The sequence below is a fragment of the Ascaphus truei genome, chromosome 3 (assembly GCF_040206685.1).
Source record: "Ascaphus truei isolate aAscTru1 chromosome 3, aAscTru1.hap1, whole genome shotgun sequence".
Classification (NCBI taxonomy): Eukaryota; Metazoa; Chordata; class Amphibia; order Anura; family Ascaphidae; genus Ascaphus; species Ascaphus truei.
Genome location: NC_134485.1, coordinates 253252014 through 253324102, shown reverse-complemented (window position 1 = coordinate 253324102; position 72089 = coordinate 253252014). Strand labels below are relative to the sequence as shown.

General features: G+C 42.8%; 2 protein-coding genes across 6 annotated transcripts in view; both read right to left on the bottom strand.

Annotated features, from left to right (window-relative positions):
- Positions 1-31738: 31738 nt before the first annotated feature.
- ADPRHL1 (ADP-ribosylhydrolase like 1) lies at positions 31739-61656 on the bottom strand. The gene is made up of 7 exons (XM_075590635.1): positions 61353-61656; positions 54648-54812; positions 52043-52168; positions 36378-36518; positions 35277-35404; positions 34880-35015; positions 31739-33351 (listed from the first exon to the last, which is right to left on the bottom strand). The coding sequence occupies exons 1-7, from the start codon at positions 61564-61566 to the stop codon at positions 33194-33196; spliced, it is 1068 nt and encodes a 355-aa protein (XP_075446750.1). The 5' UTR covers positions 61567-61656; the 3' UTR covers positions 31739-33193.
- Positions 61657-71627: 9971 nt separating this feature from the next.
- Positions 71628-72089, bottom strand: part of DCUN1D2 (defective in cullin neddylation 1 domain containing 2) — a 20597-nt gene continuing 20135 nt past the window's right edge. For all 5 annotated transcript variants that reach the window (XM_075590633.1, XM_075590630.1, XM_075590632.1 and 2 more), the window contains one exon: positions 71628-72089. This exon is cut by the window's right edge and continues 323 nt beyond it. The gene's annotated coding sequence lies outside the window, so the exon portion shown is untranslated.

Genomic DNA, 72089 nt, shown 5'->3' with positions numbered 1-72089 from the left:
TTTGCTTCTGGTTACAGCTACTCGCCAGCCAGACATGGCCGTAACCACCCACCAAGGTCACACACCCTTGTCCACAGTCCCCACAGTACCTTCAGAGGCCCTTGGTCACTCAACCGCCCTAGTGTCCACAAGGATAAAGCCCCCACCCTTTATGTGTGGTCAGTGCTGCCACTGTACTGAGTGTGTTGGTGCACTTTGGTGAAGGTACCTGCCGGGTGTGTCCACACCCGGGTGCACTGTGTCCTGCGATGGGGTTCACAAACCCAACTGTGCTTGGCAGCTCCGGTGTGTCCGTTCTTGCGGGGAAGAGTATTGTGAGGTGTCCACCTCACCGACAGTCCCTTCAGGAGTTATCTGGTCCCAGACCACCAATAGCCAGGATGCCTCCGCATCCCGGCTGTGTCCCTCACTGTAACTGATTCTACAGGGCCATGTCCCTATCCTATGTGCCGGACCCTGCAGCAACCACAAGCTGAGGGGAGTCGGGGCCTAGCTGGGGCCTACGGGGGTGATTCTGGCCTAGTGCAGGAGTCACCGACCCCTGCACCTACCTCCTACCCCTATCTTGTCCCAGCACCGACAGACTGTCTCCCTCAGCGCGCCAAATGTATCTATCTCCTCGCAGGAGATCTCTGCAGCCCTATTGACTGTCTGCGCCCACCAGGTTAGCAGCCCCAGTGGCTGCTGGGTGTTGTAGTCCCCGCGGAACCTCTTTACTATTGGCGCCGCGTGCGCTTAGCTTGCTGCGCATGCGCAACTGTAATAGCCGTCGCGGTGAACCTTCTGTGCATGCGCGACTCTCGCGCCTGCGTGCACAACCCAAGATGGCAGCCCCCGCTAGCCAGTGCGCCGCGAGCTCTCGGCGACCGGCTCGCCTCACCAGCCGCCCCGCACATTCCCGACACCCGCCGGACACCGCCGCGCAGGTAATGGGACACTGGGAGCCCAAGGGGACTGGGGCTACATATGTATTCGAGGGTGTATTTTTATATGTATTGAGGGGAGTGGGTGTATTTTATATATATGTATTAGGGGGGTGGGTATATTTATTTATATGTATTAGGGGGGCGGGTATATTTTTTATATGTATTAGGGGTGGGTATATTTTTATATGTATTGGGGGGTGGGTGTATTTTTATATGTTTTGGGGAGGTGTGTGTATTTTTATTTGTATTGGGGGGTGGGTGTAATTTTAATATGTATTGGGGGTGTATTTTTATATGTATTGGGGGTGTATTTTTATATGTATTGGGGAGTGAGTGTTTTTTTATATGTATTGGGGGTGGGTGTATTTTTCATATGTATTGGGGGTGGGTGTATTTTTAGATGTATAGGGGGGGGGGCGCTAAGTAAGCTATCTTATACCATAAAAAGTGGCAGTCATACATAATGACTTCATCGGGCATCATACTTTTCTTGCAGTTACTTGGTTATACATTTTGCAATATACTGTATTTTAGCAGATTTACCAAAAAGAAAACTCAGGTGCTAGCTATCTTATCCTTCTCAAGGCCGACAGCTGGTACATCTCTGATTACAAGGGGGAGTTATTAGATAAGACGAAGGGCCCAGCTAAACAAAGAACTTTTTCAGCATTAACGAAAGTTCGAAGGGAGAAACCTGTTTTGCGCACACACACACAATTTCACTTAACCCATAAAACGATGAAACACAAAGCATGACTCTTTTTATAGCTACGGAAAACAAAACCTGATTATAGCTATGCATAGAACTAATGTGAAAATATAATTTTTCCATAGTGTATTTTATATGTATGGGGGGGGGGTGTATTTTATATGTATGGGGGGGGGTGTATTTTATATGTATGGGGGGGGGTGTATTTTATATGTATGGGGGGGGGGTGTATTTTATATGTATGGGGGGGGTGTATTTTATATGTATGGGGGGGGGTGTATTTTATATGTATGGGGGGGGGGTGTATTTTATATGTATGGGGGGGGGTGTATTTTATATGTATGGGGGGGGGTGTATTTTATATGTATGGGGGGGGGTGTATTTTATATGTATGGGGGGGGGTGTATTTTATATGTATGGGGGGGGTGTATTTTATATTTATGGGGGGGGGTGTATTTTATATGTATGGGGGGGGTGTATTTTATATGTATGGGGGGGGGGGTGTATTTTATATGTATGGGGGGGGGGGTGTATTTTATATGTATGGGGGGGGTGTATTTTATATGTATGGGGGGTGTATTTTATATGTATGGGGGGGTGTATTTTATATGTATGGGGGGGGTGTATTTTATATGTATGGGGGGGGGTGTATTTTATATGTATGGGGGGGGTGTATTTTATATGTATGGGGGGGGTGTATTTTATATGTATGGGGGGGTGTATTTTATATGTATGGGGGGGGGTGTATTTTATATGTATGGGGGGGGTGTATTTTATATGTATGGGGGGGTGTATTTTTTATGTATTGGGGGGGGGTGTATTTTTTATGTATTGGGGGGAGGAGGGTGTATTTTATATGTATGGGGGGGGTGTATTTTATATGTATGGGGGGGGGGTGTATTTTATATGTATGGGGGGGGGGGTGTATTTTTATTTGTGTAGCCAAGTCCCCTTGGACTATCATTCCCTGACCCTGGTTCCCTTCGTTTCCCTCCTGTTACGGAGCTTGGTGACCTAACATTCCTATTAAGGCATTATTATTTCGCCTGACACGATTTACGCGCCTATTTTGAGCCCCAAAAGATTTTGTTAGCTCCCTGGTCACCTTGTCCCACTATATTACTACTACTTCTCAAGCTGAGAAAGGACCGTGTGGGTTCCGAGACGTTCCCCAATTTTTTAATGGTTTGCCATGTGGTATCGTTAAATTCTTTTTTTGCATTACTTTGCTGAGTGCTGCGGATTCTTTGTTCTCCATATTTCCAGGACTGGTCGGTGACCCCTGACCTTCTGCCTGCACCCCATTCCAAGTGAAGTATTTTCCCTTATAATTATTTTTTTCTTTTTTCTCTCTCTTCTCTCCTCTCTCTTCCTCATATTCCACATGTTACACACCTCACCGGATTTCACACATATGCATAGACTACACTGGGAATATTTCTATATACAGCAGTGTACATCTGTCGCTTTCTTTTTACGGTAAACATTCAGCTCAAAAAACAGTAAAAGTATTTGCAATAATTCACACCGTTGCTATTTTTACCTACGTTTTGATGCCTCAGGTGTGTGAGGATTTTCAGAATCCAATCTGGAAAAAAATCACATACTGTATGACTGTGTTTCATTTAACTCATCTATTATTGGTTAGAAATCTCTATATGCATTATGGCTTTGTTCCTAGTTCTGCAGTAGATGTAATGTGTATACATCTTACCAAATTAGGTGAATATATGCTGAGTACAGCTGCAGTTTGTCAATAAGTCCCATTATTCATTTTTATTTTATTTTTTAAATATGCAAGGCCTTGATATGTCCACAATTACTTGAAGCCTAAGCTACAAATCTTAACGTTGTGTCTGTAGTTTGAGACAAAACAACAAGATATAACTCTGTAAATGCTGGCATGAGTGTAATCAGAAGAAGGCCTCCTCACAGTTCCCAGAATCTCTTTCACTTCCTTTGGGGCCTGAGCTTTTAGCCACGATGCTCCAACTCTCTGTAACACTCTGCCTCATGCAGTCCGAGAGGCCCCTCTCTGGAGATCTATAAAAACTCAAGACCTACCGGTTCACCCAGGCATTTAATTAATGAACCCCAACCTGTCCGGCATTTAATAACCACAATACCGTCGCATCCTGTACTGTATTGTATCTATTATAAACTTAACTGTTTTCTTCTTTTTTCATTTGTGTAACTGTGATGTGCTTTGAGTCCCTTTGGGACAAAAGCACTATATAAATAAAAGTTATTATTATTATTGTTCTTTAATCACAGAAGAAACGGCTGTAGAGTTTCAGTTCAATACCGCGATACAGCAGGGGCATAGCTAGGATAGAGCCTTAGACTGCGCTTATAGAGCCAGCGACACATTGCATCAAAGGCATTGCCGCCATTGCGTGCCGTATAGTAAGCACGGAGCGACGGCTTGGTCGCGATCGCTGGAAGTCATCTCAGTTTGATTTTTACAGCAAACGTAGCCTGACGTAGCCGTCGCCGGCACTATAACCGTAGCCTAAGTTAGCGTTGCTATAAAATAAAAAAAGTCCCACCTAAAAATCCTTCCTCTCCTCGTGCTGTAAATCCCGTGTTCTGCGGCATGTGAATGCAGCTCCGCAGGAATCGCAGCACGCGGGAAGGCAGAATGAGGAGGACGACACGTTTGGACACCCTCCTCCATTACCTACCATCTCCACGGATGCAGGAAAAAGACCCAGAGCACAGTGCTCCCAACTAAGTATTGCGCCCCCCCCTTCTCATGTCACCCCCCAATGCCTCCATCACTACATCTTATCCCCCACTCTCCCCACCATCATTCCCTGCATACTTCTCCCCTCCCCCCCCTTCACTGGTAACTCAAAGGCCATCAACTACTCCCCCCTACTGCCACCCACTGCTCTCCATGTCACTTCCACTCCTTAGAGCATAGTGCAGTCAGGTTATACCCTGTGTTATTGCATAGTGCAGTCAGGTTATACCCTGTGTTATTGCATAGTGCAGTCAGGTTATACCCTGTGTTATTGCATAGTGCAGTCAGGTTATACCCTGTGTTATTGCATAGTGCAGTCAGGTTATACCCTGTGTTATTGCATAGTGCGGTCAGGTTATACCCTGTGTAATTGCATAGTGCAGTCAGGTTATACCCTGTGTTATTGCATAGTGCAGTCAGGTTATACCCTGTGTTATTGCATAGTGCAGTCAGGTTATACCCTGTGTTATTGCACAGTGCGGTCAGGTTATACCCTGTGTTATTGCATAGTGCGGTCAGGTTATACCCTGTGTTATTGCATAGTGCAGTCAGGTTATACCCTGTGTTATTGCATAGTGCAGTCAGGTTATACCCTGTGTTATTGCATAGTGCAGTCAGGTTATACCCTGTGTTATTGCATAGTGCAGTCAGGTTATATATACCCTGTGTTATTGCACAGTGCAGTCAGGTTATACCCTGTGTTATTGCATAGTGCAGTCAGGTTATACCCTGTGTTATTGCATAGTGCGGTCAGGTTATACCCTGTGTTAGTGAATAGTGCAGTAAGGTTATACCCTGTGTTAGTGCATTGTGCGGTCAGGTTATACCCTGTGTTAGTGAATAGTGCAGTAAGGTTATACCCTGTGTTAGTGCATTGTGCGGTCAGGTTATACCCTGTGCTATTGCATAGTGCGGTCAGTTTATACCCTGTGTTATTGCATAGTGCAGTCAGGTTATACCCTGTGTTATTGCATAGTGCGGTCAGGTTATACCCTGTGTTATTGCATAGTGCGGTCAGGTTATACCCTGTGTTATTGCATAGTGTGGTCAGGTTATACCCTGTGTTAGTGCATTGTGTGGTCAGTTTATACCCTGTGTTATTGCACAGTGCAGTCAGTTTATACCCTGTGTTATTGCATAGTGCGGTCAGGTTATACCCTGTGTTATTGCATAGTGCGGTCAGGTTATACCCTGTGTTATTGCATAGTGCGGTCAGGTTATACCCTGTGTTATTGCATAGTGCAGTCAGGTTATACCCTGTGTTATTGCATAGTGCAGTCAGGTTATACCCTGTGTTATTGCATAGTGCAGTCAGGTTATACCCTGTGTTATTGCATAGTGCAGTCAGGTTATACCCTGTGTTATTGCATAGTGCAGTCAGGTTATACCCTGTGTTATTGCATAGTGCGGTCAGGTTATACCCTGTGTTAGTGCATAGTGCGGTCAGGATATACCCTGTGTTATTGCATAGTGCAGTCAGGTTATACCCTGTGTTATTGCATAGTGTGGTCAGGTTATACCTTGTGTTAGTGCATTGTGTGGTCAGGTTATACCCTGTGTTAGTGCATTGTGCGGTCAGGTTATACCCTGTGTTATTGCATTGTGCAGTCAGGTTATACCCTGTGTTATTGCATAGTGCGGTCAGGTTATACCCTGTGTTATTGCATAGTGCGGTCAGGTTATACCCTGTGTTATTGCATAGTGCAGTCAGGTTATACCCTGTGTTATTGCATTGTGCGGTCATGTTATACCCTGTGTTATTGCATAGTGCAGTCAGGTTACACCCTGTGTTATTGCATAGTGCAGTCAGGTTATTCCCTGTGTTATTGCATAGTGCGGTCAGGTTATACCCTGTGTTATTGCATTGTGCGGTCAGGTTATACCCTGTGTTATTGCATAGTGCAGTCAGGTTACACCCTGTGTTATTGCATAGTGCGGTCAGGTTATTCCCTGTGTTATTGCATAGTGCGGTCAGGTTATACCCTGTGTTATTGCATAGTGCGGTCAGGTTATTCCCTGTGTTATTGCATAGTGCAGTCAGGTTACACCCTGTGTTATTGCACAGTGCAGTCAGGTTATACCCTGTGTTATTGCATAGTGCGGTCAGGTTATACCCTGTGTTATTGCACAGTGCAGTCAGGTTATACCCTGTGTTATTGCATAGTGCAGTCAGGTTATACCCTGTGTTATTGCATAGTGCAGTCAGGATATACCCTGTGTTATTGCATAGTGCAATCAGGATATACCCTGTGTTATTGCAAAGTGCAGTCAGGTTATACCCTGTGTTATTGCATAGTGCAGTCAGGATATACCCTGTGTTATTGCATAGTGTGGTCAGGTTATACCCTGTGTTATTGCATAGTGTGGTCAGGTTATACCCTGTGTTAGTGCATTGTGTGGTCAGTTTATACCCTGTGTTATTGCATAGTGCGGTCAGGTTATACCCTGTGTTATTGCATAGTGCGGTCAGGTTATACCCTGTGTTATTGCATAGTGCGGTCAGGTTATACCCTGTGTTATTGCATAGTGCAGTCAGGTTATACCCTGTGTTATTGCATAGTGCAGTCAGGTTATACCCTGTGTTATTGCATAGTGCAGTCAGGTTATACCCTGTGTTATTGCATAGTGCGGTCAGGTTATACCCTGTGTTAGTGCATAGTGCGGTCAGGTTATAACCTGTGTTATTGCATAGTGCAGTCAGGTTATACCCTGTGTTATTGCATAGTGTGGTCAGGTTATACCTTGTGTTAGTGCATTGTGTGGTCAGGTTATACCCTGTGTTAGTGCATTGTGCGGTCAGGTTATACCCTGTGTTATTGCATTGTGCAGTCTGGTTATACCCTGTGTTATTGCATAGTGCGGTCAGGTTATACCCTGTGTTATTGCATAGTGCGGTCAGGTTATACCCTGTGTTATTGCATAGTGCAGTCAGGTTATACCCTGTGTTATTGCATTGTGCGGTCAGGTTATACCCTGTGTTATTGCATAGTGCAGTCAGGTTACACCCTGTGTTATTGCATAGTGCGGTCAGGTTATTCCCTGTGTTATTGCATAGTGCGGTCAGGTTATACCCTGTGTTATTGCATTGTGCGGTCAGGTTATACCCTGTGTTATTGCATAGTGCGGTCAGGTTACACCCTGTGTTATTGCATAGTGCGGTCAGGTTATTCCCTGTGTTATTGCATAGTGCGGTCAGGTTATACCCTGTGTTATTGCATAGTCGGTCAGGTTATTCCCTGTGTTATTGCATAGTGCAGTCAGGTTACACCCTGTGTTATTGCACAGTGCAGTCAGGTTATACCCTGTGTTATTGCATAGTGCGGTCCGGTTATACCCTGTGTTATTGCACAGTGCAGTCAGGTTATACCCTGTGTTATTGCATAGTGCAGTCAGGTTATACCCTGTGTTATTGCATAGTGCAGTCAGGATATACCCTGTGTTATTGCATAGTGCAATCAGGATATACCCTGTGTTATTGCAAAGTGCAGTCAGGTTATACCCTGTGTTATTGCATAGTGCAGTCAGGATATACCCTGTGTTATTGCATAGTGTGGTCAGGTTATACCCTGTGTTATTGCATAGTGTGGTCAGGTTATACCCTGTGTTAGTGCATTGTGTGGTCAGTTTATACCCTGTGTTATTGCATAGTGCGGTCAGGTTATACCCTGTGTTATTGCATAGTGCGGTCAGGTTATACCCTGTGTTATTGCATAGTGCAGTCAGGTTATACCCTGTGTTATTGCATAGTGCAGTCAGGTTATACCCTGTGTTATTGCATAGTGCAGTCAGGTTATACCCTGTGTTATTGCATAGTGCGGTCAGGTTATACCCTGTGTTAGTGCATAGTGCGGTCAGGTTATAACCTGTGTTATTGCATAGTGCAGTCAGGTTATACCCTGTGTTATTGCATAGTGTGGTCAGGTTATACCTTGTGTTAGTGCATTGTGTGGTCAGGTTATACCCTGTGTTAGTGCATTGTGCGGTCAGGTTATACCCTGTGTTATTGCATTGTGCAGTCTGGTTATACCCTGTGTTATTGCATAGTGCGGTCAGGTTATACCCTGTGTTATTGCATAGTGCGGTCAGGTTATACCCTGTGTTATTGCATAGTGCAGTCAGGTTATACCCTGTGTTATTGCATTGTGCGGTCAGGTTATACCCTGTGTTATTGCATAGTGCAGTCAGGTTACACCCTGTGTTATTGCATAGTGCGGTCAGGTTATTCCCTGTGTTATTGCATAGTGCGGTCAGGTTATACCCTGTGTTATTGCATTGTGCGGTCAGGTTATACCCTGTGTTATTGCATAGTGCAGTCAGGTTACACCCTGTGTTATTGCATAGTGCGGTCAGGTTATTCCCTGTGTTATTGCATAGTGCGGTCAGGTTATACCCTGTGTTATTGCATAGTGCGGTCAGGTTATTCCCTGTGTTATTGCATAGTGCGGTCAGGTTACACCCTGTGTTATTGCACAGTGCAGTCAGGTTATACCCTGTGTTATTGCACAGTGCGGTCAGGTTATACCCTGTGTTATTGCACAGTGCAGTCAGGTTATACCCTGTGTTATTGCATAGTGCAGTCAGGTTATACCCTGTGTTATTGCATAGTGCAATCAGGATATACCCTGTGTTATTGCATAGTGCAATCAGGATATACCCTGTGTTATTGCAAAGTGCAGTCAGGTTATACCCTGTGTTATTGCATAGTGTAGTCAGGATATACCCTGTGTTATTGCATAGTGTGGTCAGGTTATACCCTGTGTTATTGCATAGTGCGGTCAGGTTATACCCTGTGTTATTGCATAGTGCAGTCAGGTTACACCCTGTGTTATTGCATAGTGCGGTCAGGTTATACCCTGTGTTATTGCATAGTGCAGTCAGGATATACCCTGTGTTATTGCATAGTGCAATCAAGATATACCCTGTGTTATTGCAAAGTGCAGTCAGGTTATACCCTGTGTTATTGCATAGTGCAGTCAGGATATACCCTGTGTTATTGCATAGTGTGGTCAGGTTATACCCTGTGTTATTGCATAGTGTGGTCAGGTTATACCCTGTGTTAGTGCATTGTGTGGTCAGTTTATACCCTGTGTTATTGCACAGTGCAGTCAGGTTATACCCTGTGTTATTGCATAGTGCGGTCAGGTTATACCCTGTGTTAGTGCATAGTGCGGTCAGGTTATACCCTGTGTAATTGCATAGTGCGGTCAGGTTATACCCTGTGTTATTGCATAGTGTGGTCAGGTTATACCTTGTGTTAGTGCATTGTGTGGTCAGGTTATACCCTGTGTTATTGCATTGTGCGTTCAGGTTATACCCTGTGTTATTGCATAGTGCGGTCAGGTTATACCCTGTGTTATTGCATAGTGTGGTCAGGTTATACCCTGTGTTAGTGCATTGTGTGGTCAGGTTATACCCTGTGTTATTGCATAGTGCGGTCAGGTTATACCCTGTGTTATTGCATTGTGCGGTCAGGTTATATCCTGTGTTATTGCATAGTGCGGTCAGGTTATACCCTGTGTTATTGCATAGTGCGGTCAGGTTATACCCTGTGTTATTGCATAGTGCAGTCAGGTTATACCCTGTGTTATTGCATTGTGCGGTCAGGTTATACCCTGTGTTATTGCATAGTGCAGTCAGGTTACACCCTGTGTTATTGCATAGTGCGGTCAGGTTATTCCCTGTGTTATTGCATAGTGCGGTCAGGTTATACCCTGTGTTATTGCATTGTGCGGTCAGGTTATACCCTGTGTTATTGCATAGTGCAGTCAGGTTACACCCTGTGTTATTGCATAGTGCGGTCAGGTTATTCCCTGTGTTATTGCATAGTGCGGTCAGGTTATACCCTGTGTTATTGCATAGTGCGGTCAGGTTATTCCCTGTGTTATTGCATAGTGCGGTCAGGTTACACCCTGTGTTATTGCACAGTACAGTCAGGTTATACCCTGTGTTATTGCATAGTGCGGTCAGGTTATACCCTGTGTTATTGCACAGTGCAGTCAGGTTATACCCTGTGTTATTGCATAGTGCAGTCAGGTTATACCCTGTGTTATTGCATAGTGCAGTCAGGATATACCCTGTGTTATTGCATAGTGCAATCAGGATATACCCTGTGTTATTGCATAGTGCAGTCAGGTTATACCCTGTGTTATTGCATAGTGCAGTCAGGATATACCCTGTTTTATTGCATAGTGCAGTCAGGTTATACCCTGTGTTATTGCATAGTGCGGTCAGGTTACACCCTGTGTTAGTGCATTGTGCGGTCAGGTTATACCTTGTGTTATTGCATAGTGCAGTCAAGTTATACCCTGTGTTATTGCATAGTGCAGTCAGGTTACACCCTGTGTTAGTGCATTGTGCGGTCAGGTTATACCTTGTGTTAGTGCATAGTGCAGTTAAGTTATACCCTGTGTTATTGCATAGTGCAGTCAAGTTATACCATGTGTTATTGCATAGTGCAGTCAGGATATACCCTGTGTTATTGCATAGTGCAGTCAGGTTATACCCTGTGTTATTGCATAGTGCGGTCAGGTTATACCCTGTGTTATTGCATAGTGCAGTCAGGTTACACCCTGTGTTAGTGCATTATGCGGTCAGGTTACACCCTGTGTTCGTGCATAGTGCAGTCAGGTTACACCCTGTGTTATTGCATAGTGCAGTCAGGTTATACCTTGTGTTAGTGCATTGTGTGGTCAGGTTATACCTTGTGTTAGTGCATTGTGTGGTCAGGTTATACCTTGTGTTAGTGCATAGTGCAGTCAGGTTATACCCTGTGTTATTGCATAGTGCAGTCAGGTTATACCCTGTGTTATTGCATAGTGCAGTCAGGTTATACCTTGTGTTAGTGCATTGTGTGGTCAGGTTATACCTTGTGTTAGTGCATTGTGTGGTCAGGTTATACCTTGTGTTAGTGCATTGTGCGGTCAGGTTATACCCTGTGTTATTGCATAGTGCGGTCAGGTTATTCCCTGTGTTAGTGCATAGTACGGTCAGGTTACACCCTGTGTTATTGCATAGTGCAGTCAGGTTATACCCTGTGTTATTGCATAGTGCAGTCAGGTTATACCCTGTGTTATTGCATAGTGCGGTCAGGTTATACCCTGTGTTAGTGCATAGTGCGGTCAGGTTATACCCTGTGTTATTGCATAGTGTGGTCAGGTTATACCCTGTGTTATTGCATAGTGTGGTCAGGTTATACCTTGTGTTAGTGCATTGTGTGGTCAGGTTATACCCTGTGTTAGTGCATTGTGCGGTCAGGTTATACCCTGTGTTATTGCATTGTGCGGTCAGGTTATACCCTGTGTTATTGCATAGTGCAGTCAGGTTATTCCCTGTGTTATTGCATAGTGTGGTCAGGTTACACCCTGTGTTATTGCACAGTGCAGTCAGGTTATACCCTGTGTTATTGCACAGTGCGGTCAGGTTATACCCTGTGTTATTGCACAGTGCAGTCAGGTTATACCCTGTGTTATTGCATAGTGCAGTCAGGTTATACCCTGTGTTATTGCATAGTGCAGTCAGGATATACCCTGTGTTATTGCATAGTGCAATCAGGATATACCCTGTGTTATTGCAAAGTGCAGTCAGGTTATACCCTGTGTTATTGCATAGTGTAGTCAGGATATACCCTGTGTTATTGCATAGTGTGGTCAGGTTATACCCTGTGTTATTGCATAGTGCGGTCAGGTTATACCCTGTGTTATTGCATAGTGCAGTCAGGTTACACCCTGTGTTATTGCATAGTGCGGTCAGGTTATACCCTGTGTTATTGCATAGTGCAGTCAGGATATACCCTGTGTTATTGCATAGTGCAATCAGGATATACCCTGTGTTATTGCAAAGTGCAGTCAGGTTATACCCTGTGTTATTGCATAGTGCAGTCAGGATATACCCTGTGTTATTGCATAGTGTGGTCAGGTTATACCCTGTGTTATTGCATAGTGTGGTCAGGTTATACCCTGTGTTAGTGCATTGTGTGGTCAGTTTATACCCTGTGTTATTGCACAGTGCAGTCAGGTTATACCCTGTGTTATTGCATAGTGCGGTCAGGTTATACCCTGTGTTAGTGCATAGTGCGGTCAGGTTATACCCTGTGTAATTGCATAGTGCGGTCAGGTTATACCCTGTGTTATTGCATAGTGTGGTCAGGTTATACCTTGTGTTAGTGCATTGTGTGGTCAGGTTATACCCTGTGTTATTGCATTGTGCGTTCAGGTTATACCCTGTGTTATTGCATAGTGCGGTCAGGTTATACCCTGTGTTATTGCATAGTGTGGTCAGGTTATACCCTGTGTTAGTGCATTGTGTGGTCAGGTTATACCCTGTGTTATTGCATAGTGCGGTCAGGTTATACCCTGTGTTATTGCATTGTGCGGTCAGGTTATATCCTGTGTTATTGCATAGTGCGGTCAGGTTATACCCTGTGTTATTGCATAGTGCGGTCAGGTTATACCCTGTGTTATTGCATAGTGCAGTCAGGTTATACCCTGTGTTATTGCATTGTGCGGTCAGGTTATACCTTGTGTTAGTGCTTTGTGTGGTCAGGTTATACCCTGTGTTATTGCATAGTGCGGTCAGGTTATACCCTGTGTTATTGCATAGTGCGGTCAGGTTATACCCTGTGTTATTGCATAGTGCGGTCAGGTTATACCCTGTGTTATTGCATAGTGCGGTCAGGTTATACCCTGTGTTAGTGCATAGTACGGTCAGGTTACACCCTGTGTTAGTGCATTGTGCGGTCAGGTTATACCCTGTGTTATTGCATAGTGCAGTCAGGTTATACCCTGCGTTATTGCATAGTGCAGTCGGGTTATACTCTGTGTTATTGCATAGTGCGGTCAGGTTATACCCTGTGTTATTGCATAGTGTGGTCAGGTTATACCCTGTGTTATTGCATAGTGCGGTCAGGTTATACCCTGTGTTATTGCATAGTGCGGTCAGGTTATACCCTGTGTTATTGCATAGTGCGGTCAGGTTATACCCTGTGTTATTGCATAGTGCGGTCAGGTTATACCCTGTGTTAGTGCATAGTGCGGACAGGTTATACCCTGTGTTATTGCATAGTGCAGTCAGGTTATATCCTGTGTTATTGCATAGTGCGGTCAGGTTATACCCTGTGTTAGTGCATTGTGTGGTCAGGTTATATCTTGTGTTAGTGCATTGTGTGGTCAGGTTATACCTTGTGTTAGTGCATAGTTCGGTCAGGTTACACCCTGTGTTATTGCATAGTGCAGTCAGGTTATACCCTGTGTTATTGCATAGTGCAGTCAGGTTATACCCTGTGTTATTGCATAGTGCAGTCAGGTTATACCCTGTGTTATTGCATAGTGCGGTCAGGTTATACCCTGTGTTAGTGCATAGTGCGGTCAGGTTATACCCTGTGTTATTGCATAGTGTGGTCAGGTTATACCCTGTGTTATTGCATAGTGTGGTCAGGTTATACCTTGTGTTAGTGCATTGTGTGGTCAGGTTATACCCTGTGTTAGTGCATTGTGCGGTCAGGTTATACCCTGTGTTATTGCATTGTGCGGTCAGGTTATACCCTGTGTTATTGCATAGTGCAGTCAGGTTATACCCTGTGTTATTGCATAGTGCGGTCAGGTTACACCCTGTGTTATTGCATAGTGTGGTCAGGTTATACCCTGTGTTAGTGCATTGTGTGGTCAGGTTATACCCTGTGTTATTGCATAGTGCAGTCAGGTTATACCTTGTGTTAGTACATTGTGTGGTCAGGTTATACCTTGTGTTAGTGCATTGTGTGGTCAGGTTATACCTTGTGTTAGTGCATAGTGCAGTCAGGTTATACCCTGTGTTATTGCATAGTGCAGTCAGGTTACACCTTGTGTTAGTGCATTGTGTGGTCAGGTTATACCTTGTGTTAGTGCATTGTGCGGTCAGGTTATACCTTGTGTTAGTGCATTGTGTGGTCAGGTTATACCCTGTGTTATTGCATAGTGCGGTCAGGATATACACGGATTATAATCTGACTGTATTGGTGTAACGCCAGGCCACCTCTGCAGCGTCTGTACCTTCCCACAGTGCACCATTACTGTTGCACCACCAACCAAACCTCTGGCTGTGCCCCTGCGATAAAGATCAGGCAGTTTAGTAGTTAGGTGGACATGCCAGATGAAATGGGAAGTGTTTCCTTTCCTTTAATGGCTATTCAAATTTTACTTCCAAGCAGATTCAAACTACTGCAAGTACTTTCTCTGTTCCTTTTTCTAGCCAAAACATTTTAGGTTTTGTTTGAGAAACATTATTCACTTACTTTTATTTTTACTTTAGGACCTGTATATTCGTGTGGTTATCTTTTTATAATCAGCTGCCTTTATTATGCAGCGGAACGATGAAATGTGCGCACAAATGAAGATTTTAATGCACCGCTTGCCATTTCGTATTGATTTGTTTCCAGAAATACTCCAGTGTGACTGCGAAGTGAAGATTTTAGAAGTTCCCTTATTTTTTTAAATTGTATTTAAATTAGCTGTTTTTCTTGTTTTTTTTTTTTGGTGAATGTTTACCACCTGATATTTAATATAGCTGTTTAAATGCAATACAGGGGTTACATTTTGCACTAACAACATCCGAGATGTCACCCGTCAAAGAGATTTGGGGGTTCTGAACCAATATGGTATTTTAAAAGAAACAAATACTGATTTTTATCAATGGGACTCCCTTACATTATGTGACTACTGATGGTACAGACCAGCGACGCTGAGCCCAGGTCAGCGAGACTACGGGGAAATCAGTCAGTCAGAGCTGCCATGTCGTCAGTAAGGTGGTCAGAGGAGCTTGCAATCTAGTAGGAGAGGGGAAGAAATAGAAAAGTGATGGACTCCCAGGTATGTTTGGCCTCAGTGTGATACCCTCAGCTTGTTCAATGCAAGTATCCGATTAACCGGTTTCTTTTTTGGAAGTGGTTTTGTATGGATGGATAGACCTCCCCACCTTACCGAGCCCTTTACTGTCACACGGCTGGCCACACATTTCTTTTACACTACGTTGCTGGCCTTTCCGGCAAAGACAACTTGAAGGCTGCGTTCCCGCTGGCGCTGACCGCGCTCATGCTTGCGAGTTGGTGATGTCACCAGCTCTCAAAGCATGAGCGCAGGGTGTCCTGTCTAAATTTGTAAGCGAGGGCGGAGGGCATGGATCGGGGCTATGTGTGTGTGTGTGTGGCAGTGTGTGTATGAGTGGCTGTGTTCTGTGTGCACTTACCTCTGCTGAGCGCGCTTCAATCTCAATTTTTTTGTCTCCCCAAACGCCGAGCTTGGGAGAGCGTACGTGCACGAGCGCGCGCGCTGCGTGAGCGGGGACGTCCGTATTCACATTGCAAGAAGGAACCTCGGCAAGCAGTGCACCCTGTGCTGCAGGAGGCAACTTTATATCAGTGTCATGCTGTATCACACCACTGGATGGAGCAATTCAGCTTTTCCCGATAGCATTAAGTAACCCACAATATTTCACGAGATGTTAATTACAGAAATGTTCCACTTACAATGGGGTTGGATTTCATTACTACTGATATAATCTATATTTTTAGCTCTTGCCTGATGTAGAAAACACTTCTCTTACCCTTGATGCCTATGCAAGTACAAAATGGTGAAATGCATCAAACTAATCATTTCCTTTTATGCTGATAAATCAGTGTCTTCAAAGTAACCTGGGACAATACAAGGAGCTTTCAAAAGAACTATTCATCCCACGGGCAGTACAAAGGACTCAGGGCCATACCTTAAGGTTGGAGGAAAGGAGATTTCACCAGCAACAAAGGAAAGGGTTCTTTACAGCAAGGGCAGTTAAAATGTGGAATTCATTACCCATGGAGACTGTGATGGCAGATACAATAGATTTGTTCAAAAAAAGGTTGGACATCTTTTTAGATGGGAAAGGTATACAGGGATATACCAAATAAGTATACATGGGAAGGATGTTGATCCAGGGATTCATCCGATTGCCAATTCTTGGAGTCAGGAAGGAATTAATTTTTCCCCTTAATGGGGTTTTTTGTTTGCCTTCCTCTGGATCAATAAGTAAGTATAGATATAGGATAAAGTATCTGTTGTCTAAATTTAGCATAGGTTGAACTTGATGGACGTATGTCTTTTTTCAACCTCATCTACTATGTAACTATGTAACTATGTAACTATGTAACCTCTGCTCTGCAGGTAGAGCCTTTGTTGCAGCCTTTTCCTAGCACTAAAACAGTTGATAAAAGTCCCATGCAAGATGGCCTCTCACACACCTTATTGTCGATGTCTCTTCATGGTGTCAGCTGCTCCCACCTTTAGGATCATGATTCCAACACCATTTGCTACTTTTATGAAAGATATTATGTATCCTTTTTTCATTGACAGCATGTTACCAAATCATATCTGCTTTTGCACACATATGCCACTTTAAATGCATAATATTTTTTGAATACTTGAAATTTTTGTAATTTATGCTGCTGACAATTGAAAATAAAAAGAAATTAAATTGTAATGTGCAAAGTTATAAAAAGTGCAAGCCTAAATCTCGCTCACGGCACTTATCTTGAGAATATCGAGGCACACCTACACCCCGAACCAATTGATCCAACAAAAAAATACAAAAAAAAGAATTGATTGAAGCTTGTTAATCCCTTTGCTGCAAGAAGGCCAGGTGTGACGGTGAGGGGGTTAACCAGGTCACCAATAAAGGTATTAAGCCCGGCTGGTTACCTCTGAGCCATATTTGGGATTTTAGAGTGTCAGCTCTTGAACCTGTCTGTTGTCCATGAAATGCATATGATTGTATGACAATAAAGAATGTGTGTGTTTTACCTTTCCAGGAGTGCTAACCAGTGGAGATTTAGAGGCTATGAGTTTCAGCACAGACCAGAAAGGTAAATGGGGGCATAGGGATATGTGTATCCCGGGTACAGTCAGGGGTCCCTAAGTTAGTGAGGGTCCCCCAGTATATGTCCAGATCCCCAGAACCAGTATAAAGGTTCTGGGGGACTCTCTGACCATGTATGAGGTTGCGAGGGCTTTTAGGAAACCTAAGTCCCGTTTTTAGTAAAGAAAGGAGATACAGCTCTGAGAATGAACCTAAGCGTTTTTTAGTTCTAACTAAGGCCATGCCTATAGTGCCGTAGATGTATTTTTCCAGGCAAATTTGAAAGAAAACACCAGAGATAATTATTGTTACCACGTGTCTCATTGCACCAGTGTATCCACGTTTTGCTCTTTCCAAGCCCGTTTGCTATGCAGGGAGTATTTCTAGAGGTACAGATGTGATATAACATGACATTCCATTCTCAGAATATCACCGTGTTCCTAGTATTCAAGGGAATATCACCACATTTCCCCTCGTCTTGTACCAGAGCAAACCATAAAGCTGGCGACATTTATAGTCACAGGGTGCATGTTATAATGGGATGTGTGATACCAGAGGTGCTCAACTCAGTCCTCAAGAGCTAACAACAGGTCAGGTTTTCAGGATATCCCTGCTTCAGCACAGGTGGCTCAATCAGTGGCTCAGTCAAAGACTGACCCAGCTGTGCTGAAGCTGGAATATCCTGAATACAGGACTTGACCTGCTGGTAGCTCTTGAGACCAGGAGTTGGCTACCCTTGCTGTATATAATTTTGTATGACGGTGTAAATCTCTCTTTGAAGCCGTGAGAAGCCCCAAAGTTGGAGACATAAAATAAATAATGATTGCGGTTATTATTTTATGGTTATTCGATCTGTGTTAGAAGAAGCAGTCTTGATCTAATGGTGGCCCTCATTTGCTTGACAGATAATAACAATACAAACACAGCGGCAACAAATACCAACATGTAGCTATAGAGACCACGCACATTCTGCAGAAGTGTATCCTTTTTTCATTGACAGCATGTTACCAAATCATATCTGTTTTTGCACACATATGCCACTTTAAATGCACAATATTTTTTTAATGCTTGAAATTTTTGTAATTTATGCTGCTGACAATTGAAAATAAAAAGAAATTAAATTGTAATGTGCAAAGTTATAAAAAGTGCAAGACTAAATCTCGCTCACTGCACTTATCTTGAGAATATCGAGGCACACCTACACCCCGAACCAATTGATCCAACAAAAAATACAAAAAAAAGAATTGATTGAAGCTTGTTAATCCCTTTGCTGCAAGAAGGCCAGGTGTGACGGTGAGGGGGTAACAGGCCACCAATAAAGGTATTAAGCCCGGCTGGTTACCTCTGAGCCATATTTGGGATTTTAGAGTGTTAGCTCTTGAACCTGTCTGTTGTCCATGAAATGCATATGATTGTATGACAATAAAGAATTTGTGTGTTTTACCTTTCCAGGAGTGCTAACCAGTGGAGATTTAGAGGCTACTAGCTGAGAGACCCGGCGTTGCCCGGGATGTAAATGCGTAATAGGTAGTGTTATTTATAACTCGTGGAACAATAGGTGAGTATTTGTTGTAAAGGTTTCGGGGGGGGAGAAAGGGGAGCGGGGGTGGGGGAGAAAGGGGAGCGGGGGGGGGGGAGAAAGGGGAGCGGGGGGGGGGAGAAAGGGGAGCGGGGGGGGGAGAAAGGGGAGCGGGGGGGGGGAGAAAGGGGAGCGGGGGGGGGGAGAAAGGGGAGCGGGGGGGGGGGAGAAAGGGGAGCGGGGGGGGGAGAAAGGGGAGCGGGGGGGGAGAAAGGGGAGCGGGGGGGGGAGAAAGGGGAGCGGGGGGGGAGAAAGGGGAGCGGGGGGGGGGAGAAAGGGGAGCGGGGGGGGGGAGAAAGGGGAGCGGGGGGGGAGAAAGGGGAGCCGGGTGGAGGGAGAAAGGGGAGCGGGGGGGGGGAGAAAGGGGAGCGGGGGGGGGGGAGAAAGGGGAGCGGGGGGGAGAAAGGGGAGCGGGGAGAAAGGGGGGGGAGGAGAAAGGGGAGCGGGGGGGAGGAGAAAGGGGAGCGGGGGGGGGAGAAAGGGGAGCGGGGGGGGGGTAGAAAGGGGAGCGGGGGGGGGGGAAAGGGGAGCGGGGGGGGAGAAAGGGGAGCGGGGGGGGAGAAAGGGGAGCGGGGGGGGAGAAAGGGGAGCGGGGGGGGAGAAAGGGGAGCGGGGGGGGGAGAAAGGGGAGCGGGGGGGAGAAAGGGGAGCGGGGGGGGAGAAAGGGGAGCGGGGGGAGAAAGGGGAGCGGGGGGGGGGAGAAAGGGGAGTGGGGGGGGAAAGGGGAGTGGGGGGGGGGAAAGGGGAGTGGGGGGGGGGAAAGGGGAGTGGGGGGGGGTGGAGAGCAGTGGGCATATGTATTGTCATAATTTATGTATGGGCATTTCCCCCCCCTCCTCCGTGCGTCCGTCCCCCTGCTGGTTCGGCTGGTGGCCCCCCCCGTTCCCCGTGACTCCCCCCCCCGTTCCCCGTGACTCCCCCCCCCCCCCGTTCCCTGTGACTCGCGCTCCCCCCCCCCCCCGGCGCCCGCTTGGTCCCCCGATGTGCCGTCCTGCTGAGTGAGGCGTGCAGGCGGCTGCAGGAAGTGCCCTGTGTGGGCCTAAGACTCGTGCTCCCCCCCTGGCGCCCGCTCGATGTGGCGTCTGGCTGAGCGGCGGAAGGAAGCGCCCTGTGTGTGTGGGCCTGAGGCTGAGGCGGGACGCGCAGTGGGCCTGAGGCTGAGGCGGCATGCGCAGTGGGCCTGAGGCTGAGGCGGGACGCGCAGTGGGCCTGAGGCTGAGGTGGGACGCACAGTGACTTACCTGAGCGGGTGGTAGCGCCGGGGAGGTAAGGGAGCGGCTGGGGTAGGAGGGCCGCGCTTCCCGTCCGGAGCCAGTGCAGGACGGCGCACGTGAGGGGGGGGGAGGGGGGCGGACAGAGGGTGTGTGTGTGTGTGTATAGAGCTGCTGTGTTGTGTGTGTGTGTGTGTGTGTGTGTGTATAGAGCTGCTGTGTTGTGTGTGTGTGTGTGTATAGAGCTGCTGTGTGTGTGTGTGTGTGTGTGTGTGTGTGTGTGTGTGTGTGTGTATAGAGCTGCTGTGTTGTGTGTGTGTGTGTGTGTATAGAGCTGCTGTGTTGTGTGTGTGTGTGTGTGTAGAGCTGCTGTGTTGTGTGTGTGTGTGTGTGTGTATAGAGCTGCTGTGTTGTGTGTGTGTGTGTGTGTGTGTGTGTATAGAGCTGCTGTGTTGTGTGTGTGTGTGTGTGTATAGAGCTGCTGTGTTGTGTGTGTGTGTGTATATAGAGCTGCTGTGTTGTGTGTGTGTGTGTGTGTGTGTGTGTGTGTGTGTGTATAGAGCTGCTGTGTTGTGTGTGTGTGTGTATAGAGCTGCTGTGTTGTGTGTGTGTGTGTAGAGCTGCTGTGTTGTGTGTGTGTGTGTGTGTGTGTGTGTGTGTGTGTGTGTGTGTGTGTGTGTGTGTGTGTGTGTGTGTGTGTGTGTGTGTGTATAGAGCTGCTGTGTTGTGTGTGTGTGTGTGTGTGTGTGTATAGAGCTGCTGTGTTGTGTGTGTGTGTGTGTGTGTGTGTGTGTGGGCCGTCACTCCGCCTCAGGCCAATGAGAGGTGTGCGGGGGCGGGCGACCCAAGGGACCAATGAGATTTCCCCTAGGGACACCGGACATCCAGGCAGGCAAACATACAGTGCTTTCACTAATATAGTATAAGATGAGTTTCAGCACAGACCAGAAAGGTAAATGGGGGCATAGGGATATGTGTATCCCGGGTACAGTCAGGGGTCCCTAAGTTAGCGAAGGTCCCCCAGTATATGTCCAGATCCCCAGAACCAGTATAAAGGTTCTGGGGGGACTCTCTGACCATGTATGAGGTTGCGAGGGCTTTTAGGAAACCTAAGTCCCGTTTTTAGTAAAGAAAGGAGATACAGCTCTGAGAATGAACCTAAGCGTTTTTTAGTTCTAACTAAGGCCATGCCTATAGTGCCGTCGATGTATTTTTCGAGGCAAATTTGAAAGAAAACACCAGAGATAATTATTGTTACCACGTGTCTCATTGCACCAGTGTATCCACGTTTTGCTCTTTCCAAGCCCGTTTGCTATGCAGGGAGTATTTCTAGAGGTACAGATGTGATATAACATGACATTCCATTCTCAGAATGTCACCGTGTTCCTAGTATTCAAGGGAATATCACCACATTTCCCCACGTCTTGTACCAGAGCAAACCATAAAGCTGGCGACATTTATAGTCACAGGGTGCATGTTATAATGGGATGTGTGATACCAGGGGGTGCTCAACTCCAGTCCTCAAGAGCTAACAACAGGTCAGGTTTTCAGGATATCCCTGCTTCAGCAAAGGTGGCACAATCAGTGGCTCAGTCAAAGACTGACCCAGCTGTGCTGAAGTTGGTATATCCTGAATACAGGTACTTGACCTGCTGGTAGCTCTTGAGACCAGGAGTTGGCTACCCTTGCTGTATATAATTTTGTATGACGGTGTAAATCTCTCTTTGAAGCCGTGAGAAGCCCCAAAGTTGGAGACATAAAATAAATAATGATTGCGGTTATTATTTTATGGTTATTCGATCTGTGTTAGAAGAAGCAGTCTTGATCTAATGGTGGCCCTCATTTGCTTGACAGATAATAACAATACAAACACAGCGGCAACAAATACCAACATGTAGCTATAGAGACCACGCACGCACATTCTGCAGAATGTATTCACTCATCAACACAGACAATCAGCAATAATTATCAACACAGAGGGATATATTTTTATTATATAATGCAGTACTTTACAAAGACAATAAATACTTTGAAGGTCATTTGTCAATATTTCCCGGTTGCAAAAGGTGTACAACTATATTGCACCACATTTATCAAACCATAAGGGCCCTTATTTGCTAAGCAGTGCTATGCCATAAGATGCCTAGCGGTATCTTCTGGTGCTTGAAAGGTGGACTACGACATAGCACTGTGTATTAAACATGGCTCCAAATCCTATTAATCTCCAAATAGAGATAATATATTATCTCCAAATAGAGATAATATATATTATACGTGTATGTAACAGTTACAGACCAGATTAAAATGTGAGACAGCTTTAGTTTTGAAAGAACTTAAACTGGTGGTGGCAGTGAGAGTCTCCGGTAGAATGTTCCAGTTTTGGGGTGCATGGTAAGAGGAGGAGCGGCTGGATACTTTGCTGAACCTTGAGACCATTAACAGTCTTTTGGAGTCAGATCTCAGATAAGTGCTGCATGTGATAGGGGTGAGGAGCTTGTTCAGATAGGCGGGTAGCTTGCCCAGATAGTATTTGAAGGTAAGATATATATATATATATATATATATATATATATATATATAGTCATGGTATGGAGATTTGCACTCACGGTTTGGTTAAGAAGGCAGATGCTTGTCCCATATGCTGTATAGATGTATGGTGACCAGGAGATCCTGATGACCAAGAAAGACAGCACACCGCACAGATGATATCCAAAAAAGTGTATTGTGAAACACAGGGCCGCCAACGTTTCGGTCCTCGTAACGGGACCTTCCTCAGGGCAGTGCCCTGAGGAAGGTCCCGTTACGAGGACCGAAACGTTGGCGGCCCTGTGTTTCACAATACACTTTTTTGGATATCATCTGTGCGGTGTGCTGTCTTTCTTGGTCATCAGGATCTCCTGGTCACCATACATCTATATATATATATATATATATATATATATATATATATATATATATATATATATATATATATATATATATATATATATATATATATATATATATATATATATATATATATATATATATATATATATATATATATATATACTATGTATATACTGTATATATATATATATATATATTTTTTTTATGGAAGAAAAATATAATTTAGCACAGCTTTGATCAATTGACTCAACTCTATATACAACCTTTCAGTCTCATCTTCACATCGGTATAGCGTTAGACAATAATCCTTTACGACTGAAATAGCCCCTTTCTGGAACATAATAAAACATAATAGTTTGTCCTAGACTTTGTTCAACGTAAAAATATGACTTATATATATATATTTATATATATATAGAATATATTATTATTATAATATTGTTACTGTTATTTCTGAAAGCAGCATTGCATATCTATGCCCTTAAATTTGAAACCATCTACTTTCCATTACAAATTGTCAGCATTTTGACATCAGTATTGTTTTAAAACCAGTAAAATGTTTTCTTTGGAGTTTTAAGACAAAAAGTCAGCCCGGTATGCCTCAGTAATTACCCATTGCCTTACCTAATAACGGCTTATCCCACTGACGTTTCACTTATAGGGAACGCACTGTAACAGGAAGCCATTGTTTCAGTCTGATGGTCACTTTCATTGAAATAAAGACTGGAAGGAGACATTGCAGGCACCATGTGATGGAAAAAGCTAAGATATATTCACTAACAAATGCAAATTATAGGTACATTTTCTAAATCCATATTTACACAATGTGACCATTACAGCAAAAAGAGTTACTTGTTTATCTACACTTATCTAATTATTTAATCGTAATTAGAAACTGAAAAAAAAGAAAACTTAAATGCTGCTTTTAAAACAATATCAGTGGTCACCGAGTATATTAATTTCAAAATAAGTGAGCACGAAGTTCGTATTAAAGAAATTGTTCCTCCTAGTTTTTTTTTTTTTTAAATCCCCCATGTTTTTTATAGGGTGAGAGCCTGGCGTCCCCCTGAGCCAAACACACTATTTTCAGCTCTGGGTACTCCCCGGTTCCCGAGATACTTATCAGGGAAGTTATGGGAATTAATTCTCCCTCAGTGGAAACAAAATGGCTGCCAAATCTCAGGCCAAGAGGAAGCTGCAACATGACCTGTTGTGGCTTCCATTTGGATGACCATTTAAATCCCATTTAAGAACCAGGAAGTAACACACACCAGTAAGTATCATGGGGACCGGGTTTGTCCTCGGAGCTGAAAATAGTGCCGTTCAGCTCTGGAGGACACCCGCTCCAATTCTGTAAGAAAAAAACAGAGTTTAGTTAGGGTGGATCACTCCTTTAAAAATGCAATTCATGATGCCCCCAGCATTATACAATCTGACATAACGTCATGTCAGTCACACTAAGAAATCAGCATTTTATTATGAAATAGACCTGCTGTATGCTTTATTTTATCTGACTTGGGTCTGTTTCAGCAGGGACCTACTGAGGATGTACTCATGTTGTAAACAGATCTTGTGTGAGCAGTTATCAGAGTGTTTTACATTTCACTTACTAATTGAATGACTTCCATGTTGGGGTATATTACAGATAACAGAGACATCAGATTTTACACCATCTTGTGATGGTATTTTAACGTTTCAATCGTACTTAACAACACATTACATGTTCAATAACCCAAATCATTCAGGGAACCATGCTCTATTCAGGGAATCAATGCTCTATGTTTCTAACAGTTGCTTCATAATTTGAGACAAGTTCAATAACTTATCAATTTAAGACCCAAACCACTATCGTCAAAAAACATAATGACAAGTTCTGTGGAATATACAATACGCAATGGGGACTGAACGGTGGCAGAACGAGGACAAAACCAGTGCCAGGGATTACTTTTCTTTGGTGAATATATAGGGGTCATTTATCAAAGTCTTCCAAACGTCAAAACCAAAACCGCGGCAAAAAAGCTGCACCAGATTTTTAACTGTGTTTGCAGCCAGAGGACTATTAAATAACCCCCAACATGTTTGTTTGGGGCTGGTTATAAAGTTATAAAGAATGTATTTAAAAGATCACAATGGGTGTAATAATTAAGAGGTGCCACAATATTACTTCACATCACATTCCTCTAAGATGTCAAACCATTCAATGATCTGACAGATGTATGTTGTTAATTGGTAGTTAGTTAAACAATCCATCTCCTCATTACCCGTTGGTAAAACATTGTGAACAACTTTGGATGTGAAGAGTTGACAGTATCTTGTAAAGCTAAAATGTTATCATTACTTCCTCAATTTATGGCTCAGACAAAATTGTTATGTACAGGATGATGATGATGGTGGTCATGATGTTAGGGTAGCTTGTTATGAAGTCCAAAGCCAGCATTTGAAATGGATAAGCTGCTTGGCAAAATGTTACAAGGTTAATACTTTAAAACAATGCCCAAGATCTGACAGGTTAACGCAGATAAAAGAGCGTTCACACATATCGACTTGAATGTGAGTTTACGCCTCTTTACAGGTGCAGTCCCTGTAACAGAGCTGGATAATTCTGGGGGCAAGAACCTAATATCCGTCTACCACCCATGGCCTAGGCATGTATGATCAGTGCTGTTTAACATTTATATACGGCTACATCATGCTACAAACCCATACATGTGTCTGTGGGGCTGATAAGGGATTGCAATGCCATGTGCTGTGACCATCTCTAGCTCTGAATGAGCTAATGAGACCATTCACTAATGAGTGGTAGCTCTGTTTCTTATCAGCCATGTAACTGAAGAATGATGCAATCACTGGCTATTCAGCTGCGTGGCAACATTGTGTGATATGCGCTAATACAGTTCACTCAGGGACCTCATTACTGAGGAATATTTCCTGACAGGGATTGAATTCAGGTGTAACATTTAAAGGTATCACTCGCTCTGACAACAAGCGGTTTGAATGATTGGTTTGATGACATCTCAGTGTCCTTGTAGCTCTTTGCTTTATATTTGGATAGCTCAGCTATTGTAGCATAATCTGTGCATTGTGTGCTGCTGTCCTGTGTAGTACACAGCCCAGAGTCACAGTTTTCCTCACTGGACTGGTCTTTTGGTCTTGGTATTTGGTACTTGGAGTTCACTTTTTGCCTCGCTACATTGGAGTTGCTGCTCAATGTTTTGGTGTGCACCAGATCCATCTTGTTTATTGGTTCCTGTGGCTCTGTTTTATTGTGCACCACAGCCTCGGACTCTCTGCTTTGTCCATCTTTTGGGTTCGGTGTTTGTTGGCTGTAATCTTTGATAGGTGCAGCCACTGGTTCACTTTTCTGTTTAACATGCTTCTTGCTATATCCTGCCACAGAAAGATGTGTTTTCGCTGCACCAGCAGCTCTGCCAGGTTTTGAAACATGCAGAGTGTCTTTATGAACTACTGGCATTTTGCACACCGCCTGTTCAGAGTGAGTATGAGGCTCTATGCTATAAATGCCTTTTGTTAATAGAGTGTTCATTGGTAGAATGTTTCCCAGTACTTCTTCCTTTGGAGAGCATGTAACAGCCACAAAGCATGCCGCATTTTTTGTTTCCAACTCCATGCCTACATCTTTGCAGTTTCCTTTGTCAAACAAAATGTTTGGATGTTCACTCTTTGACATGCGCTGCTGAAGAGTGTTTGCCATCTCTTCTTCTCCAGTGTCCGATATTTTTTCCAGTCCTTTATTAGACGTATCGTCACCCGATTGGAAATCCACATTCATTTCTTTCCTATGCGCAGTGAAAGTAGGAGTGGGGTTTATTGCAGCAGTACATTGACATGAAGCCCCGGCGCTGTCCCCGTTGTTGGCAAATGCTCTTTGCATCTCGGTGACATTGGGCATTTCGCCTTTCAAAGTGTTTAACTCAATATCCGGACATTCTTCTTCAGACACCCCACCTTCTGATATCTTATCACCAATTTGTGACGCTTTACTTTCTTTGGGAATACTGCAACGTTGCTGTTTATTCGGACTCTTTTCTGTAAGACTTTTATTTGTGCTGAAAGTATGCGCATTGCCAATGACTATATGTTGTTTCGCGGCGCCCTTGCTGTTCAGCTCATGGTTGCTGCTGTAGCAGGGGATTTGATTGTGTTTGCTATCTGATAGCTTATTTTCTATGTTCTCAATCCAACAGCTTTCATTACCACAATAATTACCCGTTGCATGGTTTTGAGAGTCCTTACTGTTCTGTGCCTGGTGCTCTTTCTCAATTATCATATTATTGGATATATCACCATCCAACTCCAATTTTATTTTGTCTACTTCTAATCTGCTTCCATCCACTGCAACACTTACTGGGGTCCCATTGTTATTTTCTTTCACCATACGTTGTAGTATCTCTTTCCTTAGCCCTAACTTATCATTGCCCGTGGTCACAATCAGCTGGCCGTTGGACAGCTCATCTGCACACTTTCCTAGCAGTTTCCCTTCATCTTTATTTCCACTGTTGTCACTCTCCTTTTTCTTATCTAGGTCATTACTCTTTGTTGCATTATCACTTGAACAAATGCGCCCGTCTGTTTCTAGTGGAGCAGCGTGTACATTTGCATCACTGTTGAGTGTCTGCTCATCTAGACTGATCTCTTTAAACATTGTCTTACGTGGCTCAGCAATATGATGGATTTGAGAGTGTCTGTTATCAGTGTTACAGATCTTCCAAGCCGTCTGCCAGGATGTTACACCTGCAAGTTCAAAGGCAGGCATGGTCTCTTCCATTGTACATGCATGTTCAGGTATGGGCGGATTCAAACAAGTTGCCGCCATTGTTGTAGTTAGCAACTGTTTAACTTCTGCTTTCTTAATGCATTTCAATGCAGGAACTTTCCTGCTCGTTTTCTGTTCTCTGGAGACTAGAGATGACTTTGTCTCTCTTACTGAGCAGATTGCAGTGTTTTGTTCAAACTTCTCTTTGAGGACGGAAATAAGGGAATTTCTATTGATTATTTTGGGGAAATTGCCTTTCACATTCGTTAGTTTGGTGGTCGGAAATTTGTCCTTGTTTTCATTTTCTTCCGCAGCTACAAATTTCTTCAGAATGCATTTCACTGTATTTTTTCTATTTAATTTATTCAATTTGGCCTTATCATTATGCAAAGACCATTCCTTTCCTTCTTTACTCTCCTGTTGCTCTTTTCCCGGATCCAATTTTTTGATGAGACCGCTTGCATGACCTCTGTTGACAAACTGCTTTTCCTTAAATATTAATTTTCCTACTTCTCTTGGCTTTTTCCTTAGAGGTTCATGGTTTGGATTCATGAACTTGGACTGTAAAAGTTGAAATCTCGTGGGCCGTCTACAGTTCTTGGTGCCGGATTGTGCCTTTTGTTCCGGATTCCTATGTTTTAATTGGTTATCCTGAGCTCTGTTGGGCTGACCCGGCTTGCTGGTTCCCGTGGAATCCCAATCAGTCAGGTTTGTGATGTAATGCAGCAGGCTACTGAGAACTGCACATTCTCCTGGGTTGCCAATCTTGTTGACCTTCTTCTTCAGCAGCAGTGGGTCTATAGACATCTTATCACCATGAAACACTGAACTTATGGTGCTGCATAAAAGAAAATGAAGGGCCTTTGTAGACATTAGTGAGACTTATTTCTTTAAATACTATGGCCTAGATCCACAGTGCTGAGTTATTGACTTAACAATGCGCTAACTTAAGTTAACATATCTTTAAGTGGTAACGGGTATCTTGAGAGCTCTCGAACGATGCTATTTTAAAAAGTAATGGCCCTTGCATTAACTATAACGGATGTTAGTGCTAATAATATGCCAAATAGGTGTTCCCTCTAACAACGCTTATACAAAGAGCTCTGTTATAGTTAACGCAGGGATTTAATGATGCATTAGTTAGGTCAGAGCTAAACTTGGCATTACTCACACCCAGACCCTGAAATAGGACTTTTACAGGGTCTGGATATATGTAAGTCCAAAGTTAGGTATGATTTCATGAACAAATTGTTCTTTACGGGGTTCTTTAAACACATATTCAGGGTCTGGATGGGAGCAACGCCACCTTTTGGTAAGACAGGCTTGACACCATGTTATTTGAAGCTAATGCAGGGCTTTTACGCCTATTCTAATGAGATAAACAATGGACATTGTGTTTTCATATATTTAGCTTTGTGGATTCGTGTTACCCACAATATGTTATGACCCCTGAGTTAACAGAACTTTGTGGATCTGGGCCAAAGTGTTTATTTTTTCATTAAAATGTGATATACTGTAGTGCCAATCAGGGTCATATTGCAGGGAATCCTACATTAAACGCAAGTGGAGTTTTTCAAACGATAGTGCCCCGACTAGCACTATCATAACTTAGTTACTAACCCCCTACGTCTTGTGAATCCGGTGAAAAGAACTTTAAAGGGCTTTTTAACGTTTTAATAAGTCTATGATTAGTTGCTTTGTTAGTACACAAAATATTAAAAGCTATATATATATAATAAAACAAATGAACCCACTGATGAATGTTAATATTTTACGTTGCTGGTTCGAGATTATATAACAGAATTGTCAATATAAACTAGATGCCTTTTTAATGTATAGTTATGTTCCCCCAACCGTAATCTGTTAAAGAAGAAACAGGTCTATTAATGGAAAATAAGACGTTTTTGTAAAAGTCTCACAGGTGCAATAGTGGCGCACAAAAATTGCATGAAATCAGGAGACTTTGATAAACAGCCCTAAAAGTGTGCATTTTAACATAGTGTAGCTGATCAGCTACTTAGAATTGTGCTATGCTTAATCTGCAGCACTGTGCTTGGTATACTGTAACTATATTTCATTTAGAATAACTAGGTGTGCTAGGAGTTTAGGATTAGCTGATGCTTTCCGGTGACTGAATAAAATAATGAAGTACAGCAGTGTGAGCTCTGGCAGACGACCAATGACGTCTGACTAGAGCATTGATGTGAAAAATGATCCACATGGGTCATCTTTCTGGAAGCCTGAAGACCTGCATGGTCACTTTGTGTAAAGTCAGTGCTAACGAAAGCATAATTACTTATGTACTTGTTTGTTAGAAAATGAGTATAAAGTGTGCTAACTTCCCACATAGAGCCGAGAAAATTTCTACTTGTAGCTTTTAAAAGGTTCATGACATTTAAATACAAAAGGAAACGTATTTTAACGAGATGGTTACTTACTGTATATGCATAAAAAGAAACATATGCAAGTTACAGGATTAGGCAAATGCCTCTTCACTAATACTAGGACCTCTATTTATAATGTCGAAGAACATATTTTGGCATCCTAAAAGCTAGGGACAACTAAACTCGTGATATAAACGGCAATAAAACTGGGCTTTGAATGTGATCTGCCAGCCATTTGAACACATAACAGGTGTGTCAACAAATGTTCTTTTAATCAGCGTTTAAAAGTATGGTGCAGGTTAAAGCTAGTGTGTGTGTATGCATGTGTGTGTATATCTGGGGCACTCCAAAACAAATAAGTCGAAAATTCTACTTATCTTCATAGGGTGCTGATGAACCAGGATCACCTCTCCAGTTCTAAAATTGTACAAGTAGAGGAAAATCCCCAACACTCACCAGATCTTCAATAAAAAGTCAAAATAACCTTTGAAGCTCCTTGACAAAGAGCCACGTAGGTTCGAAACGTCGCTCATTTTAAGTTTTTGTTATATTGGATGAATTAAATTGACTTTTTATTGAAGATCTGGCAAAAGTGCTGTGAGGGCTTTGGATTTCTCTCTCTCTGTATATGTATATAAATATTATATATATTTATATATCAAATGTATGTAAGGATCAGAAAAGTTGCTTGTTTTATGACACTCAAAGCACTGCTTATTATAACATAATATTAGTAAACACATGCAGATAGGCTAGTAATGAAACCTTTGTATAAGTTATCACATCATCCCATGCAGCTTTCTTTTATGTAAGAAGATCAACTCAATGATTCAATGAGGAGATAATAACTGAGAAGACAAGCACTTTTTATCTAGCATTAGTCCAATATCATTAAAGGCTTTTCGCACCCAGTGAGCTGTGCAGCACTAGCTTGCTCTCTACATTTTCTCTGCGCTTTGGAATGCCCCATGCATCTGAGCACAGGTCATTCTGAAACTAAGGAAGCTTTCCATGTGCACACAGCAAACCACCATTAACATTTATTTCTGTGAGCAAAACGTGCCCATTTGTTTTTCATGCTTTCTAGATGAAAAATAGTCAATTGAATATATAACCACGAAAGAATCTGAATGATGCATATGATTTTAGGGTTACTTAAAGATGCAATCTTTTTTTTTACCATAACTGCAGAAAATCAAGACAACCTTTAAAGCTGTACATCTATAGGTATAGTTCAAATCAGCAACGTATCTTTGGATAGTGACGAAGAACACGGCCATGAAATGACACCTCCATTATTTTTACAATTTAAGATATGTTTAATCGTTTTTTTAAATGTAGGTTTTAAAGGCACAATAGCAATCCGGAGAAAATACGGTGCCTGCTGATTTATGTTTTTACAGATAGTTAAAGGCTCAGAATTATACTCGAGGAAAGAATTCTGCGACAGTACCAACATCGCTCTAGTGAGTTGAGTCACGAAGCCAATTATAGAAAGTTATAATGGTGGCAATTAAAATGAAATAAATAAAATCCACCACCAAACACATTTTTACACTAAAATTTCTCAAAAACAAGAAGGTTTTGGTACAACAGCAAAGTAATATATTGTTAGGATAAAAAAAAAAAAACAAGCCAAACAATTCAAACTTCAGAAAAATGTAATTTTACTCAGATCGATTTATTGCATCTTTACCTGTCAGACCTTCACACAACAAAACCCTAGACAAAAAAAAAAGTACTGACATAACAGCTTAGTTTATTTACGGGCATTTCAGGCAGTAGTAAAAATATAACAGCCTGGAAAGGTTAAGCAGGACAATGATGTTTTGATTTGCCTGGTACATGTTCGTGCTGCTGAATGCTGATCAATACTCACTAAAGCATCTCATATACAGTACACATGCACCGTTGCATTCATAAGGGATCAGGGATAACCATGTCACTCCCAGATAATCAGTGAGTTATTATGCGCACACAGTAGAATCAGATATTTCAACGCTAACGTCTTATGATGGTGTCTGTAGCAGTGAAAATCTCCCAGAGTTTAGTTGTGTTTGAGACATTCCACTAAATTTGGTGTTCTCAGTACATTGTATGCCCATATTGGTCAACATATGAAAACTATTCTCATGGAGATTCGGTTAAGAGATGTCTACATTTCCCTCAGAAAATTGGTTGAGGAAGTTTTTATTTCGGGAAGAAAGAAAATGTTATTTTTCTCAGCAAACTATGAAGGCGTCTCAAGCATAAACAGTGCAAGTTGGCCAGTATGAGCATGAATGTTCACTGTAAATAAGACCATTCGAAACATGCAGTTTGGGATTATCAGCCGATAATGGACTAAGGGGTTAAATTATATGTGGGCCTTTTCCTTTTGTTATTGCTCTAGTATACTGGCTAAAGGGTGAAAGCAGGAATGAAGGAGATCATTTTCCAGTTGACTTGCAGTGGCATATGAGAACCTTTGTCAGTAAAAAGGAAATGGGAACTATTAAACCAGGACACACGTTGCCTAACTGTCCTCTGTAAACACAAGATGAGCGGCACACCCACGGTCTTGTGTGAAGAATAACACGTTTATTCTAAGGATTGACGTTTCGGTCCCAGCATGAACCTTTCCAACGCTAGGACTGAAACGTTGAACCTTTGAATAAACGTGTTATTCTTTACACTAGACCGCTTGAGTGCCGCTCATCTAGTGTTTTCGGTACTATTCCAGTACACCGTTTAAAGACGTGCACCCGTGGCACTCAACATGAGAATTGTGAGTCCTCCTTCATTCCCTGTATTACTGTCCTCTGTCATTGTGATGTCTAATAAAGGTCACCACCAATTAATGAAACAGAGGCTTATTATGAGCGTGTCAGAATCCATACTAAGAGTGTGACATGCATCAATGTCCTATTATTCTCACTAGTCCTGTTTTAGTGAAATCACCCTAAATAACCCAGTAAGTATCCTAAACATAGTGTTAACTAGAAATAGACACACACACAAAAAAATCTCAATTGCTATTCAAAACTATTCCCTGGTGTTATTTGGCCACTAAGATGAGAAAACTGTCCACAGCGTTTGAAGTGGTCTGTAAAGAAATAGAAACAAGCAGAAACTGCTTTACTTTTCCTTTGTAGATGCTTGATAGAGTTTCTCGCCCAAGTATTCAAGCCTTTCCTTTAGTTCAATCTCCCGGTACAAGCCCTTTGGGACATTGTTGAGGCCATGCAGCAATCCATAGAGGCACCCGGCAATAGTACCAGTTGCACCACTTTCTCCTGCAACACAAATGAAATAATGTGAGTGTGCAAAGCTACCACTGTGAATATCATGGGAAATAAAATCCAGATTTTCTCATGTGCCTCCCATGTATGTCAGATACATTGGGCAGCATTGACTTGTGCTGTACTTGAACACTTGATATTTTGCGTTCAATTTGCCATTTAAAATATTGAGACGCAGAAAAATGTTCTATAAATATAGCTGAAGATGATTATTACAAATGCATAGATTATAATGATCCACCGGCAGAAAAATTCTAGATTCATTTATCAAAAAGTAATAGGATGTTTCTTTTCCTTAACTATATGTGTTCTTAACTTTTGTGTTTTTAACAATAGTAAGGCTAGTAATAATAAGTTGAGTTACACTGTAAGTGCACCAAACTACACACTGCACCACTATCCGTGGGGTTCCTCAACACAAAACATATTGCTAGCAGTATTACCACCGTCTCTAACCATCCTACAGTCCTGCAACAAGACGTAACAAGGGTTATTTTTAACGCTAAAAGGGGGGTCGCCAGTAAAAAGGTTACACACACACACACACACACACACACACACACACACACACACACACACACACACACACACACACACACACACACACACACACACACACACACACACACACACACACACACACACACACACACACACATCAAGCCTGATACACCAGTAAGGGAGAACCTTTATTATTATTCACCATAAAGCGAGATAGCCTTTGCTGTTTTTGGTGCTTTACACCAAATGAGATAGAACATTGTTTAAAGGTGCAATCCCACTGGCTGTACAAGCACTTACTGAACACACAGTGACGTCACACATAAAGTCAGCAGCCAGGGGGAATCAAACCCCTCACAAGTCTAACTTAAAAAATAAATAAAAACTTGTTTGGGTCAGATTTGGGTCAAAAATGATCAATTACAAGATTATATTCGTTAAACATGTCACTGAAATTAGTTCTCTTTGGTCGTAGGAGGGCTTGTCCCTTTAATAGGATGGACCACATCAGGTTACCCATTTGAATGCCAGAGTGCCCTGGTCCCTGTGACTGCGGAGGCCATTTTGGTGAAATCGGAAGAGGAGGAATCCTCCTCCGTTCCCTCACTGGCTGGATCGCTTCCTGCGCTCCATGGGAACGCAGGACGCGATCTAACCCGGAAAAAACAATCCCTTTGAGCATGACATAGTGACTACGCCCTGGAGCACTCAAAGGGTTAAAGGTCAATGCTGCAGATGTGAATGGATAGAATTTGAAAGGAAATGATCTGCCCTATCTAAGCTTGCTAAAGTACAATGCATGATACATAGAACGTGCAGTATGATGACAAAGCGTGAGTACTCTTTCAATTATGGCAAGCTAACTTAGGGTTTCAGCTCCCAGCAGGTTTCTTTCAGCTCCCAACGTTTCGATGTTTGGTGATGAATAAAGCCGTAACATCCATTCTCCCTTGTTGATGGCTATGTGTGTTTTGACAGCAACTTGTTTTAATAGTGGTATATCAAAGACATAATCCCTTACCTCCATGGAACATGGCCCGACTACAGAGATCTTTCCAATCAGCAGCAGCAGCCCCTAAAAGAGCATCGTAGGCAATCATAGGTGCATCGTGTCCTCTTCTTCCACCACGCCCTTCTGAGCTCCATTTCTTGTAAACCTAAGGGTGCAATGCAAACAGACACTGTTTTAGTCCTGTGTTCAAAATATTCAATCCTTTTCTGGAATTAATTTCATTGCCATTGTGTAAGATTATAGTAGCATATCTATAATGGTGAAATTTGCATACAATCATTGTATAGATCTCCGGATCAGCGGAATCTTAGAGCTTCTGTGAGCCAACAGGTACTCAGCACTACTACACACCTGGTAACAGGGGAATCTCCCAGAGGGAGGGGGAAACACCGTCTCATAGGTTTACCTTATCTCTCTCTTCCGCATCATACTTATCAGGAAAGTTAGGCTTATTTTCATGGTCTTCTGCAATCTCTCTCTCCTCCAGATAAAACTGCCATTTAGCTTCATAGTAAAACCAGTGCTCTTGGTACTCTAAAATGCAATCAAAATGTTAATGCCGGTTACCTTTTTAGTATTATAGATGGGAAACTGCCTGCTTTTTCTAAACCCTGTGCATTATTTTCTCTATAGACCCATTTTTCTCCAGACAATGAAGTCTACTAGTTAAGACTGTTAATATGAAAGAGGAAGATCTGGGTGTGGTTATCATCAACTCAAACAGAACCTGACCTGCTCTGTTCCCAACCCATTCCTGTCTGCAGCCTGCATCTGACCTTGCTTTGTTCTGATCTCATCCCTGCCTGCTGCCTAACCAGACCCTGGCTCATCCCCGACTTTGCTTTAGCCTCATCCTACAATGCTTGTCTGATGATCCTGCATGTCATTTGCCCTGATCCTGATTTGTCGCACAGCCAGTCTGTTCTGCTTTACCTTGCGCACAGAGCTGCTGTCTCCAGCCACTGTTATTCACTCCATGACACTGTAGAGAGCACCACGATTGGGTGTAAATCCGCACACAGTTTCTGGTGTCTGACACATTGAGCTGAATCAGCCGTGTGTGAAAAGGGCGTGGGTCTACCATGCTATATCACGCGCTGGAGCACGTCCGTGTGGGCAATAATGTTGGCTACATCTGTATATATGGAAATTGTCAGAACATGGTGAGTGTGCACCGTTGATACATTTTTGGGGCCACTGTTGAAGCCGCTCAGTGATTTGGCTTCTGTTCAAAATTGGACTGACAGTGCAAATCCATTATTGTGAAACTCCATGCTCGTGGAATACCTCTAAATAGCATTCACACAATTTGATTATTTATGTTCTACACTTCCCAGAAATTAGAAATGTGCTCTTTACTAAAGTGAACAAGCCGTACAACCCTGAAGAGTCCCCATCGAATCTCTTCAGACGTTTCTAAAGAGTAGAACTTTTTTTTTTTATCCGAATAGTGTTTCTCAACATCTATTGCACCAATTTGTTCCACCAAATCTACTTTCTTTCTTACCTGCCATGTGTCGTATGGTTTTCTTGCAGTACTCTTCAGCCATTGGAACCACCTTCAGCATTTCTCTACCCCACTGAACAATTGGCTTCCCTTGTATTGCATAAGAGGTGAACAGGGCCGTGCAGAGTGACCCTAAGAATCCTAGAAGTTAAGACACACACAACTGTAGCTCTAAAACATTCTGAACAATATACATTTGCCACGTAGAAGGGCAGCCCCTCTTAAAACCAAAGTGTACTTATGGTGAACATGTTTAAGGTGTTAAATCTGAAAGACAGGGGCGTTTCTCTTCTATTTTTTTTTTTTTTTTACCAAAATTTGACAATAAAATAATCTTTTAATATATATTTTTTTTAAGTTCATGTAAAAACGCTTAGTTGACCAGGGAGGGGTTTGATTTCTTCTTGCTACACCTTTATGTCTGTCTCAGTGTTCAGAAAGTGCTTGCACAGCCAGAGTCGCCTCTCTTCCCCTCCCCTTATCTTTATGGATTCTCTGGGGACTGGGTGGGATAAGGCCGCGGTCCCAGTGTGCACTGTAGCACACGCGCCCGGCTGGGGGGGGGGGGCGAGGGGAGGGGGCGGCGCGTGCACAGCGCTTCACCGCGATCTTGGGAGAGATTGCGATTGGAGGGGGTGTGGCGGGGGTTTTGCAGGGGTGTGGTCATGACCTCATACGGCTGCTTCGCCCTCATTGGCTGAACTGCCGGCGGGGGCGTGGCCACGCCTCCCTCGCAAGTTCCAAATACACCTCTGTTTCTGCACCCCTTTATTATCTTTTCTTTAGTTGCGTATTGATGAAACCTCAGCACCACATCTCTACTTCTTTCAGGGTCATCAAATCTCGGACCCAATGCTCTGTGAACTCTGTCCATCAACAATTCACTATCTTGTAGTTGGGGGTGAATTGACAGAAAGAGTCTTTTGAGATATGGTTGCAATGCTTCCGCAGACACTGTCTCTGGAATGTGGCAAATTCGTAAGTTCTGCATCTGCTCCCTATTCTCCAGGTCATCCACGCTATCTCTCATGGCCCTTACCTCCTCATTGAGCCGCAGGACCTCATCATCTGTATTTACCTAATTTTGTAAGATAGCGTCCATTTTGTTTTCCAGCTCTGCGGTCCTTTTAGCAGCTGAAGAGATTTCTGCCTTAAACTCCACTGCTGCTTTGTCCAAAGCTGACTGGAACACCGCTTACATTTCTTTATACATATTCTGAAGATCCTGCTTGATGATTGTTGTGTCTCTCTCTCCCTCCTGGTCTCAGCGCCATCTTCTTTTCTCTCTGCCATTGAGGACTGCCCGCGGCCGAAGCAGGACAAATCCATTGCAGGGGCTTTTTGAAGTGAAACTTCTTTAGTGGCACCTCATTCGAACTGGGGCAAAAATGAATTGTGGAGACAGAAATGAAACGGATGTGACGTCAGTGCTGGCAGTTGAGGCCGGGCTGTGTTCTGGCTCAGCCCGACCCCAACACTGACATTATCCCAACCGCTCAAAAAATCAGATGCGGCGGCGGCGCCGCTCCTAATGGCCGCTGCCCCCCCCACACGGCCGCAGATATATGCGGCGGCTATAGCCGCCATCGCCGCTCCTAACGGCCACAATTCCCCCTGTACAGTGACTCCTCGGGCTCTCTGTCCCAGCCGCGACATATGCGGCGGCGGCGATAGCCACCGGTGCCGCTCCTAACGGCGCAATTTCCCCCAGGTGGAGATGGGCACGGGCGGCATCCGGGGCAGCGGGGACCCGCTGACGGGCTCCTGGGACCAGGCCCGCTCTCTGTCCCAGCCGCGCGCTCTGCCAGGCTGGAGACTCAGACAGAGCGCCCCTACGCATGCGCAGAAGTGACTGGCAGCGGCGCCGTTGGTAAGAGGAGCAGGACGTTCGGGCGGCTCAGTATCAGCCTCTTCATCCCTCCCCAGCTCCTCCCGTCCCCGGCTCCTCCCCTCCCCGCCACAGTCCAGACAAAGCCGGAGATCCCGGGAGAGAGGAAGAAACGGAGAGGCGGGGGGAAGGAGCTGAGAGACGGCAGGGGGCAGACTAGGGGCGCTGCTTAATACAGGAGGAGGAGGGGAGACTAGATGTGCTGGAGTCCTCAATAGGAAGAGTGTGAGAGCAACAGGTTAGTGAGCACACAGCCAGCGGGGAGGCTGTCACCGTGTGACTCACAGAGAGGTAACCAGACACACACAGGAGAGGTAAGCAGGAGAAAAACACTAGGAGCACAGCAATGAAAAAACGAGAACTGGAGGCCAAAATGAAAAAATAACAAAAATGTAATGGGACATTAACTATTTAAAAGAGAAACCTCTAACGCGTTTCTCGCATGGTGCGCTTTATCAAAGAGTAGTTTCAATGGTCTTAATCAAAGTCTTATATGGTCTACACCCTCAGAAGCACCGCCTACCTGTGCCCAGGTAAAAACAAACCCCCCTGTGAAAATGAAACACAGGAAAGGGGCGTAATGCTCAGAGGGAAGAGATCCACAGAGAGATAATGAACAGATAAAAATGCAATAAAAAAGACCAACAACATACAAAACATTCAATAACACACATATATCATCTGTGGAAGCATAAAAATACACATGTCCAAATCTATAGTGAACAGTCAATATAAATTTAACTCGTTAACCTGTTAACTTGATACAATATAGCAGCATGTAAACAATACATCATATCAAACTCCAAGACATAATAAATTTGATATTAAATAATAAATCTGCCAAAATTTGAAATGATCAGAACACACGTGTAAAACATATTATGCTAGAGAAAAATAAAAAAATGAAAAATAGGAAAAAATAATAATCAGAAAAATGAAAAATGAAAGCCAAGAGGAACTATCGGACAAAAATATATCTTATATGATCATATGAAAAGCAGAATGAATAGATATCGTAATGATCAAACAATCAGTCAATAATATCATGAAACAGAAGCATAGCGAGCAAATTCATAGAAAATGTTTTAAATCCCATTCTGTATTAATTCCTGCAGGGAATAATGTATCCAAGGAGTGGATCCAAAACATCTCACGCTGGTTGAGAAGCTTTAATCTATCTCCCCCTCTCACGGGCATAGACACTAGTTCTACAACAGAAAATTGAAAGTTTTATAGACTGCATGAAGGACAGTCAGTAAAATGTTTGGAAACCGGTAACATTAAATCTTTTCTTTTAATGGAACGAATATGCTCCATGATTCTGTTTTTAACAGGACGTATAGTACGGCCCACGTAACCTTGGCCACAGCCGCAGGTAAGAAAGTATATGACAAATTGTGAGTCACAATTAATAAAGGATGGGATCCTATAATTCCTTCTAGAATAGATAGTCTTAATGGATTTGATGGGTTTCGCATAACAACAAATGCAACATTTTCCACATTTTAAAAACCTTTTATCTTATCAGATTTTTTTGGCTCCCTAGAGTTAAACAAACTTGGAGAGAGATAATTTGATAAGGATTTGGATTTCCTAAAGGTAATGGCTGGACCCTGGTTAACTGTACTATATAGGTCTTTATCAAGAGTAAGGGTCCCCCAATGTTTATAAATGATAGAACGTATCTGTTCAGACTGCCGACTAAACTGAGTGACAAATAGAGGAGACCTCACTCTATCCAATTCATGATCTTTCTTAGCAAATCTATCGTGTTTGCAGATTTAGCACACATACATGCTTCCTCAATGTCAATATAATTATATTTTCTTTGGACAAATCTGTTTTTTAATTCCTCTGCTTGTTGCTCAAATAAATCATCATTTGAACAAAGTCGCCTCAGGCGAAGAAATTGAGCCTTGGGTATACTCCGAATCAATGATTTAGTGTGACTACTGTCTGCTTCCAATAATGTATTACGTGAATGAGACTTTCTAAAGATGTCCGTTTGAATAGTGCCTGTCGTGTCAATAAATAAAGTGATATCTAAATAATTAATGTGATTCATGTGTTCCTCATATGTAAATTTAAGATTTAAAGAATTAATATTAAGTGTTTGAATGAAAGCATGCAGTGATAATAAATCCCCATCCCAAATCATAATTAAATCGTCAATATACCGTTTATAGAAAATAATCTGATGACGAAAAGAATTATCAGCACCGAAAATGTGTGTGGATTCCCAAAGTCCCATAAACAAATTAGTATAAGAGGGGGCAAAAGACGTCCCCATAGCAGTACCCCGTGTCTGAAGATAAAACTGTGCATCAAAAGAAAAATAATTGTGGGTGAGAAGAAACATAATAGAATCCAAAAGAAAGGCACGTAATGAAATGGACAATGTGGAAGCATCAAGAAAAAATTCTACTGCTTGAATCCCTTGGTCATGATCTACGATTGAATAGAGTGACATAACGTCTAATGTCACCCATCTAAATGTCTTTTTCCAACTTACATTCTTAATGGCAGATAACAGATCCATGGAATCTCTCAGAAAAGAAGGTAGATTTTTTTACCAGAGGCTGCAAGAAACCATCAATATAGCGTGATAACCCATCTCCCAAAGATCCGATACTAGCCACAATGGGCCGCCCAGGAGGGCGGACCAGTGACTTATGGATCTTTGGGAGATGGTGGAAGATGGGCACAATGGGTGAGGCATTATAAAGAAACTCATATTCCTTTGTGTTAAGTACAAATAGAGCTTTACCCACCTCAAGAACCTCTTTTAAAAGGTGCAAAAACTCAAATGTAGGATCATGTGTCAGTTTTGTATAAGAATCAGCATCTTCAAGTATTCTAAGTACCTCATTCTATTTAAAGAGGGAACCCCCAGGTTATTGGCTAGGGGTATTGTACCCCTGGGGGTTCCCTCTTTAAATAGAATGAATTTGTCAGACAGTAATTTCCAGGAAGTGATTGCTCTCAGAGACGATAGGTCTATTACAATCAAAAAGGCTGATAAGGGAGGGGCTATTGTGGTGCTTACTTCCTCAGATTATCAGGCACAGGCACTTAGAATACTTGAAGATGCTGATTCTTATACAAAACTGACACATGATCCTACATTTGAGTTTTTGCACCTTTTAAAAGAGGTTCTTGAGGTGGGTAAAGCTCTATTTGTACTTAACACAAAGGAATATGAGTTTCTTTATAATGCCTCACCCATTGTGCCCATCTTCCACCATCTCCCAAAGATCCATAAGTCGCTGGTCCGCCCTCCTGGGCGGCCCATTGTGGCTAGTATCGGATCTTTGGGAGATGGGTTATCACGCTATATTGATGGTTTCTTGCAGCCTCTGGTAAAAAAGCTACCTTCTTTTCTGAGAGATTCCATGGATCTGTTATCTGCCATTAAGAATGTAAGTTGGAAAAAGACATTTAGATGGGTGACATTAGACGTTATGTCACTCTATTCAATCGTAGATCATGACCAAGGGATTCAAGCAGTAGAATTTTTTCTTGATGCTTCAACATTGTCCATTTCATTACGTGCCTTTCTTTTGGATTCTATTATGTTTCTTCTCATCCACAATTATTTTTCTTTTGATGCACAGTTTTATCTTCAGACACGGGGTACTGCTATGGCGACGTCTTTTGCCCCCTCTTATGCTAATTTGTTTATGGGACTTTGGGAATCCACACACATTTTCGGTGCTGATAATTCTTTTCGTCATCACATTATTTTCTATAAACGGTATATTGACGATTTGATTATGATTTGGGATGGGGATTTATTATCACTGCATGCTTTCATTCAAACACTTAATATTAATTCTTTAAATCTTAAATTTACATATGAGGAACACATGAATCACATTAATTATTTAGATATCACTTTATTTATTGACACGACAGGCACTATTCAAACGAACATCTTTAGAAAGTCTCATTCACGTAATACATTATTGGAAGCAGACAGTAGTCACACTAAATCATTGATTCGGAGTATACCCAAGGCTCAATTTCTTCGCCTGAGGTGACTTTGTTCAAATGATGATTTATTTGAGCAACAAGCAGAGGAATTAAAAAACAGATTTGTCCAACGAAAATATAATTATATTGACATTGAGGAAGCATATATGTGTGCTAAATCTACAAACAGGATAGATTTGCTATCAAAGTCGTCTGTGAGGTTTAAGAAAGATCATGAATTGGATAGAGTGACGTCTCCTCTATTTGTCACTCAGTTTAGTCGGCAGTCTGAACAGATACGTTCTATCATTTATAAACATTGGGGGACCCTTACTCTTGATACAGACCTATATAGTACAGTTAACCAGGGTCCAGCCATTACCTTTAGGAAATCCAAATCCTTATCAAATATCTCTCTCCAAGTTTGTTTAACTCTAGGGAGCCAAAAAAATCTGATAAGATAAAAGGTTTTTTTAAATGTGGAAAATGTTGCATTTGTTGTTATGCGAAACCCATCAAATCCATTAAGACTATCTATTCTAGAAGGAATTATAGGATCCCATCCTTTATTAATTGTGACTCACAATTTGTCATATACTTTCTTACCTGCGGCTGTGGCCAAGGTTACGTGGGCCGTACTATACGTCCTGTTAAAAACAGAATCATGGAACATATTCGTTCCATTAAAAGAAAAGATTTAATGTTACCGGTTTCCAAACATTTTACTGACTGTCCTTCAGGCGGTCTATCAAACTTCCAATTTTCTGTTGTAGAACTAGTGTCTATGCCCGTGAGAGGGGGAGATAGATTAAAGCTTCTCAACCAGCGTGAGATGTTTTGGATCCACTCCTTGGATACATTATTCCCTGCAGGAATTAATACAGAATGGGATTTAAAACATTTTCTATGAATTTGCTCGCTATGCTTCTGTTTCATGATATTATTGACTGATTGTTTGATCATTACGATATCTATTCATTCTGATTTTCATATGATCATATAAGATATATTTTTGTCAGATAGTTCCTCTTGGCTTTCATTTTTCTCATTATTATTTTTTCCTATTTTTCATTTTTTTTATTTTTCTCTAGCATAATATGTTTTACACATGTGTTCTGATCATTTCAAATTTTGGCAGATTTATTATTTAATATCAAATGTATTATTTCTTGGAGTTTGATTTGATGTATTGTTTACATGCTGCTATATTGTATCAAGTTAACAGGTTAACGAGTTAAATTTATATTGACTGTTCACTATAGATTTGGACATGTGTGTTTTTATGCTTCCACAGATGATATATATGTGTTATTGAATGTTTTGTATGTTGTTGGTCTTTTTTATTGCATTTTTATCTGTTCGTTGCCTCTCTGTGGATCTCTTCCCTCTGAGCATTACGCCCCTTTCCTGTGTTTCATTTTCACAGGGGATTTGTGTCCTGGGGGGTTTGTTTTTACCTGGGCACAGGTAGGCGGTGCTTCTGAGGGTGTAGACCATATAAGAGTTTGATTAAGACCATTGAAACTACTCTTTGATAAAGCGCACCATGCGAGAAACGCGTTAGAGGTTTCTCTTTTAAATAGTTAATGTCCCATTAAATTTTTGATATTTTTTCATTTTTGGCCTCCAGTTCTCGTTTTTTCATTGCCGTGCTCCTAGTGTTTTTCTCCTGCTTACCTCTCCTGTTATTCCTGGATGCACACAGCCTACACCGGAGACTTCAGACTTACCTGGATTCTGGATTGTGAGTATGCCGTCTAGTGACTGTTTGCTGCTGATTTATCACTAAGGGTTACCTGGTTTATGCGAGGGTCTGTCGGTTCCCTTAGGGGGACCAAGGGTCCATCGCTTCCAGCTGATTCCCGTTCAATGTGATCTAAGGACTTATTACAGCTACAGCGCTTATACACTCATGGTTTGTCTCCGATGTGCTGGGGGTTAATATAGCCTGCGCGTGATACACGCTGTCTTCCAGGCTAGTAGCATCGGGCTTGGAGGTTTCTTCCTCTGCTTTGCTACACACAGGAGAGGGACTGAGGCTCACACACAGGGAGGTAACCAGACACACACAGGGAGGTAACCAGACACACACAGAGAGGTAACCAGACACACACAGAGAGGTAACCAGACACACACAGGAGAGGGGCTGAGGCTCACACAGGAGAGGGACTGAGGCTCACACAGAGAGGTAACCAGACACACACAGGAGAGGGACTGAGACTCACACAGAGAGGTAACCAGACACACACAGGAGAGGGACTGAGGCTCACACACAGGGAGGTAGCCAGACACACACAGGAGAGGGACTGAGGCTCACACACAGGGAGGTAACCAGACACACACAGGAGAGGGACTGAGGCTCACACACAGGGAAGTAACCAGACACACACAGGAGAGGGACTGAGGCTCACACAGAGAGGTAACCAGACACACACAGGATAGGGACTGAGGCTCACACACACAGAGGTAACCAGACACACACACAGGAGAGGGACTGAGGCTCACACACAGAGAGGTAACCAGACACACACAGGAGAGGGACTGAGGCTCACACACAGAGAGGTAACCAGACACACACAGGAGAGGGACTGAGGCTCACTCACAGAGAGGTAACCAGACACACACAGGAGAGGGACTGAGGCTCACACACAGAGAGGTAACCAGACACACACAGGAGAGGGACTGAGGCTCATACAGAGAGGTAACCAAACACACACAGGAGAGGGACTGAGGCTCACACACAGAGAGGTAACCAGACACACACAGGAGAGGGACTGAGGCTCACACACAGAGAGGTAACCAGACACACACAGGAGAGGGACTGAGGCTCACGCAGAGAGGTAACCAGACACACACAGGAGAGGGACTGAGGCTCACACACAGGGAAGTAACCAGACACACACAGGAGAGGGACTGAGGCTCACACAGAGAGGTAACCAGACACACACAGGAGAGGGACTGAGGCTCACACAGAGAGGTAACCAGACACACACAGGAGAGGGACTGAGGCTCACACACAGAGAGGTAACCAGACACACACAGGAGTGGGACTGAGGCTCACACACAGGGAGGTAGCCAGACACACACAGGAGAGGGACTGAGGCTCACACACAGGGAGGTAACCAGACACACACAGGAGAGGGACTGAGGCTCACTCACAGAGAGGTAACCAGACACACACAGGAGAGGGACTGAGGCTCACACACAGAGAGGTAACCAGACACACACAGGAGAGGGACTGAGGCTCACACACAGAGAGGTAACCAGACACACACAGGAGAGGGACTGAGGCTCACGCAGAGAGGTAACCAGACACACACAGGAGAGGGACTGAGGCTCACACACAGGGAAGTAACCAGACACACACAGGAGAGGGACTGAGGCTCACACAGAGAGGTAACCAGACACACACAGGAGAGGGACTGAGGCTCACACAGAGAGGTAACCAGACACACACAGGAGAGGGACTGAGGCTCACACACAGAGAGGTAACCAGACACACACAGGAGAGGGACTGAGGCTCACGCAGAGAGGTAACCAGACACACACAGGAGAGGGACTGAGGCTCACACACAGGGAAGTAACCAGACACACACAGGAGAGGGACTGAGGCTCACACAGAGAGGTAACCAGACACACACAGGAGAGGGACTGAGGCTCACACAGAGAGGTAACCAGACACACACAGGAGAGGGACTGAGGCTCACACACAGAGAGGTAACCAGACACACACACAGGAGAGGGACTGAGGCTCACACACAGAGAGGTAACCAGACACACACAGGAGTGGGACTGAGGCTCACACACAGGGAGGTAACCAGACACACACAGGAGAGGGACTGAGGCTCACACACAGGGAGGTAACCAGACACACACAGGAGAGGGACTGAGGCTCCCCCCCACCTCTCTTTCCCTCCCCCCACCTCTCTTTCCCTCCCCCCACCTCTCTTTCCCTCCCCCCACCTCTCTTTCCCTCCCCCCCACCTCTCTTTCCCTCCCCCCCACCTCTCTTTCCCTCCCCCCCACCTCTCTTTCCCTCCCCCCACCTCTCTTTCCCTCCCCCCCACCTCTCTTTCCCTCCCCCCCACCTCTCTTTCCCTCCCCCCCACCTCTCTTTCCCTCCCCCCCACCTCTCTTTCCCTCCCCCCCACCTCTCTTTCCCTCCCCCCCACCTCTCTTTCCCTCCCCCCACCTCTCTTTCCCTCCCCCCACCTCTCTTTCCCTCCCCCCCACCTCTCTTTCCCTCCCCCCCACCTCTCTTTCCCTCCCCCCCACCTCTCTTTCCCTCCCCCCCCACCTCTCTTTCCCTCCTCCCCACCTCTCTTTCCCTCCCCCCACCTCTCTTTCCCTCCCCCCACCCCACCTCTCTTTCCACCCTCACCCCCACCTTTCTTTCCCTCCCCCCTCACCCCCACCTCTTTCCCTCCCCCCTCACCCCACCTCTTTCCCTCCCCCCTCACCCCACCTCTCTTTCCCTCCCACCCCCTCCTCTCTTTGCCTCACCCCCTCACCCCCACCTCTTTCCCTCCCCCCTCACCCCCACCTTTCTTTCCCTCCCCCCAACACCCACCTCTTTCCCTCACCCCTCACCCCCACCTCTCCCTCTCCCTCCCTCACCCCACCTCTCTTTCCCTCCCTCCTCACCCCACCTCTCCCTCCCTCACCCCCAACTCTCCCTTTCTCACCCCCAACTCTCCCTCCCTCACCCCCACCTCTCCCTCCCTCACTCACCCCCACCTCTCCCTCCCCTAACACCCACCTCTCCCTCCTCTTACCCCTCACCTCTCTCTCCCTCCCCTAACCCCCACCTCTCCCTCCCCCTTAACCCCACTTCCCCCTCCCCCACCTCTTCTTCCCCCCACCTCTCCCCCTCGCCCCACTGTTCCCTCCCACCCACTCACACTCTCCTACCATCACCCCCAGCTCTCCCTCCCACCCCACCTTTCTCCCTCCCACCCCACCTCTCTCCCTCGCCCCCACCTCTCACACTTCTTCCCACCCTCACCCCACCTCTCCCTCCCTCACCGTGCTCACCCTCACCCCCACCTCTCTCTGCCTCCCTGCCTTATTCACCCCCACCTCTCTCCCTCCCTCTCACCACCCTCCCTCCCCCCCTCACCACCCTCCCTCCTCACCACCCTCCCTCCCCCTCCCAATCACCACCCTCCCCCCACCTCTCCCTCCCACCCCTCTCACACTTCCTCCCACCCTCACCCCACCTCTCCAGCCCACTCTTACTCCCACCACTCTCTCCCTTTATTCCACCCTCTCTCACCCCCTCCCTCACCCTTGCACCCCTCCCTCACCCTCCTCACTCCCTCCCTCAGCCCACATCTATCCTTTCCACCCTCACCTCCACATCTCGCCCTAACACACTCGCCTCTCCCACCCACCTCTCTTCCTCCCTTCCTCCTACCCTCACCCACCTCTCCCTCCCTCACACCTCTCCCTCCCTCACACCTCTCCCTCCCTTACACCTATCCCTCTCTCCCACCATAACCCTCACCTGTCTGTTCCTCCCTCCCATCCCCATCCTCACTCCCACCTCTCACCCCCAACATCACCTCTTCCTCCCACCTCTCCCTCACTCCTCTTCTACCCTCACCACCCACCGCCCACTCTAAACCCCCCACCCCTCTCTTCCTCCCCTCACCTCTCCCTCATACCCTCACCTCTCCCTCACCTCTCTCTTCCACCCACACCCCCACATTGCTCCCTTCAGGGCAATTTCACATATTTCACAAAGTTTCGTCAACAAACAATAAGAAATTACATATATACAGTGTAGGTACCACAGAGTTTACCTTGACGAGGGTGGCAGGCTTGAGTCATGTTTTGATTAAAAGATGCAACCAAATGACTCCTTTGTTACACAGACTTAGGTCCTAAATGTAAACATGTCACCAGTATATTTTAGCCCAAATTAGTAGGAGCGCAGGATCTGTTCTATTGTTTTCCCTATATGTAAGGCCAATCCTTTTACCAGCAGCACACGTCTAAAGGGAGGAGCGCGGTAATATGTACAGTCATCCTATTTATATGGCATATGGTGTGGAAAACTAGCACTCCAAGTTATTAATACCTTGTCAGCATTTCTACTTATTACTTCACTCTCTATGTGCATTATTTGTTGTGTGTCCCCTATATTTTATTCAGTCTATAGTTTGTTTTTATAGTCACTCATATGCAGTACTGATATCTTACTACCATTCTGCCTGGGACGTTCACCCTTTACCTTAACCAGCGTGTAGCTGCATTAGTGTTGCTCTAACACTCATAGTCTACCACATTAACGATTCTGTGGTCCTTAGCCTCACACACACCCTTTCTATACCATCAGACCAGAGAGTGCATGCAATGTGGGGGCCCTTTTCTCTGCCTACACTCCACCTACGGAGTGACTCGCTGGCTTGGATATCTCCTTGTCATTGTGTTGGCACGTAGAAAGTCTTTTGCATCACTGACCGAAATATCTCAGTAGCATGGACTATTTCCAGCAGGTCTTGTACATTTAAGTACAAATCAGTAAGGTATCAAACAGAGACAATTCTGCTTGGTATTAGCCACATACTGTATGCCGTATCACTTCATATGTGAGTGGCTAACTTTAACATTCTATAACATAGCACCTTCAATATTCAAGTGTTAGCTGCTTGTGTCGGAAAACAAATAGCAGTGTGACATTCTCTCTGTCTCTCCATTTAGTGGATGACTTAGCACACAAAGATATTTGGCTGGAAGGAGATGTTCTGTCACCAGTGACGTCTGGCATTTAACATAAATTGGAGCTTTGTTTCATGGCTATAACGTAACCGAATATGAGTCAAAACTTACAAATACAAGTTGTGCTTATCCAAAGCCGATATGGAATGAATGTGCTTAGAGGAGGCACAGGAAATTCCCAATTGAAAGTACTGAACAATTGAATTTATGGATTTGGTTGAGTAAAATTATGCATTTTTTTAGCCTTGAAATAACAGATCATATGAGTGATTATACCTTGAAAATAGCTGGCCAGAAAAACTCATTTTGTAAATTATTTGACAGTATAATTAGCTTCCCTAAAGAAATCTAACAATGCTAACAGCAAAGGGGAGGCAGCCTTTCAAAAAAATAATTGGTTAATTAATTTTAAAAAGGGGGAGTGTTTAGCATTTAAGTGTTTTATTTACCCTTCTCTCACCCTGCCCTTATCAGATAACCAATAACGTTAAGGGGCGGAGGGTAGGACTCTGGCTTTACAAGCACTTGTTGGACACAAAGTGACATCACACAAAAGGGGCAGCCAGAGGGAATCCAACAGCCCCAACTTAAAAAATAAATAAAAAAAATAAATACAGCGGTCAGATTTTGGTAAAACCCCCCAGATGAGACACCGTAAACATGTCACTAGTTGGAATTGGTTCACTTTGGTCCTGGGAGGAATTGCTTCTTTAAGTAGAGAACAGGGGCACCGACTGCAGGTACTGACCTCTTCTGCCCATTTCTAAAGCAGCCATAAAAATAACAAAAGTGAGATGCCAAAGACAAAAAGGCTCATCTCTTGAATATCGAGTTCACCTGGACCAGCAACACACACACCCAGCTCAATGTGAAAACACGAACATAACCTGCGTGTTTGGTCTATTTTTAGGGAGACAGTTTTCTTTATTTATGTCGGGGTGGGATTGTGACTGACAGCACCCTCCCTTATTGGCAGTACTGCCTGTGGAGTTAATGTGCTTTCCATCATATATAATAAACATAACACTCTTTCTTATGTTTGAAAACAGTACCAGACATGAAATAGGACCACTCTCTAGTTTGAAAATCTTCTTTGAAGGTTACCATTGTGATACTCATACTAGCAGCAGCCTTTGTTTTATAGTTAGGTTTTTTATTGTTTGGAAAGCAAAAAACATGGACAGGGTACTTGTATAGTAAGTATAAAGCATAAGAAGTTCAATATGTTTTTAGGGATTGGTATATACAGTATTGTGAACATTTGCAAGAGGGTAATACAGTGGCTCATTAACTTGTCTTAGCCATTTCATGGCAAAAACATATTGTAAACAGTGAACCATGACAGTGTACACAAATGTGGAGTCAGGCCCTTCTAGTTGGGGGTGTCACCAGCCTTTCAACTTAAAAAGACCTAGAGACCCTAGCACCTTCATATATATCTGGTCATAAAGTCTGCTGGTCAGAAAGCGTATCGCACAGCAGATGCAAATGCCAATTATTGACTATGGAGACATAGTATACGGATCGGCATCCCAAACCCACCTTAGCAAACTTGACACCCTCTACAATTCAATATGCCGTTTTGTCCTCCAATGCAACTACAACACACATCACTGTGAAATGCTCAAAGAACTAGATTGGCCATCACTTGAGTCTACGCGCAAAGTTCATCTTTTCTGTCTTGCCTTCTAATACTTTCTGGGCAAGCTACCCGTCTACCTGAGCAAGGTTCTCACCCCTACCACATGCAGCATTTATCATCTGATATCTGATTCCAAAAGACTGTTCATGGTCCCAAGGCTCAACAAAGTATCCGGCCGCTCCTCCTTCTCTTTCCGTGCACCCCAAAACTGGAACAATCTACCAGAGACTCTCACAGCCTCCACCAGTCTAAGTTCTTTCAAAACTAATGCTGTCTCACATTTTAATCTGTCTGTAACTGTTACATATGCCTATAATATATATTATCTCTAACTGTGCATGCTATGTCTTGTATATACAGTAATGTATACCCTGTTCACTTATGAAACTGTATTTGTAACCATATATTTGTCATCTTTACTCTATGCCCAGGACATACTTGAAAACGAGAGGTAACTCTCAATGTATTACCTCCTGGTAAAACATTTTATAAATAAATAAATATCTAGCCAAACTGCATAGGTATCCAAACAAGTTCTATTACACCATAGAGTAAACAAAATCTTCTTTTTATTTCCCTTTATTCCTCCTCGGGACGGGTAGTGCACTATCATGGAAGGACTCAAGGAAAGAAAAATAGTGGAAAGGACCTTTTTCCCTTTTCACTTTCATTCCCTATGATAGTGCACACGAAATTGGGATGTCCCCAGTCAGTCCCCCTAACTAGGGTGGGAGCCATCCGGAATGACTGCATGCAGTACTTTTCGGCAAAATTTGGACTCACTAGAGGAAAAGATGCCCAACTTAAAGAGCCGTATGAATGTATTTCAGAAGGCCTATGCTGCTGCCTTGCAAATATCTTCAGAAGAGGCGTGTGCTCTGGAACGTACGAAGTTGCCACGGCTCTTGTGGAAGCGCCTTGATTTTGAATGCATTCCAATTGTTTTGCCTTATAAGCTTCTTCAACCTTACAACCCCCTCAAGTGAGAACACAGAAATATAGATGGAGAGATGAAGGCCCATATTTATGTCATAGCTTAGCAAATGTGGGCCTTTATCTCACCATACATATTTCTGCCTTGTACTAAGCTGAATAACACAACAAAGCAGTACATTTAGCAGCTTTTTGCATCCATCTGCCTTTAGTGTTAAATTGATTATGTGTTTGCTATTTGGGGATTTTGTATGCACTTACAGAGACATTTGCAACATCAATCAAAAAGGCAAGCTAATTTAATTATTTTAATATTTACTTTTTATCACTATAAAAAAAAAAGTTACTGCAGCTACTTATTTGTATTTAAGGTCATCTCACCTGTGTCCCATTTGGGCCTAAAAGTATTTTCTGACACCTGAAGGTGTCCGGTTAAATAGCACCCCTTCGTGAATATGGGCCGTATAATATCTCATATAATTATCATTTGTTGAGCGCATATATTACCTGTTGGATGGTTGTGAGTCATTCGTCCACATTCAACGCTGACCTCAATTAATGTCTCCAGCCTGTCTGGTTGCCAGTATCTCATCCCAATGCACATAGCTTTGGTTGCAGCTCCAAAACCTGATCCTAGAAAAGGAACAAATGATCATTGCCATTGTCTTTAAAGTAACATTGAACACTGCTTTGTTACAAATAAATCATCTTGTATAACTACAAGCTGGAGAAAATAGACCATAAATAAACAAAGAAAGAGCAAAGCTCTTACTGTGCATGGTGATCTTGATGAATGATAATGTGCGTAACCGCTGAAACAGAAGCCAGATCAGATTGGTCACAGTAACAATTACCTGGTAATGACATCCAAAATTGGGCCATTGACAATTTACCCACATTGCCTGAGGTGTTGCTGCCCTCATTATTTTGGTTTTAGATTTGTATATTAAGGTTATTCATATATGAAGGAACTTCCTGAAAAAGCTGTCAGAATAGCTGTTATCCCCCATTTCTAACAGCACTGAGTGCAGTTCTGTATAAGGAGTTGAACACAAGAATAGATTGATATACATTTAGAGCACTTATGTATAGATTGTCTTGTGATTACCAGTTGTGCGCAATGAGGATTAGACACCTACATTTACTGGTGTCAGGTTACTCCCATAGGAAAATGTTTTGTTAAGTCCCTGGTACTGTAGAACTGAATAGATATACTGGGAACTGCAGCAGCTGCTGCTGCTGCTGATTTTATGGGTACAGAACAGGGAAATATATAGTGTTGATTGAGATGAATCCACATATCTAATATATCTTCATGCCACTCTTATTCTGGTGGCTTGCAAATGGTCTTAAATGGTCTTAAAAATACAAGAATTGTTTTTATGACCTGTTAAACCACTGACCAGGCATAGTTGTACTGTATGTGTTTTAAAGGACTAAGAGTATATGGGGTTAACACCTTGGTTTGCAAGTGAGGGGCAATTGAAATAGCCTCGCAACTCTTCCCTGACAGAGAGGAATAAGCGAAACCCTTTTCAATATACCTTGAAAGGCATTCTTGGTGGATCTGTGGAATATCAGGGGGTGTGGCCAAGATGATAGCTCAAAGGTTTGGGTAAAGTTACTAAATATGAAATCCTGGGTCTGACAGCAATTCGCAATTATGACGCATCGATATTTGTAACCGTTGCGATTACACAAATCAAATTACACCAAAAACCTCTGATATCTGTTTCTTATGCAAAAGTAAAAGTTAGGATGTCATATTTCATATTCAGGCCTGCATATTTAATACACAGATGCAATAGTAAAGATGGTATTTGTCTAAATATTATAGAAACAAAGTTATTACATCTTTTATATATTGAGGCAAAGTTTAAAAGTAAAAATAAAAGTGTTTTTTTTTGTGCTTAAGTCGTAAAAATCTTATTCAGAGAGATTGATGAAAGGGGTAGGTTGAGAAAACACCCAGAAGGGGGCATATATTATTTTCAATAAAAGGGGTTTAGGATATAAATCCTGCAATTGAGTTATGAAATCAGAACAGAGGTGTGTTTTGGGATCAGACATGTGAATTCTCATCTTTCATACTCCAAAAGTACTTTCATACTCATCTTTCATACTCTTAAGAAGAACCCAGAACATGTTCGATGGTAAGGTATTGTAATTCTTTGGTTATCCTTTTTATTTGAAGAAACTGAATTTGTATACTTTATGTTCTTGTAATAATCTTTTCTGTAACCTAAGCACTGTACTTTTTGTAGATTAAATCTAAACTTTAATAAGTAATGCTTTGGCTCTGATTTGAACTGTTGCCCGCTTTGTAGAGATTAATTTACATTTTCAGACACATTTTGCTACAACAGATTTTTTGTGTGTTAAGTGTATAGTTTTCTTACTAAACAGGGACAATAGACTCTGCAAATTAATATTTTGATAAATTCTTTGGTGGTGGAAGCGAGTTAAGATATAGATATATTGTGACGGATTGAGGTTAGCTATTACTCATTTGAGGTACATTGCGTTGGTGAAAGGTAAATCAGCTAGTTAGCTGTGTGTATTAACTCTTGTCACATATGTAACTCACGTGCTCACAGGTGTGTCATTTGTGACACGTGACAGATTGAGGGGAGTTATTATTAATTTGAGGGACCATGTGTGGAAAAAAATGAATCAGCTAGAGAGCTATGTGTATTAACCCTTGCCACATATACAAGTCACATGCTCACAAGTGTGTCATATGTGACATTCCCTTTTACTTTGACAGGTGGTGTCTATTGAAGATTTTTTTGGGGGGAAAATAATACTTGTGGATAGCGTTTGTTTGCGACTAAAATAAATATTTATAGGAGAAAGGTAGTGACAAAAGATAGCTACTGCTAAAAAGGGAAAATATCTTAATCCGATTTTAGAACTTTATGGCCCTTATTTTCGAAGCTCCAATAGTGCCAATCTGACACGAACGCAATTTGCAGAAGAAGGGCGTAAAAGCTAAAATAGGAATTAATTATCATTACATTGCACACATGTACATCGAAATATTTTTGTAAGTCAACTTTTTTGAATGAGAGTTTCTGACGCAAAGACATGTAGAAAGTACAGTATTACACACCTTTTTCATTGAACGGGGTGTGCCAGGCAAGCAGGTAATTGTCGGGCTTTAACTGTGAGCATCCTTCAATGGTGGCCGGGTCTGGGCGTCGTCCTTGCAATTTGTCAACTGCATAAACGTACTGCTTCACCATCTCACGGTACAGATCTTCTAAGCACCAGTAATCTGTTTTAAATTGTGCAAAGCAAACATTATACAGCAGGACATCGAATCAGCTAACAGCACATTTGGCGCAAAGATTAATTGGTTTCCTTTGTCTCCACACGTTCCCTACTCCTGTAAAATACAAAAAATACCCAATGGTGCAAACAAGTTTAATCTCCATAAATTTGTGCCAACAACATATCTACGAAGCTTTTTAATCACAACTTGAATGACAACTTTTGCCTGCTGTACCATGTGTCTGTACGGCCAAGCCTGGGTGAAAAAATGACAGAGACAGCAACTCAGTAAGAACTAATAAAGTACGTCACTTGGTTGTGATGATTATGTGAAGGGTGGGAAGAGTGAGGGAGTGAAATTGGATTATGGTTGACTGTGAGAAAGGGACAGCTTCTAGCAATATCATGTAGGTACAGTTGGCCAGATTTTGTGAGGGACTAAGTATGTTGATGAATGACAAGGAGGTGTCAAACATGGGGTGTGGGGAACAAGATGTAGCTTTGAATAGCGAGAGAGAAGTCTGGTAAACTGATAGAATTGGAGGGTAGTGAAATGAGAGGATCTGTTTTGGATATGTGGCGTTTGAGGCAGGGGGGGGGGGGGGATATACAGGAGGAGCTAGAAGAAATATTGTCAGTGACATGATATTGGAAAGAAGTTGAGAGGCCAGATCAGAAAATATAGATTTGGATATCACTACAAAGGTGAAAGTGAGAGCCAAAAAGAGTAGAATACTTCACCTAGAGAGACAATTCATGTAGACCATTCTTGGTTGACAAATTCCAAATCTCACCACATAAAGGTGTGAACTCAATCTGGAGGGAGAACAAACAGAGGTCCTACAAAAGAGGCCCATGGGATTACAACAGGTAGATGTGGTGGAAAGGAGGAAGATCCAACACTTAAGGCGCATCAGACAAATAGGAAATAATCCATTTGGGTAGAAGGTGTAAAAGGCACCAAATATGTCCAACAGAATAAGAAGGGAGAGTTATAGAACATAATGACCTAATTTTACTATAACAGTCTTGGTGAAGGGGTTAAAATGGAAACCACACTGCGAGAGAGGGAGAAATTCAAGCATGTGGTTAAATACTAGTAAATTGAGTCTTCTGAATTCAGATGGAAGAAAGGAGATAGGGCGGTAGTTGTAGGGAAATACTGGATTAGGTATGACACAATTTTGCTTAAAAGATGAATGGAATCGACCTGTGCTGAGAGAGGTTGAAAATGTGAATTTAGTTGCAGAATATAAGATGAAGTAGTTATATGTGGATGTATATGCAGGGCCATCAACAGGGGAACAGCCGATACTGCTGTCCCGGGCCCGGTTAGTCAAGGGGGCTCGCCACCCGTGCCGGCGACGCTAGAGTTTATTGCCAGCATCTGCGGAGGCAAGAAGGGCCCTCCCTTTACCCAGGCCTCCTCTACAGGGCCCTCCCTTTACCCAGGCCTCCTCTACAGGGCCCTCCACTTTGCAGGTTGAAGCCCACATGTGCAGAAGTATTCCCCAGGCTCTCATTATGGGGGCTTCCACAAGCCAGCAGGCCCATCCGAGGGCCCCAGGTAAGCACACTATGCTCCCTGACCCATTACCCCCCACCCTCCTCATTACCCCATCCCCCATGCCTATTACCCCCCTTCTCAGGCCTATTGGCCCCTTATACTCCCCTCCCAAGGCCCATTACACCCTACATCCCCCCAAGCCCAGTACCCCTTATATTCCCCTCCCCAGTCCAACTACCCCCTCACTTGCTATTCCCCAGACCCAGTACCCACTGATACTCCCCTCCCCAGGTTCAGTGCCCCATATATCCCTCTTCCTTAGGCCCAGAATCCCCGTATACCTACTTGCCCAGTCCCAATACACCCTTATAGTCTGCTCTTAGGCCTTGCACCCCCTTAAACTCCCCTCCCTAGGCCCAGTACCACCTTAAACCCCCCTCCCCAGGCCCAGTATTCCCTTACCTCCCCCCAGGACATCCTTACACCCTCCCGCAGACCCGTTAACTCCTTATAACCCCCTCCCCCCCACCATTTGCTTCTCATATCTCCACCCTACGGTCCATTACCTCCTTATATCCCCCCCTCCATTACATCTTATACCCCGTCCCAGTCCACTACCTGCTTATATCACCCCCATTTCATTATCTTCCTATATCCCCCCCCCCCCAGGTCCATTAGCTCCTTATATCTCTCCCCCCCCACAGTCCATTATCTCCTTATATCACCTACCCAGTCCATTACCTTCTTATATCAACCCCCATAGTCCGTTACCTCCCTATATCCCCCCAATTCATTACCATCTTATATCCCCCCATGTCCATTCCCTTCTTATATCACCCCCCTATATACCCCCAGGTCCATTAGCTCCTCATATCCCCCCCAATCCATTACCCCCATATATCTCACCCCCCCGTTCCATTAGATATCTATATCCCCTCCCCAAGGTCCATTACCTCCTTATATCCCCCCAGGTCCATTACCTCATTATATCCCCCCAGGTCCATTACCTCCTTATATCCCCCCAGGTCCATTACCTCCTTATATCCCCCCAGGTCCATTACCTCCGTATATATCACCCCCAGGTCCATTACCTCCGTATATATCACCCCCAGGTCCATTACCTCCGTATATATCACCCCCAGGTCCATTACCTCCTTATATCCCCCCAGGTCCATTACCTCCGTATATATCACCCCCAGGTCCATTAGCTCCTTATATCCCCCCCAGGTCCATTACCTCCTTATATCCCCCCCAGGTCCATTACCTCCTTATATCCCCCCCCAGGTCCATTACCTCCTTATATCCCCCCCAGGTCCATTACCTCCTTATATGCCCCCAGGTCCATTACCTCCTTATATCCCCCCCCAGGTCCATTACTTCCTTATATCCCCCCAAGGTCCATTACCTCCTTATATCCCCCCCAGGTCCATTACCTCCTTATATCCCCCCCAGGTCCATTACCTCCTTATATCCCCCCAGGTCCATTACCTCCTTATATGCCCCCAGGTCCATTACCTCCTTATATCCCCCCCAGGTCCATTACCTCCTTATATCCCCCCCAGGTCCATTACCTCCTTATATGCCCCCAGGTCCATTACCTCCTTATATCCCCCCCAGGTCCATTACCTCCTTATATCCCCCCCAGGTCCATTACCTCCTTATATCCCCCCCAGGTCCATTACCTCCTTATATCCCCCCCAGGTCCATTACCTCCTTATATGCCCCCAGGTCCATTCCCTCGCCATATCCCCACCCTGGTCCCTTTCCTTCTAATATCCCCCCCAGTTAATGTTTATGGGGTAAAATCTTGGTGAACAATGCCTTTAAAAATAGTTGATCCCTATAATACATTGTAATTATGTCATGTCCTGACTGCCTGTCTATTTCAGACGGACCTCGCTGGTTTTCCCCGGCTGACCATCTGCTCAGGAGTAATACTGACCTGTTACGGTTTTCCAGGCTTTGCACTTGCTATTTTGGGACTATAAAAGGCCCAGGAAGTGCTACCCTACATTGTTGCTGCTACAATTTGTGTTGTTTGCGTGGCTCTGTTTCTCACTGCTGGTCTTGCCCCCTACTATTTGGACCCTTCTCTCTCTACTGGATCTCCTGTGGTGGACCTGTGCCTGTCTGATCTTCCATTCACTTGCCTCGAATTGTGCCTGTCCTGCTGCCCCTTAATTTCTGGACTTCTTCTCGATCCAGGGCCCCTCGTCTGTTATCAGAGGGGGTAGGGGTAGTGCTCCAGGTTAGCTAAGGTGAGTATCCGTCTGCTCCCGTGTCCCGTAGTCACATTATATTTTCAAAGTTTGTAAACATAGGATAAATCTTGGATGAAGTTTGACTTCCTTAATCTCCTTCCATTTGTATCTGGTCCCTGTGTATTGATTTTGACCTTCCCTTCCACAGGCAAAATACCCCTTGCTTCTACTATTCGATTCTCTGGCATAGGGAGGAGTATGAAAAGTGTAGAATGAGCGCAAAAATGCACTAAACGCTATAAACAATTCCAAGTGGAGTGATGTATTAATATACAAAGTGCTTGTGCAATGTAAAATAATTGCAAGATTTAAAAAAAAGACAATTACAAAAAAAAAAAGGATAATGCATCCATATGGGACCAGGTACAGCTCCTAAAAATAATTTTCCAATCTCCTTCAACACATATAGGGCAGACTATCATAATAGCCTCTGATGAAGCTTTAAAGAGTGAAACGCGTTAGGTGATTTGTACACCCCAAGAGTCTCTCCTGTCTGGATTCTAACTGCATCCCAGTAGTGACATCACACGTCAGAACCGGGGAGCCTGGGGCCTGCAAGATGGAGAAGACGAACGGAGTATCACACGCTTTTTCTGTATTTTCTCTTTGCATAAGACTGTTGAGATGGAGACATCTTTCACTAGCATTTGGAATCAAGATAGTTTGCACCAAGGTGCTACATATTGCCTGAACCCCACTTACACCTGATTGCCTTTCACTTATTCACTTACTGATTGCCGCCCCCCCCCCCCCCCCCCCAGTGCGCTTGAGATCTGCTCATTTCAAGTTCTCCAGCATTGGGATGCAGTTTCACAACGAGTTGAAAAGGTCCTCATTCGATATACAGTGAAGCCAACTAAATCCACAGTATGCCATGAATGTGATTCGATGTGCGGAAGAAGACTTCACTCCTATTCATTTGATTGAGGCTGATCTCCAGCCTTGTGAAGCAGCCACACAGCATATTAAATAGGGACTTCAGTATTATACTTTGCTGAAATATTATATATCTTTTTCTGCATATACTCACATAGTAAAATGTTTGATTCCCTCATACAACACTTGGAGGAATGCACCGAATTTGAACTTTTTACACTGTAGGTCAAAATGTCATTCCCTTATCTCTTGAGCCTCAGCTGAGCTTGGTTTTAGATAACTAGCATTCCCACTCAGTGAATACTCATACTAAATTTAGACAACTCTTGGCTGACGATTAAACTTTGGTATTAAAAACTGTGCCACAAATAATCAAACAAAGGATTGAGCACAATCTGGCTTCTATATATGTAGACAAAAGAGATAACATCATTGCAGGCTAAATTAAATGTGTTTCTGGCAGACTTCTTTCCTTCTATGTGGCTCTTTAATGGACTACCAATGTTTTATGAATCCTAAATTAAAACCAGTGATAGCCTCTCCAGAAAATACTATCACGCAGTCATTGGTTCTACACACACAAATGTATATGTACACAGGTGCATGAGAATATGCAGATTTATAAACATCCACAAGTTCTTTTGGAGCAATAAAATATATTATGAATGACAAACAGTACATATGAATAACAAGATAATGTAAAACCCAGAACCAGTGCAGGTATTATTATGGGGAGATACAAACATTTCCTAACCCCTTAGCTGCCAGATGCGCCATTGCTTTGCATTGTTGGCTCCTCTGATATCAAATGGCCCAATTATTTCTGCATTTATAAACACAACTTTGGTTTCACATAACGTTCAGTAGGTATTTGTTGATTTAAAAAAAAATTAAAAAAAATACAAGAACAATGATTACCACAAGTGATAAACATCTACACATCACAGTCAAAACATGTCTGGTTTGCAGTAAGTAATGTTTCTCTGAATGTAGAACACATGTTTTGTTCTATAGATGTAATTCTATTTGTTATTAAAAAAAATGAATTGGATGGGAAAAGTCAGGTTCTAATATTTACTTTATTGGTAAGTGGTAGCTACAAAAGTTACACTCCAAAGTAGTATATTCAGCCAGTAAATGGAGACACACACACACATACTGTACAAATGAGAATCTGGAGAACATTTTCTACCACCAAATGTTTCTGGGAATTCCTGATGACTTGAGAAGTACCGCCATCCTGAAACGTGGCTGGAGGAGGATTTTCTCTGGACTCTATTTTGAGGTGCTGTAATTTATAGAATTAGAATCTAAATTTGAAAAAAAGGTGCTGCATTTCTCTTTTTACCGAATAGAAATATATACCAGGAAAGCCAACCGTTATATCCTCCCCTGCAAATGGCAAACAAAGCAAAATATTGTTACATGCATATCATTCTTTGAAGAAGGAATTTGAATAGATTGGTTTTCTTGCGGTTTTAGGGCCGCGATGCTTTGGTTAATAGCCTGGTATGTTTGTGATCGCAGCGAGCACCTCCTTTAATGCAGAAGACCTTGAGCACAGAAAGGAACAAGCCACTGCAGCTAAATGAACTGGGAGGTAAAGGTCTCACTGACATTAATCACAATTCCTACAGTATAAAATGTCTCACTTATACAGTACTTTAAATCATAATGAAAACAATAAACTATTTTATACCGATTGAGAAAAACCTTTTGAATATATGAATGACCATGTGCCTTTTGACTATAGTAACGAATGGTCATTACTGTTGGTGGGAGCTTTGGCTCTCACGCCCTCAACGCTTTGTAAATATGTTGTTGTTATTAGCTATATCTAGCTAAGAGACTCTAACTACTGTAGCTTTCTTGCATTAAATTTGCAAAGTGAGTGCCTTACCTGTGATGAGAGCCTCTGCTGTGGCCATATGCATACGTGTATTGTCACTCACTGGCCATTTGTCTGCAGACAGCACCAAATTTTCCAATCCCCCGAGTTGTTTCAGCTCCTCTTGGATCTTTACACCTGAACCACAGATTTCCCAGCTGAAGTTTAAATAACCTAAAGAATCCCCAACCCCAGCCAGCAGCAGGGCAGCCTTAAATTTCTCCATGGAGAGAGCTCTTTGCAATTTGTCCTTCTCTTTCTCTCCTGTCTGAATGTCACCAGCTCTAACTTTCGTGCTACATTATGTCTCACAGGGTCCCTGCATAGTGCTCCCCATAAAAGGCAATGTTCTCCTTATCTAGCTCTCTTACGCATCCTCTTGTTTTACACCGGCTAATCATGCCCAGTTTTGTTTAACCCACCAATCTCACATTGACTGTCCTCTAGAATATACAATTCCTTATGTATGTTTGATAATACACTTTATGATTACAAAATAAAACATGCTTGTTTGTAAAATTATCTTTTTGTGCCGATGTCCAATCTTTAACCATAGCATAATAAACAGGCCACTTGCTTTATAAGCCTAAAATCTCAACCAAAATCAATATTATTATTAATAATATTTATCCCATTATTGTTACTTGCTTATCTTGATGTCTACATGTTACAACATTGACTTGTAATGCGATAATACACTTAGGGACTTTTTATGTTATTTTCATAAGAGGTGTTGTAACGGGGACTTATCCCTGTTTAAATAAAGCGGCCTCAGAGCTCTGAGAGTCCAGCAGTGAGAGAGTTAATTGCAGCCACTCAATTAGCTGGACTAATTGGAGTTCTGTAAAAAGCCTCATGTGAGACACAGGAGAGATTCCTTAGCTCCCATTTGGGCTGACAGAAGGAGAAGGAGGACTGACCAGAGTTTTTCCTGAGCATACAACTATCCTGACAGTGGAAAGACCTGACTGTTGTTCCTGGGAGTGGTTCGACTTCAAAAGCCTGCAACTGGAGAACCAGATAAGACTTTCTTATACATTTGCTCCCTGAGAAAGATGATATATGTTTTGGGGACTGGGAACTGGCTTAACCAGCCAGCCACAGATAGTTAGGGCATATACAGTACTGTGTTGTTATTCTCCACAGTGGAGCAGGTTTTTGTTTTGTGTTTACAGTGTTTAAAGGAACAGGCAATAAAGCCTTATGTTAATTTCACCCTAAACGGTCTCCATTTGCATACCTCTGCACACATCTCTTACTGTATCTTACGTTGATTTTGCTTTATTTGGACCCAAATCTTGAACTACCTTTTTGCAGCATAGACAGCTGGAACTATAACAGTTTGTTAAACAAACAGATTACAATTGTAGTTTAGCATAATATCAGATCATGTGAATACTTGCTCTATGTTATTTATAGTAAATGATCAAAGTGTGATGTACGTTTCATCGTCAAGTCTACTTTAAGAATGGTCCCTATGATCCTGTTCTTATAGTGCTAACATTTTGATAATGTGATCCAAAAGATTTACCCTCATGTACTATGCTTTCTCGAATGTAATTAAATATATATGCAATAACAGGCACACACACACATTTCAACTACTCTTTCCCCATCAGTGGCCTTGCATATTTTAGCTGCTATCTTTTAAATGAGAATCTCTAGGTGTACTATATTTGTCCTTCATCATCTGCTCTTACTTTGTTTATGACAAAATGTATGCTACAGTGGTAAGCTTCCTTTTAACACAAAGTAAGTTATGGCGAGTAAAAAAAGTGACAAAAAACCCTTCAACATACAGCAAAGCTAAAAATAAGAAAACCCAACACTTATGGAGAGCCTCATATGTCAGACAGGTTCACAAGCCTCATACCTGTAGTCACTCTGCATATAGTGCTTCCACTGCAGCCAGGGATTCTGGCAAATGATAACTCTGTAAGAAGAGTAGTTAAAAGGCTTCACCACACACAGGAAGGGCAACAATGTATTGCTTCCATTTCAGAAGAAATCTTAAATATATATATACTTTTAGTAGACCGATCAATAAAAACTGGGGAGCCCCATCTAATTTTCTATTATCTTAAATATATACTTTTAGTAGACCGATCAATAAAAACTGGGGAGCCCCATCTAATTTTCTATTGTGAGCATTACCCCATGTCAACCTTCCTCAGAAGTCTAGATCTGCAAAACTATGACAGCTAAATAGAAGGAAATACGCCAAAACAAATATCAGTTATCCAAATGAGCGAGGCGGCCAAGCGTGCAAATTTAGAGCCGATCTGTAAAATTGATTTTCAGGAGCGACGACCGCGTCACGTGAGCGGTTCAGCCAATGTGGGTGAACCGCTCGCGTGACATCATGGTCACGCCTCCCAATGTCTCCTGCCTGCAGTGCAGGTTTCAGGGGCGTGCACATCACCCTGAGGGAGGGTGTACCCGGCCGCCACCGGTATAATCAAGGCTTAAGACATTGCCATGGATAGGACAGGTGACAGAGGAGACCACTCCAGTACATTTCCATGGTGGAGAGATAATATTCTTCTATACAATATGGTTATAAAAATAAAAAATCGGGTGTAGTACGTATTCTCTGACGCCTTGCTATGGAAAACACATGACATTGTGGTGTACATAGGTACAAAGTAGATGAGGTTGAAAAAAGACATACGTCCATCAAGTTCAACATATGCTAAATTTAGACAACAGATACTTTGTCCTATATCTATACTTACTTATTGATCCAGAGGAAGGTAAACAAAAAAAACCCAGTGTCATATCATCCAATGATATTTCATAAGGGGAAAAAAAATTCCTTCCTGACTCCAAGAATTGGCAATGGGATTATTCCCTGGATCAACATACTTTCCATGGTTACTTATTTGGTATATCCCTGTATACCTTTCCTATCTAAAAAGATGTCCAACCTTTTTTGAACAAATCTATTGTATCTGCCATCACAGTCTGCATGGGTAATGAATTCCGCATTTTAACTGCCCTTACTTTAAAGAACTCTTTCCATTGTAGCTGTGAAATCTCCTTTCCTCCAACCTTAAGGGATGCCCCTGAGTCCTTTGTACTGCCCTTTGGATGAATAGTTCATTTGAAAGCTCCTTGTACTGTCCCAGAATATATTTGTATATAGTTATCATATCCCCTCTTAGACGCCTCTTTTCTAATGTAAATAAATCTAATTTAGCTAGCCTCTCCTCATAAATTAGATTGTCCATCCCCTTTATTAATTTGGTGGCTCTTCTCTGCACTCTCTCAAGTTTCATAATGTATTTTCTAAGGAGTGGTGCCCAAAATTGTACTCCATATTCAAGGTGTGGCCTTACTAATGCTTTATAATGGGGCGTAATTATGTTTATTCCCTTCCATCCATTGCCCGTTTAATTCAAGATAAGATCGTGTTTGCCTTTGCAGCTACTGCATGACTTTGGGCACTATTGCTAAGCCTGTTGTCTACAAGCAATCCTAAATCCTCCATCAAGGATTCCCCCAATTTATCCCCATTTAATTTGTAAGTTGTCTGGTTTATTCTTGTTTAACAAAAGGAATAACCTTACATTTATCTGTATTAAACCTCATCTGCCATTTACCTGCCCAAGTTTCCAGTCTCTCCAAGTCCAACTGGAGAGAAATTACATCCTGCTCTGATTCTACTACCTTACACAATTTAGTATCATCAGCAAAGATGGAGACTTTGCTCTCGATACTAACATCAACGTCATTAATAAACACGTTAAAAAGCAGGGGTCCCAGTACCGATCCCTGAGGTACTCCACTCACGACTTTAGCCCAACCTGAAAAAGTTCCATTTATGACAACCCTCTGTTGTCTATCCTTCAACCAGTTTTCAATCCTGGTGTATATATTATTACTGAGTCTAATTTGCTTTATTTTGTACACCAACCTTGTGTGGAACTGTATCAAAAGCTTTTGTAAAATCTAAGTAGACAACATCAACTGCATTACCCTGGTCTAAATTCCTACTTACCTCCTCAAAGAAACAAATAAGGTTACTTTGGCATGATCTATCCTTCATAAATCCATGCTGACTATTACTAATAATTTTGTTTTCCATTAGGTATTCCTGAATATTATCCTGTATTAAACCTTCAAGTAGTTTCCCCACTATTGAAGTCAGGCTTACAGGTCTGTAATTCCCCAGTTGTGATCTAGCTCCCCTTTTAAATATAGGCACCACATCTGCGTTACGCCAATCTTGTGGTACTGAGCCTGTGGAAATGGAGTCCTTGAATATTAAATATAATGGTTTTGCTATTACTGAGCTTAACTCCTTGAGAACTCTTGGATATATGCCATCGGGGCCAGGTGCCTTATTTACTTTAATTTTTTCAAGTCGCTTATGAACTTCTTCCTCAGTTAACCAATTGTTCATTAATATGGAGGTTGTGGCTTCCTCCTGCGGCACTACTATTGAAATTGATTCTTCCCTGGTAAACACAGCGGCAAAGAATTTGTTTAATACCTCTGCTTTTTCCTTATCTCCATAATCTGCCTGCCCATCTCACACTGAAAGGGTTCTATTTTTTATTTTCTCATTTTTTTGTTATTAAGGTACTTAACTAACTTTTTAGAGTTGATCTTACTTTCTATTGCAATCCTTTTTTCATTATCCATGTTTGCTAATTTAATTATGCTGTACATTTCCATAGTTAGAACATGTAATATGCTGCTATGTTAAGTGTAATTCTGTATGGAGGAAAAGCAGTGGTGGTGCATAATCCAGTAGATTCAGCAATATAGATTATCAGAATAAGTAGGAAAAGGATGCTTTGTATGGAACAACAAAATATCAACTGGTGCTAGCAGTAAAAAGGGAGAAGCAGTGACCCAACGGCAAATATACTGGGGAATGAAGTGGAAAACTTCATAACCAATTGTGATTTCAGTCAAGTCCCTTTATCTCCTTGGGCAAAATATAACTAAAATGAAATTGCTTTGGGTAGGAATCAGTTGTTCTGGTAATCATACCATGCACATCACTATATAATACATTTGAAATATCTATTTAAGAGTTATTGGACCAAGTGGCACCATTATAGGCTGGTGTTGCCATGTAAATTGCAGTTCTCTTTGGCTTGACACATTACAATGGCAGCTACATTTCTGCTCAGCTGCCCAACAGAGCCCAGTCTCCCCACTATCTCCTGCCATCATGGTCTCGGCACCATTTATGGTAGTTTTGTTTTGCGAATGTGAAGCATGAATACTTCCTCTAATCAGGGAAGCGATTGCTAAACTAGCTGCACTCAAGCAGGCTAGGCAGAAAGGATTTAGCCCTATGTTCACTAAGCAATGCTCTGCCAACACCTTGACTGAAGACACATTATTCAGGTGAATGTGTGAGAAGGTATATTTCAGAGCTGGAAGGTGTTTTATGACAGAGTAAATATGAGCCCTAATCTTCAATATTCTCAGCATCGATATATGGGAAATTGACTACAGGGAAATTGACTAAATACTTCAGTATGTCAGGACAATTTAAATAGATAAAATATAATAAATCTGAATTGGGACACACCACCAAGGTGTGGGTTGAGACAACCTAAAATGCATGATTGATATAATTTTTTAGGGAACTTTCAAATACCTATGTATATATGTGCAAAAAGTCACTGAATGTTACAATCTCCTTTAATGATATACAGTACTCCTCTTTTTCTAACACATTCAATTTTGTGAGTGTTCTACAGTGACCAAATTCCTAGCTTAGGATGTGGGTGCTGACTGGCAATGTGGGGTTGTTTCAAGGCCCAATGCCATCTCTGAACCAAGGGTCGGGTTTTCATGTTCGTACCTACCTAGGCAACCAGTTTAGCATACTAACCCTAAGAATCTGCAGTTGGGGCCAGAGGTACAGTGTTAAGCTATAATCAAAAATCAACACTGGCTGTACAGTGTTTTGCTATTAAATGTATCACATGGGACATATAACAGTGGGTTTGCCTTTCCTCCCCATGATCCCAAAGCTCCAGAGCGCTAGACACCAAATTATTTCTTTGTCTGATCTTTGGGAAGATACACTTTATTCCACCTAGTCCAACCTATGATGTTTGGGTTTTGTTTTAGGCTCTATATTTTGTGTATCATACGTTATTTTATTAATGCTGTGATTTTATCTCCCAACAGTCATTTAGACGATCATTAAAAAAAATTACTGTTTTTTTTCTGGAACTTAGTTATGTTTTCTCAATCCGTTATGGTTTGCATTATTTGAGGACAACTGATAGTTTTGGGATGAATAGCAGCATACGGTACATTCTCCTAATGGCAATGTTTAACCCCAACTTCCACTATGTACTTGTGTAATTCATTACATTGCTCATTTACAATTAAAATGTTCAGAATATTAATTAAGTGTTTGGTTATATCCACCTTTTTCCAAACACAGACAATATTAACAATTGTGAGATCATTTTCTTTTGCCTCTTTTGTGCCTGCCACAGTAGATTATAGTGTAAAAGGCCATTTAGTTTTTTCCCCTCATGTGACAAAACTAATTGACTTTCAGCTCTCACGTGAGAAAAGAGTGTCCTCGGAATACAATTTTAATTTTGGTGGTGTTTAATTAATCTATTTTTAAATGAGTGGCAAATGTAAAAATAATTACTCATCCACATATTAGAGGTTTTATTTATTTAAACAGTGTTTAACTTGGTGATGTTTGTAGCATACCCCTGAGAGGAACGAAGACCACACAAACTACAATTAAATTCCCTTTTACAAGTACTAGTCATTCTTTATCGCCAGTCAGTCTCTGGGGCCTATTCTAGTAGCTCCAAAAAGTGGGTCAATCCGCTTCTAAAGAGCCCTTCCTGATGGCATTGGCTGCTTTGCTATTCTGTAAACCCTTCTCGTATGTCCAATCTGTGTCACTCCGGCTCTGCCAATCCGATCGATCGTCTTGTAAAAAAAAAGCCTCCAATTCACATTTTTTTTTAATACAACTGCAAATCTCGCAGCTCCGATAGGAAAACCGCTTTTTTTCCTACCACCTCGGGGGGTGGCAAGATTGGTATTGAGAGTTACATCCAGAGCCTGAAATATGGGTTTGACAGAGTAAAACTCATAAGTAAGACTGGGGATGGAGTCGGCACCACCTCAGGTCATTCTGCTTCCAAAGCAATCCGGGGGTTTTGGAGGTTAAACCAGGCAGTTTGTAACTTTTAATAGACGCGGTTAAGAAGATGCGATTTGCAAATCGAAAATAGTTTCTCGCATTTCTTTCCGCTACTTCTGAACATACCAAACTGCGTAGTTTGGCAATGGCCATCAGAGCTATTAGAATAGGCCCCTCCGAGTCATAAATATGCATGCTCTGCACGCATATATTGTACTCATTGATACAATTAACTGGTTTCCTGCTCTAGGATATAGTTATTGGGGTATAATTTAACAGCACTTTATTTTTGCCACTTCAGGGAATGTCAACATTTTACAATGCTAATACAGTAAGAGAATTCAGACATGCTAGGGATAGACATACGGCTGTCCTAAATATAAAAAGAAAGCCAGGGATCAAATAGGGTCGGAGGTTTTACAGCAAATAGGAAGATTGGTACACTAGGTGGGCAAGTGGCTTCTTATCTGCTGTCAAATTCTTGGTTTCTCCTCATGTGGTCTTCCAGGACTTCTCTTCCAGCGCTGGAAGACACCTTCACAGCCTTTTCAAGTCAAATGTCCTGTAAGGTGTCCTATGGCAGAAGACTGTTTAGTAAATATGGATCATGATGTGATTTACTTGGCTGTAAAGAATTACAAATAGGACTGTGGTCACATGAGATCTTTCCCGATCAAGTGCTATACCATACAACCCACCCAGGTCCAGTATCACAGCAAATCTTACAAGTGAAGAACCATAAGGCAAAGGCCTGGCTTTAATAGGAAGCACCTTTGGGACCACAGTAAAACTGCAAAGGGGGGGGGGGGTGGGAAAGGGAGGTAAAAAAGTAATATTATGCAAGATCCCCCCCCCCCCCCCCCAGTAACTAGTTTAAAGAGGCAACCTAAATGATGTGGTTTAAAAAAAAAAATCGGTAGCAGCTTTGGCTGGGCTAGCCGAGGTTCTTGTAAGGTTGGCTTCAAAGCGCCCAGGTCCTGTGGGCTAATAGGAAGCCATGACGTCATTCCTTGCGGTCCGCGTTGCCAGGACCTTTAAACAGCCCAGAGATACTAGCACCCCCTACTGAGGTAAGTATCTCGGGAAGCAGGGGGTCCCCTGAGTTGGAATTTAGCTTCAGAGACCCGCTGCTTCAATCTTATTAAAAACAATCAACAATGTACTTGGATTGCTTTTTCAAATGCACATTTACTATTGTGCTTGTTCCACTTGAATGTAATCCACATACATAGAAAACTTGAATGCAGTTACTTAGGAGACTCAGGAAAAAGGACTAGTCACTTGAGAAAGACCTATTGGTGGCACAATAAATTTACTTTATTTAGAAATCCGTGGAGCGCTGGATCCCTTTTTTCCTGAGTGTACTTTGGATTTTGCCTGGCAGGTACTTCCTTGAACCAGCAGCACCGGTAAACTGTATGTTTTATCTTATTTGTGGAGTGCAGCCGTAACCCCCTTTACATTGTTACTTAGAAGGAAGCAGCCTATTCGTGTGCATCCACAATTTAGCCTCACAGGTCAATTTGTTGAAACTTTCACAAAAACATGAGAAGAGAAACTGCAAATGTTAAAAAAATGCATCTGATGACTATGGACTTGGCTCCATTCAAATGTTCGGCTTACTTTTAAGTAGTGTTAATAATAAAAAGTTAAGAAGACAAACGGTATGGGAAACAAAACAAACAAACAAAAAAAAATTGTTGAGAGGAAGTGCATCTTTTTCAGATACATTCAGTACAAAATAAAGAAGAGGAGGCCACCTGCTGGCCTAATAGCAAACCTAAATACTACAACAATTGGAAGAGCGCACAGGCACTGGCTCTGTGTGCAATACCCTTTAGGAACGATTACAAATACATTTCAATCATTCCACTCACAAAGGTTGTGCCTCAGATAAAGCACATCTGATGGGGTCCTCCAATATCTGCAGTTCCCTGGTTAACCACCAACGTAGGCTGCTATCCCTCGGCTCTGCGCTAACTCACCACAGGCGCTGCGGCAATGGCCCCACAGTAGGAGTGTCACGGCTGGCTGACACCACACCGCTAATGTGAGCCTTCCTGCTTTTAAAAATCGATGTTCCAAGGGTCTGGCTCACTTCCTCTGGAAGGGTTTCTAGCATAAAGGGGGGGGACTGCGTTTATGCTAAAATAACCTTGTTAACCCCTCACATGCCTGTGCAAAGTGTGTGGGAAAGTGCTTATAAACATATCTACATTAATAAGCCATGATAATAAAAATGTATAAACAATGACCAAGTAAAAAAATAAAGAAACCCAAGTACTTGATTCTCAGTAGAGAGGTTTAGCCAACAGACATTTTAAAACAAAAATCAAGTCCATTTCATAACATTTGCTTTCTTTCCCTTACTTTTGACTTTGGCAACGAGAACCTATCCTGGTTTCTCTTCGAATGCCGTTCTTGTTTCTCGCTGCTCACATACTTCTCCTCCTTTATCCCACAGACTGTTGGTATACCGTAGTGTCCGGTTCTTTACACAGTGTCCCTCATTCCTGACATTTGAACATTTCTACATTCATTCACTTGCACAATGGTGCCATTGCTGCATCCAATGCATTGAAGGGATCCTCTTGCATCATTTATTTTTAAAATGGCAGACTCTTGCCAGTTCCCTTTATGGAAAACTCATTTTTGTTATAGCCCATAAGTGCTTTATGTTGTATCCAGGGAGCGATCCAAAAACCCGGTACTTCTTGGTCTGACAAAGAAATAACACTGCAAATAGGTGGCAGAGCATTTCAGTAGTGACAAGAGCAGATACTTCACATTTCTTAATTTTAAGACAGGGCTGCTTTTGGTGCTGATCTAACAACATGTGTAGTTAAGCTGACAAAAGGCTTGTGTGAATAAATTGTCTCCTGAGTGAACATTCTTGTACTGCTAAAAATGAAGCTTTGTACATTAGGACAATATGAACATACATATGATTTAAAAGAACAATTTCTACTTATAGACATTAGTATAGTCCAACAGCAGACACACGTTGGCTAAAAACATTTAATGCTTAAATGCTCAATATAGCTTACCTACAAGTCTAAATAAAATAAACTCCCCAATATCACATAATATTTCAATATCCATTTGAATAATAAAATTAAAAAGGCAACAGTTGTAAATTAAGGCTTATCAACATTATTATTTATATTTATTTTAATTTACATGGTCACAATGAATCTCTGCCCCGAAGAGCTTACAACCTAATATTTGGTACCCGAGGCCCAGGTAGATATAAGGACATGTCCAAGATCACACAGATCCAGCATCTCAGATTGCTACACATACTCTGTTAACTGATCGCTTTGTGAGAGTGACCTGGCCTTTCGCTATTTTCATAATTGTATCAGTTAGTGACAAAAAATACAACATGCCATATAAGTTTCCATTAGAGATTTAATTTATACCACAAATACTGCTTTTTATATAGATACAATATAATACAGCTGTTAAGTAACTGCTGGTGTTTATTCTGGCTCGTAAACTGAATGGCATGCTCTTTATTTTTCTTTTCTTTTTTTAATAAAATGGCCTCTATTTAAACAGATCCAAAGTATAAAATCATGCAATCTCTACATCCTATA

Coding starts and splice junctions, on each gene's coding strand:
- ADPRHL1 (XM_075590635.1), bottom strand. CDS start 61,566: ATGGAGAAATTTAAGGCTGCCCTGCTGCTGGCTGGGGTTGGGGATTCT. Junction 54,813..61,352: donor AGCAGAGGCTCTCATCACAG/GTAAGGCACTCA, acceptor AATTTAAAACAG/ATTACTGGTGCTTAGAAGAT. Junction 33,352..34,879: donor TCGGGCCATGTTCCATGGAG/GTAAGGGATTAT, acceptor TTTGTGTTGCAG/GAGAAAGTGGTGCAACTGGT.